Source organism: Girardinichthys multiradiatus, chromosome 10 (genome assembly GCF_021462225.1).
Source record: "Girardinichthys multiradiatus isolate DD_20200921_A chromosome 10, DD_fGirMul_XY1, whole genome shotgun sequence".
Classification (NCBI taxonomy): Eukaryota; Metazoa; Chordata; class Actinopteri; order Cyprinodontiformes; family Goodeidae; genus Girardinichthys; species Girardinichthys multiradiatus.
In genome coordinates, this window is record NC_061803.1 from 1,794,460 (window position 1) to 1,865,396 (window position 70,937).

Consider the following 70,937-nt stretch of genomic DNA (forward strand, 5'->3'; position numbering starts at 1 on the left):
GATTTTCCTCATGATTTAAATAATTTCTCTTATCATTGTTATCATTCACATACATCTGAGGCTTATTACTTTCAGGACGTATGGCCCCAGCCCTTCTTCTTTCATGTGGGGTCCCCCAACGCACTGTATCTACATTGTATCTCTAGCTGTATGTTCAGGGTGGCTCTGCTGCTGGAAGGTGAATCTCCACCTCAGTCTCAGGTCTTCTGGATCTAGCTCCATCCATCAACTCTGACCAGGCTCCCTGTTCCTGCTGAAGAAAGGCATCTGCACAGCATGATGCTGCCATCACCATGTTTCACTGTGAGGGTGATGTGTTCAGGGTGCTGTGCAGTGGTCATTTTCCTCCACACATTGCAATTTTCATGTAGGCTGAAAGATCACCTTCATCCAGATGTTTGTAGTGTCCTCCAAATGACTTGTTACCAACTGTAAATGGTTTTCTTCTTGCCAATCTTCCATAATTACTAGAATTATTGAATCCATGTCTAATAGCTGTCCTGTTGATAAATTATACCAACTGTGGATCTCTACAGCTCCTCCAGAGTTACCACTTTGTTTAAGGATCACAGATGCACACCACATTCCATCTACTTCACAATTATACACAATATCGTGTTAACCAGTCGATTAATCCATAGATTTAAGTTTGTGGTTGTGTCAAAATATAGAAATGCACTGTGTTTGGAAAACATGACTAGGACTCTGGGTAAGCTGTGTGTACTTTTATTGAATCTGAAAATATACACCAATATAGTCATAAAATCAAAGCAAGAGTGTACAGGGAAACACTCATTTCCTTCCAGTCACTGAGGTCCAGCATTCATTCATTCATCTCGACAGACTTTGGTCAAAACATCAGTTACTTTCACTAAATTAGTGCTCTGCTTTTTATTCACATGAACCTTTCTGTCATTGCCTGCCAGAGAGATCACCTGATCATCTCAGCAGACTCTAAAGGTTTATCAAAGAAAAATAAGCTTTCTGTTACTTTCTGGAGGGTCCTATCTACACATTTACTGTACACGCCGACTTGTTCACTTCCAAGATCACATAACTTCCCCAAGTCTCTTTATGCCTAGAGTTACAAGCTGGACTCTTCATATTGTTTAATCAGCATCTTACCTACAGGTGTGCTACAGAACAGAAATATTTAACAGCGGGTAGATCCTACTCTTCCTGGCTTCTTTCAGTCATTTCCTTAAATTCTTCAAAGTAAAGCGGAAGGCAAAAGAAAAGAGTGAGACGAGAACACAGACACAGATGTTGACTGTCAAAAAGCAGCAACATTTTTCACTGCAGATTTTCTCTTTTCCTCTGATCCTCGATTCACACAGCAACTTTCTCCTCTACAAAGACCTAAAAACACTTTTGTTTAGTTTCCAAGGTTGTGGCGTATAGTTGATTCCAGATATTTACAGTCTGTATAAAAAGGTTTATGATCATGTTTTTCTCACAGTCAGACATTAAATTTAAAACTTTTCCGGTTTTTAGTTCAGTTAGGATTACGCAAATTATTCCTGTTTGCAAAATATCAGAATAATGAGGGAGAACATTTTTAGGAGAACATTTAAGAATTTTTTTCTAATCTAAACATTTACATGAACCAAGGCTAATATTCCTTTAAGCAAAAGGAAAAAGCTTGCGAGCCTCAAACGGCATCCCAACTGTGAAGTACGAGGGTGGCAGCATCATGATGTGGGGGTGTTTTGCAGCAGGATCGACTGGTGCACCTCATAACATAGATGGCTTCATGAGGAAAGAACATTATGTGCAAATATTGAAGCAACATCTCAAGACATCAGCCAGGAGGTTAAAGCTTGGACACAGATGGGTCTTCCAGATAGACAGTGTCCCTCAGCAGACCACCAGATTAATTATAAGGTGATTTATGGACAACAAAGTCAATGTTGTGGAGTGTCCGTCACAAAGTCAGGTGGCCAAGATACCTGACCCGGATACACCGGTTCTGTCAGGAGGAATGGGTCAAACTTCCAGCAAACTACTGAGGGAAGCTTTTGGGATGAAACCTAAAACGTCTGACATAATGTTGATAATCCTAACTGAGCTAAAACAGGAAAAGTTCAGTCAGATTTAATGGCCGGCAGGGAAAATAAAGAGTATGTAAATATCTGGTTTCAGCTGTAGATCTAATTAGAAGAAATAACACCAGAAGCAGCAGATTTAGCTCTTTAACATAGGCAAATTGATCATTTTTTTTATTACACATATAACCCACAGTTGTGTAAATTTAGTCCTTTTTGTGCACTTTGATGTTTTCTTTCTGTTTTTTGTTCAAAATTCGCCTCTGTGTGGATGTGAAGGTGAAAAAGAGCGAAGACTTTGAGGTCTTTGTAGCGTTGCACCCAGCTCCCTTCACCCAACGCTAGTTTGAAGAGAAGCCCTAAACAGGTCCAGCATGGAGGTTCTGCTTCTTCTCACTGGTTTCCCATCATTTCCCAAGGTTTTGGCACTGCACATGCTCACATGGCAAACCGGCAGAGACACGGACAGATGCTCTCGGTCCTCGTTCACAGTGCTGCCTCTTCTTCCTCCTCCTTCACTCATTCATGTCTTCATCCGTTCATTTTTATTTAAAAAAGTCGGGGTTGTTAGATGGCCTTCAGCTGCTAAACAATGGGACACAAAGCAGAGAGAAGTGTTAGACAACCGAATGGTTTAATTTGACCCTGAAATGCTGAGTCAGTGTATAGTTTCAAAGTCCTTCAGAGAGGTTCTGTTCGGAGCTAATGCACGACGGTTTGGGTTTTAAGATTCTAAACACTTTTCTTGTCCAGTTCAAACATTGCCATGACTCCAGTTCTAAAGTATGTCTTGTTCTGGGGCAGAAATCAGAAGACCAATCCAAACATTCAGTTTTCTGTGAGTACCTGAGTAATTTACAGGTATCAGGGTCATTCTAAGACACTGGCTAGAACCTACAGGCACCTACAGGCTTTGGAGACATAATGTAAGATCATGTGTAACTGCAGATGTTCTGTTTCTGGCATCAGAGGTACTCTAGAGAACAACCAGCATCATGAAGACCAAGGAACACAGCAGACAGGTCAGAGAGAAAGTTCTGGTTCAGTTTAAGGCAGGGTTAGGTTCTAAAACAACATCCCAAGTTTAAACATCTCCCAGAGCCTTGAGGAGAGCTGTGGAGGAGCTGCAGAGATCCCCGGCACATGTGGAAGCATCTGTTAACAAGACAACTAGTAGTGGTGCAGCTCCACAAATCTGACCTTTATGGAAGACTGGCAAGAAGAAAACCAGAAGAACCATCATTTTTAGCTTCAAGAAGATATGTGGAATATGTGGTTCTGCTCAGATGAGACTAAACCTGAACTTTCTGGCCTACATTTAAAACACTCTGTGTGGCAGAAACTAACACTGCATATTGCTCTGATAACACCTGTGGGGATGCTTTTTCTCAGCAGAGACAGAGATGCTGGTCAGAGTTGATGGGAAGATGGATGGACAGTCCTGGAAGAAAACCTGTTAGAGGCTGCAGTAGACCTGAGACTGGCTGGAGGTTCACCTTCCAGCAGGAGAACCACCCTAAATATACTAGAGATACAATGAATGGTTTAGATCAAAGTGCGCCTATGTGTTCGAATGGCCTAGTCAAAGCTCAGACCTAAATTCAACTGGGAATCTCTGTCAAGACTTGAAATCTGATGTTCACAAATTCTCTCCCTCCAATCTGACTGAGGTTAAGCTTTTTTTTAAGGAGAAATGAGCCAAATTTGAGTCTCCAGATCTTCAAAGCTGGTGGAGACCCTACAGGACCTGCAGTTTGAGTTGCTAGTTCTACAAATGCACACTACACATGTAGCAAATGTTCTAAAGATGCATCTCATCAGTCAGTAAAATGAGAAGCAAAACAGAAAAAATACAATCTGTCCCTTTTGTCTACTTCTTGTCTCACACGGCTGACTGAAGGCTAATCTTCTCACAGTCGCAGGCTCCACTGCTTTAAGATTAATACTACGAAGGTTTGTATGTGTGAGTCTGTTTGTGTCTAAAGGTGTTACTGACCTGCAGGCCCGCGAGAAGAAAGTCACTTTGCCAGATGTTCAAACGGCACACTGACCTATATGGAAAAGGAGGACAGAGGACCTTAAAGCAGCTCAAAACTGCAGTGTTTACTGAGGAGAGGTGTGCAAGGAGTTTTCTCAGCCTGTGAAACTGCTGAGGAGAACCTGAAAGATCCTCTGAGAACATGAACACAGATGTTCTGAATCCATATTTTGGTCAAACTAAATAAAACAGTTTACTTTTGAACACAATGCTGGGCAAAGGTTGTAAACCATCCATGATCTGTTGATAGGAGACAGATTTCTGGTGATAAACATCTCCTGTTGAAATTTTCTTCAGACATCGGCTCCTTTTTCACTCATTTTCTTATAATATCTGGACCTTTACTGATCTTTTATGGCGAATTAGAGGCAAGCTTAGTTGATTCAGAAAAATACATTTTCCAAATAAATGTTAGAAATTATATAGCAAAAGGAAACACTTTCCTCTGTGGCTTTTCTTAGAGCTAAATGGAAACAATCCCATAGTGACACAGAGTCAGTGCTGGTTATGATGCTCTGCAGAATTAACAGAACAAGAGATCCTCCATACATCTATTTTAAAACCTGCTTGATCCATACAGGCTAGCAGGAGGCCTGGTGCCTACCTCCAGCAGTCATTGGGTACACCCTAGACTGGTCACCAGTACATCACTAAGTCAAACAGGACAAACAACCAAGCACACACTAATACTAATACTTCAGGACAGAAAGTTTCCAGGTTGGGATTTGAACCCAAGACCTTCTTGCTGCAAGGCAAGATTGCTACCAACTGCAACACTGTTCTGCCATCTTATTTATAGTAAATCTGCAAAGATTGGCCTGGAACTCACAGACCTCCTACCTGTGAGGCAGTGATGCGTGATTGGTCGAGGCGTCCAGTGAGGTCAGAGGAGGAGACGTTGGCGGGAGCGCCGCGGTGAAGCCTCATGGCCACCTTCCTTTCCCGTTCAGCTCGTTCTGCTCTCCCTGCCTGAGGGGACCGGTTCCCTGGATTCAGCAGTGCAGTGCGCACAGTTACTGTCGAAAGCTTGTCTTATATATCTATATCTATATCTATATCAATATATATAAAAATCCTCCTGACCTGATGGCTGGGCTCCACGTGAGGCCTGGTTGGAAGGAGTGGTCTCTGGCTCGTTACGGACTCTGTTGGCAACACAAGGGTTCGGACCTGGAGGTAAAGCTCGACCTCCAGCTCCTCTCTGGCCAGCTCCTGTTCGTTCCTCCCCTTCTTTCCCCTCCCTCCTCTCTCTCTCGCCATCCTCTGCTGTCCTACTGGAGCCCTGAATCACAGATGAAGAATAGGCTACAACTTGTTTGTAAAAGAAACCCATCTCAAAATGACAGGTCTGGTTTATGACAGTATGGCTTTGGTTTGCACAACTTCACCTGAACATTCTGCAAAAATGCTGCAACAATACATTTCCCAACCATAAGATCTACTATATACAAAGAGTCCACATGTCCAAAAGGGTCAGGCAACACAATAGTGATCCGACATAGAGTTGCAAATCTGCAACCGAATGGTTGACAAAGAACATAATTTATCTGTTGCAGTGGCCCAGAACCAGACCCAAACCAAAATGAAAGGATCTGGCAGGGACCGAAGAGAGCTCATGCACAGGTGCCCTTTATTTATACTTGGAAGTCAGATTTTTCAAGTTCTTAGTCTGAAATATAACAACAAATATAACTACCCCTGAAGTCAGAATCCAGACTGGAAAAATGGTGGACAGATGATTTGAGAGGGGACTGAAAGAAGCAACCTATGTTAAACATGAAAAACCAAAACTAAACAGAGCAAGTGGCCTCAGATTTCATCATTCTAACGCCTGCTCTGCAGCGCTGACTTGTCTCCCCAGGTGGTTGTTCAGGACCCACACCTTGGGTCATGACACCAAAATAACTCACACGGCATCGTTATGGACATGTTTGGATCGTCTGGCAACAACGACCCCAACATTGAGCTAATAGAGGGAAGGACCCGTCACTCACCTGTCCTGATTGCCGCAATGTGACCCTAAAGGCCCTAGTAGTGGCCTTAAGGACTCCGTTAGTGACCTTGACAGCCTTATCAGTGTGATTAATATTATGACTTTGAGATATAAACCTGTTATTTTCAAAAAAGCTAAATGTCTTCAAGGAACAGGAGAAGGAGTCTGGTTGCCTTCTACTTAAGTATTCAAGATGATCAAGACCCAGATGACTGATAATCTACACTAGTGCATCTGTGACAAGGGGTCAGAGGATCTAGAACCAGAAAGAATAAGTTCTGAGATGAAGCAATAAGTTGTAGGAAGCTAGTGGCGTGTCCGATAGTCCAAACAAGAGATACCCTGGAGACTCAATGGACAGCATCACCAGTCCTTCCCTATCGACCTTTATCACATGATTTAATCCGTGATTCCAGAACTTAGTCTCTGTGGTGCCTGCTGTAGATGTTCCAACTCCTCGTTGAAACATTTCCATAATCATCTTCAGTCTGCAAATGCACCAACGTACCTCCAGATTGGACGGTTCTTTGACCTTCTTATGTCAGTGAGTGTGTTCTACCCCTGAGGAGAAGGTTGAACACCTGATTGTCAGCAGAGAGGGTTTTCTTAACTCAAACAGAGAAAAACAAAACACTCACAAACTTCAGCATGTTCCAGTCGAAGACGTAGTCGTAGGAGAAGCCCTGCCTGTGGAAGAGGTTCCTGAAGAGCTGCCTCAGGTAGGAGTAGTCCGGCTTGTCGTCGAACCGCAGGGAGCGGCACAAGTTCAGGTACGTGGAGAACTCGGCTGTGTGGAGAGAGGTGGAGGGTTGATGAGGGTTTCAAAAAGGACAAAGTCAACAGTATTTTCTTCCAACAACCATGTCTGCCAGATCAAAATGATACATTTCTCATCTAACTTTCCACTCACAGGGGTATCCTTTGCAGAGCACCTCGATAGGGGTGGACATTTTCTTCTCGCTGATTCGCTCGTACTTCTGCCTCTTGGTTGCAGCTTTGAGTCCTTGCCAAGGGAGGGAACCCAGGTTGAAGTACATGAGAACGTAACCCAGAGACTCCAGGTCGTCTCGTCTCGACTGCTCTGTGGAGGAGAACAGAGGACATTGACATTTGAAGGAACAGAGACATTGTGAGAACTGAGCGAACTTACCGATGCCCAGATGGGTATTGATGGAGGCGTAGCGGGCGGTGCCGGTCAGGTTCTTGTTCTCGCGGTAGGGGATGTGCTGGTGTGTGCGGGCGTCGCGGTATTTCTTGGCCAGGCCGAAGTCGATGATGTAGACCAGGTTCCCCTTCTTCCCTAGACCCATTAGGAAGTTGTCAGGTTTCACGTCTCTGTGGATGAAGTTCTTGGAGTGGATGTATTCGATCCGGCTGATCTGTGGAGGAAAATGGACCCTGGTGTTGCTACCAATGCATTTGTTATTATGAAGGGAGTATGTATCAGTTTGGTCTCTGACAATTTATACACAAGGGATTTTCTTTTGTTCTGTGAGATCAAATACAATATTTTATCATATAGCTGAATTATTATCATCTTATTTTTCTGTTTCAGTCGTGATGACGACTTATTTACAGCCACTTTGACACTTTAATAAAAGCTCTGATTTTATTTAAGCACAGCATCCACTGACGGTAAATTATTAATAAAATACCACTTATGAACGGTGCCCTGAAACAGTTATAAGCATTCCTGCTTCTTTTGTTTGTGTGAACTGTGGTGAATCTTCACAGGAGAGACCGGCCAACCCAAATTACTCCAAGAGCTCATTGGTGTCTCATCCAGGAGGTCAGAGACGAATCCAGAACAACATCTAAGGCTCCTCACTAAATCTGTGAAAGTCACAGGTCAGGATTCAACAATAAGAGAAAGAGACAGAGCAAAAATGGCCTCCAAAGAAATAATCCCAGGGCCAGAATTACTGCTGACTCAAAAGAACACAAAAACCCATCTCACGTTTAACCAAAGAACAAAAACTTGGCATTGTGTTACACCTGGAGTAAAACTAATATAGAATTTAAGAAGACCATCATATAAACAGTCAAACATGGTGGTGGTAGTGTGATGGTCTGGTATGCTTTGATACTTCAGGAAACGGATGACTTGCTGTAACTGATGGACCCTAAACGTCTTGACCAGACGCTGATCCAAAGAACATCGGTAAGTCCAATTCTGAATAGCTCAAGAAACCGAGTTAAAGGTTGTGGAGTGGCCCAGTAAAAGTCTGGGTTTGAATCTCGTTGAGATGCTGTGGTTTGCCTTTAACCAGGCCGTTCAGGTTGGAAAACTCTCCAATGTGGCTGCAGCAATTCTGCAAAGCAGAGCGGGCCACATCATGATAGAAAAGACTCATTGATGATCTGGAACATTTAGGTGTGACTGAAAAACAAAAACAGAAGACAATCTGTGGGGATGGAAACACGTTTTTACAGCACCGTATATTTCAACCCTGCAGAAAGCGCACAGATCTGTTCTCTGATCAGCTTTATTTAATCCAAGAACCAAAAAGGAGGATTTTCATGAACTGATTCACATGATCAAGGTAAACTGACCGATGAGGTCCTACAACGTCTTCTACTTTTTGCAGCAACATTATGTTCGTAGTTTCAGAGCATCTGATCCTAAAGTGTAAATGAGGCCTCAGTCCTCATTTTGTGATCAAATATTAGGAACTCATCAATAATGGTGTCGGTTGATCAACCAGATTGTTTAGTTACAGTCCAGCATCTTTAGAGATGGGATAAATCAAGAGGACCGGATAGAAGTTCAAAAACCAACTATAAGCACTTAGGAAAACAGGTCAAAGCTACCAAGAGACAATGAGACGAACAGGCAACTGGAAATTAGGAATAAAAAGATGAGTCTTATAAGAGATTAAAAGGCTAAAATTAGAGTCTGGAAAAAAAAAGCTCAGGATCATTTTATCGGAATTACTCTCAGATTTTAAATGATCCGTTAACTGTCCTGTTTGACAGCCTTATTAAGGTTCACCTTCCAGCAGGAGAAATGCCCTGAACATACAGCCAGAGATACTATGGATGGTTTAGATCAAAGTAAATTTGCGTGCTAGAATGGCCTAGTCAAAGCCCAAACCTAAATCCAACTGAGAATCTGTGGCAAGACTTGAAAACTGATGTTCACAGATGTTCTCCATCCAAACTGACCGAGCTCAAGCTGTTTTACAAAGAAGAATGGACAGATATGTCAGTTTGTAGAAGTTCAGAGCAGGTAGAAACAAACGTTAAAAGACCTGCGGCAGAAAGGGGGTTAAAAATTATTGAATCATTTGTCCAGGAAATTCAAGAGGAGTAAAAACCACATTTATTCTTTCTTCCACCTTCTTGATTTACTTTACTTTGTGTTTGTCTGCCTCAGTAAAAATAAACTTTGTTGGTAATAAGTTTATTTATATATTTTTGGACCCTAAGGAACTTCAGATTCGGATAAATTCTGACTGTTGCTCTAAGAAATGTAGAAACTTTAACTAAAAATGAAACACTGACTGGTTCTCAGGAAAACAACAACAATATTTTGATGAGAAATATGAACACCCAGTCAGTCCGTCTCACCATCTGATCAGCCAGCAGCAGGACGGTTTTCAGGCTGAACTTGCGGGAACAGAAGTTAAACAAGTCCTCCAGGCTGGGGCCAAGGAGCTCCATCACCATGACGTTGTAGTCTCCCTCCGCACCGCACCACTTGATGGAGGGAATTCCCACTGAAGGGAAAATCACAGGATTGGGAAACAGGACTCCTGTTTTATCTCATTCAATCGTATCTTTGAAGGCCTCACCTCCTCCCTGCATCATTTTGTAGAACTTGCTCTCAATGTGGAGCTGTGGGTGTTTGGTCTTCACACATTCCAGTTTGATGGCTACTTCTTCTCCTGTAGCAATGTTTGAACCTGATGGACGAAGCAGAGGATACAGAGATGCAACGAGCCATCAGAAGAGGGTTTGGAGAACGATCATGTCTATACAATGCCTTTCTAAAGTATTCACACCCCTTGAACCTTTTCACATTTTTATCACATTATTATTTCTCTTCAGGCTGCAGGAACACTTTTCTTCAAAGGGAAGTTGTAACAGGGTGCAGAAGACTTGAGACTGGGGTGATAGTTCACCTTACAGCAGGACAATGACCCTAAACATACAGCCAGAGCAACAATGGCTGATTTAGATCCATATTCATGTGTTACAATGGCCTAGTCAAAGTTGTTTACAGATGTTCTCCATCCAAGCTGGCTGAGACTGGGCCAATATTTTTAAGCTTTAATGGCAGCAAAAGATGCTTCTGACTCTGAGAGCTGAATACGAATGCACAACACAGATGTTCCTCTGTTGAAAAAAATTGATTGAATTTCATTCTGAATTTACATCTGAAAACATGAAAACGTTTAAGCAAACTTTTGCAATGCGCTGTACAGTAAAAGGAAAACCATGAAAATGTCTGGGAGTGTTGCAAGATAACCAAACAAAGGAAAGAAAGCTGGGTTCCTCACCAAGATAGATGTCTCCAAAGGATCCGCTCCCTATCTTCCTCCCGAGGCGGTATTTGTTCCCCACCCGTAACTCCATTGCTCCTGAGCTCTTCACCTCACTGGGAAAACAACATAAACATGCACACCCTATCAATAACTGGTGATCAAAGTGGTGCAAACATGCAGGCTGAGAACTCTGCTGTGTCAAGAGTGCGAAAAAACCCGGAGACAACAGAGAGGAAATAAAAAGTGAAAATAAAAAAACAAAACAGTGACGTAGTTCTGCCTGAATGGGATCGGTGGAAGCAGGAGCAGGAATGAAGTGAATGCACATGACTTAACCAACCATAGAAAGACAGGATCCAACAGCTGCTTCTAGAAGAATCAGTGATAAACTCTGGGAGCAATGAATTGTTTGGGATGAGAGCAAAGTAGAATGAAATGAGTTGTGTAACATGATCTGTGTCGAGCTGCAAGGAGGGAAGCTGCATCAGCTTCTCACACAGTCTTCTCTTCAAAGGAGTCTGCTCCTGTGTTCAAGTGATGTGCATAAACTCCCGATTTCAGGCTGGAGCCCCTTGACAAAATTCAAATGAGTCATGTTCTCCTTAACCGAGCTCCGTCGGTCCAAACGGACCATGAAACGTGGATTTGAAGTGGGGAATGACTCGGTGCATACCCACAATCCACATTCACAATGCAGGAAAAAATCAGCCACACATGCATCTCACCAAAACCCACCAACCCAGACTGCTCCTACAGATATTGTACCTCGGTGATCCAGAACTATACGAGCCTCAGCTGCAGAAACAGACAAGGTAGAAAACCCTTCATGCATTTGCCCCAGATAGCGACGGCGCTGAAAGCAACTGCACCATCAGATCCCATTCCTAACCGCGCCCTGCAGCCCAACACGACTCTGTTTGTCCAACCCGAACCACGCGAACACCTTCACACCCATGCACGTCTCCAGAGACCTTGACAGGGCAACAAACACCCCCTCTCCAGAACCACACCTCCTTCTCCTCCTCACCGGCTCTGTGGTCGCTCCGTCTCACTCAAGACCATGGACAGCGACGTGCGGACGGACCTCGGGATGGATCATAACCCTGAGAGATGCTTGACCTGAAGCCTTCCGAGGAAAGGTAAAAATACAGATCCGACAGAGCCCGGTTCCGTTTATGTTCTCTCCGTGACCCGATCTTTCTTTGTTTTATTCCATTTTCCCTGCGTGGCTGCTCCTCACACCCAGTCCTCTCTCAGTTTACACCGTTGACAATATCAATGATGTCATCCACAGACAGGCAGAGATGCCCGGATTGTCTTAAAGCAGCCTCTGCTGCTCCTGTGCTGAATGAGGCACAGTAATGTAACACCCATTTAAACTTACGCAATCATTCACTTTCCTACACGATGTAATGATCTGTACGGATCTTCTGAATTCCCATAATAACGGGAAAACCTGGATGTTTTATTGGATCTCCAGTGCTGAGCAGTATTTCAGACCTTCAAACTAATTTTACTATCAGCCAAATATAATCTGATTAAACACAGAAGGTGATTTCAGATGATGATGATGATGGGCTTTATCAAACCAGCTTGTGTGTGAAAATATAATTGCACCCCTTGATAAACTACGAATAAGCTGTATTTCTGGGTGAGCTTTACCACCAATACACAAGCTGATTAAATATAACCTGTCTGACAACATGAAGTAGGCTAAAAGATCTCAAAACAGATGAAAAACATCTATTAGTCTGGAAAGGCTTTCAAAGCCACAGTAAGAACCGTTTGTCCACACATGGAGCAGTGGAGAACCTTCACCACACTGACAACCCGTCCAGGAGCTCACAACAGAACCCAGAACATCTAAAGCACTGCATGCTTTGGCTCAATTAAGGTCAGAGTTCACGATTCAACAACAAGAGAGAGAGAGAATGACTGAGAAAAATGGTAACCAGAGCTCCAAAGTGAAAACCACCTCTGACCATGAAGAACATCTTGATGATCCCAAAGACTTCTGGGAAAATATTCTGTGAACAGATGAGACAAAAGTGGACCTCTTTGGAAGTTGTGTGTCCTGGTATCTTGTGTAAAACTTCAGAAAAGACCATCATACCTACAGTCAAACATGGTGGTGGTAGCGTGATGGTCTGGGGCTGCTTTGTTGCTTCAGGACCCATGAGTTCTGCTCTCTAAAGGAAAATCCTGAAGAAGGTCCGACCTGAAGCTCAAGCCCACATGGGTTATGAAACAGAACAATGATCCAAAGTACACCAATAAGTCCACTTTTGATCAACTAAAAAATAAATAAATACATAAACATCACTACAAAGTCAACAATTTGTAAAATCTACATTTATACTGAGTCACACAAAAGCTGCAGTTGCAATATGAATTATTTGCTTCAAAATGTCCGGCCAAAGAGCTGAACTTTTACCGCAGCATTTATTTTAGGAAGCAAGCAAACATCTGATGACTCAGCAGATCTTTAAGATGCATGAAGGTTTTATTTTTTATTTAAAGGCAGCTGCTAACTAGGCTAATCATGTTTTTTTATGCAGCGCATAGAAACAACTGTTTTAGGGTGTGTTTTCTACAGATTTCAGTAAAATTATTTGATGTTAAACATTTAAGATCAGTGGCAGACACATTTCTAAAATAAATGTGACCTACAGGAATTCTTTGCTAAAATGATTTGAAATGTTTAAAGACGGAAGTGTGAAAACTGCTTCCATATGTTGTGAGCAAGTTGAGGTTTTGTGTCTTTGCTGATCATAATTATTGGATTGTTTTAATGCTGTGAAAATGATTTTCTTCTCCTTGCCAAAACGATTTAGATCAAATTACGTCAGCAAGAAATCTATTCCATTAAACTGAGTACAGGTGCTCCTCAAGGATGTGTCCTCAGTCCTCTATTGTTCATTCACTGATAACTGTAAAGCCAAAGGTTTCCATCTATAAGGTGATTTATCCATTTATCTTTAACAACCAGCATACACATCAGCTTTATTTCACAGGCTGCTGAATGTTGTGAAACTCTTCTAGACATTAGAAATGATAAATATGCAAATTATATGCAAGTATTTTTTTTTTATTAGATCCTTTCAACATGGCAGCACTTGTGCCTTGCAGCAAGAAGGTCCAGGGGTCTTGTTGCAAGGAGTTTGCATGATCTCCCAGTGCATGCGTGCGGTTGCTCTGGGTACTCCTGCTTCCTCCCACAGTCCAAAACTATTAGGTTAATTAGTCTCTCTAAACAGCCCTTAAGTACGAGTGTATGGGTGCATGGTTGTCTGTGATGGACCGGCGACCTGTCCAGGGTGAACCTCGGAGACTGCTTGAGATTTTGCTTTACTGTGAAGGTCTGTTTCAGCATTCGCTGTCGTGAGACATTTCACTTTTAGTCATAAGTAACTTAAACCTGAAAGCATGAGCTTCATGTTTTTAATGCTTTAAAATAAACTAACACGTGCTTTAGAAGTAGTTCAAAAATAAACTTGACTTATTACAGGAAAAGTTTTTAATCTCATGACAACCTGAAATAATAATGAAGCTCTGCAGTCATCACAATAATTAAACCTTATTATATTAAAAATGCAGATTTAAAAGCATCTCAGAGATGAACTCAAGGTAGAAGCACAAACGAATCAAAAGACCAGACTTCAATTCAACCTTTATTATCTTGTTCTTTTCTGCTTTAAATTAACTTCCTCTCCTTTTTGTAACATGAAATAAATGAAAAATTCTGAACAGGAGTGATAATAAAGACTGACTTAATTTAAACGGATACATAATAAAAAAGAAAACATAACAGGTAATCTGTTTAACGTGTCTGTAAAACACTGTTCCAGCTCAGCTTGGTATGGTAGGACATGGCATCTTTACACAAATGCCTTCGGTTTCTTGTTTCGCCTTAAAAACAAAACATTACTCTTATTGCATTTGACAGAAAAAAATACAAACAGGAACAAAATGCTGCTTAAAAAAACCACCCGACATAAGAGGCAGATGCAAGAGTGCCAGATTGTTTTTAACTTTTTAGCCAAACTGTTGAGCACGCAAACATCTGCAGACATCCGACTGTCGCCTTCCTCTCTTATGGACGCTGTCAGAATGATGAGCATCCACTCCCTTGACCAAGGGTTCAAAGGTTAGCATACATACACACACACACACACACACACACACACACACACACACACACTTAAGCATTTCCCAAGAATTTCTCCTGGACCAGAAAGAAAAACATTCAATGTAGGAGCAAAAACGCAGACATCATCATCATCTTCACATACTCCTGCTTTCAGCCAAAGATTGTTGACACTCTTCATGCACAGGCAGGCAGGAGGGCAGCTTCTACAGCAACTAAATGAGTGATCCAAGTCATGGTGACTCCAGATCCCCAACTGGATTTTCTTGAATACGAAAACAATAAAAAAAAAATATAACAGCGAGGTCAGTGTTTGAAGGGCAGAAAGGACATCTCTGAACTTCCACAAAGTTTCACGGATTTTGTTTCTTTTAAAACATGAAAATATGATAAACAACCAACGTACACTGAAAGAGAGAGAGATACAGTTTTACTTGTCAATATATAAGCAGAGTGTCACTGATGAGAGGGTGCAATGGTGCTGGCATGGCAGGTGGGCGGCCGCTGGGTTTCAGTCAAGGCCACAGCTGTTGCAACATTTAATCGTCCTCTAAGGTCCTCGGTTGTTGGGTTGTAGCACAGTAAAAAAAAAAAAAAAAAAGAAACAAGGAGGGATTTGTAGAGGATGAGTCAACAACAAACCCAGAGGAGTATAGTGCAAGTTTGGCTAATGATGCTCGTGTTTTTACCCTGGGTCCCTCTGTAATGGTGCCATGTAGATGTGTCAGTACCTACAGACGAACCTCTTCATTTCTGCTCATCCTTTGATTCAGTAGTGTGGTGCTGTCCCAAATACTCTACAAGTTCCCCATCCTCCCCTCTGGACCCATCTCACTCTCAAGCTCCCATAAAATAAAAAACAAACACACCCTGGAGCGCAGAATTATGCCAGCCAGGTCGACAAGGGCTCAGTCTGCAAGTCTGACTTTTGAGATCTGACCATTAAATAGTGATACAAAAGAAAGTGGCACACTAAAAACAGCAATAGCTAAACTGTTGACACGTTCGACTCCGGCTGAGCCCGTCTACAGTGCATGCCTGAGTGATCGGGTCTCTGGATGCTGATGGTGAGATTTGGAGTAAAAAGTCCTAAAAAGTTTCATGGGTTTCACCTTCTTCCCCCAGTTCAAGTTTTCCTGTTGTCTTCATTTTAAAGTGGAGCAGTTTAACTGTGCATGTAGGCTGTGTGTCGTAAGTGTCTCTGTTGGAGGACCAGTGTAGCTTACTGCCTTGTAAGTAAATGCAGAGTGTAACTCGGGTGGAAAACGTGCGTCAGTCATCCCGTCAGATGGAGTCAGCACTGCTGCCCAGCAGGTCTCCTGGCAGCAGAGAGGCGGGGCTTCCCATCTGGTGACGATCTTCAAGTGCTGGAGAAGCCCAGAGACTGCCGCCGCCACCGCCGGGGTAACCTGCCCCGCTCACTCCCCCAATCCCACCCCAGAGAACCTGCCTTCCAGCCTCCACCCCTCCAGCTCCTCCCACCCCGGCTCCATTGCTGCTCCACTGCGTGAAGATGCCAAGCCCGGGCCCCTGGGTGGCAGAAGGGTCCGATGAGCTGCCTGTGCTGTCTAGACTTTGCCACCCTGAGCTGGAAGACTCGGCTCCTCCAGCCGGGGAGACGCCTTCTACTCCTCCCCCGCCGGTGCCTCCCGCACCTCCCCTATCGCAGCTCCCTCCGTTGCTGCCCGTCCCAACAGCGGAAGCTGCCGTGGGCCCCAAGCCTGCAGAGGTTCCTTCACTCCCAGCTCCCCCAGCCTGGGAATGTGCAATATAACGACCAACCTCCTCCTCACTCACAAACTCTGCCAAGATGGTGGTGTTACCCAGAACACACCTGGTGCAAAACAAAACAGAGAACAAATTAACAGACGCTGGCAATTTGTTTTCATACCCCTTTAACACTCCTACCGACTTCAATGTGTTTAACTGACATTTTACATGACAGGCAACATAAACCGGTGCGTAATTACACACATTAAACTAATTTTGCATTTGTATTCAGTCCCTCTTTACTCAGACACCACTAACTAAAACTAATTCTGTATAAGATGCAGAGAACCACAGCAGAACAGAGAGAACCTGAGACGGGATAATTATGAGTCATTGAACTGTAGTAAAAACAACTCTAGAAAACCAGGCATCCATTTTCCTTTCACACCACATCCTGCTGGTCTGTCTCATAAAAGTCCAATAAAATACACTGAAAACTGTTCCAGGGTGAAGTTCCACTCAGTTATTATATCGAGACCTGGCTCTCACCAAGCGTTTAATTCAATGACCTTAAAGACCTTCAGGTTTGCTTACCTGAGTAACTGCGGGGCTGCTCCAACCACCTGCTGGATGGGAACACTCTACAGGATAGTGATTAAAGAAACAAGCTTACATGTGGAGTGCACTTTGGGCCTTGGCTGCTTCCTGTTTGGAGCCGTAGCAAATCAGAGCGCTTCCTTGGGTGAGGCCAAGGTGAAAGGTCAGCAGGGGACCGTGCTGCATGCAGATGGTTCTCAGAGTGGAACCATCAATCTGCAGACAAACACAAGCCAGGTATTACTGAACTGAAAGGTGTGATAGTTTTCCAGATTTGGATGGTAGCTCAGCACGATCAGATTACGACTGTATAATTGTATTCTCGTTTCAGCAGAGCAGTTTCTGTAGGTGCTCGATAATAAACGTCTCTGTACCTGGGGTGTGAGGTTGCTGAGCACCAACCAGCAGCTTTCCCGAGAGTTTCCGTCACTCCAGGTTGACCCTGCAAAGAGCAAACAAGCTGCTATGAACAAGGCTGCTTGGTTTCACTACATTTAACATTTTAATACGTTTTACAACAGTAAGTTGACCTTCTTCCTCGCATTGCTTTATAAGCAGAATCTACAACAAGGAGAAAAGTACAACCCAAACATCATGAAGGTCAGTTTTACCGGTGTTCCTGGAGCCGCTTGCCCACCCTCTTCCAGGCAACCGAGGAGCTCCTGCTGACCAAGGGGAGGGTGATGGCTGCTTCTGACTGGCAAGGCCAGGAGGTGGACGGGACAACTGGGCCTGGCTGCTGCCACGACTGGCTTTCCAAGACTTGTGTCCAATGGGTTCTGGGGGCCAGCTTGTCTTGTAGTCCGTGTACTTTGCTTTAGGGAAACAAGAAAGAGACTTTAAGGTATGTGCTGACAATAAAAGTAATCATTAACACACATAATTAGAAAGCATACAGCAAAATACTAACCTTACCTGAGATATATACGTCTGGGCTGGGTGCAACTATTCAACAGGTTCTAATATTCTGCTCCAAATGGCTCATTTATGCAAAGGATGTGTGAAAATGACTTGAGGAAAAACAAGAGCCAGAGGGAAGGCATTACCTGAGTTGTGTGCATTGTTTAGAAGGCTGTCTGAGGCACTATAGGGCCAGGCACCAGGTGAAGGCAGCAAGGTGTTCAGGGAAGGGGTGGAATCTGCATAAAAGGTGCAACTGATTACTGAGGCACGACTGCAAACTGAACCCTGACACCAGTCATATTTCATCTGATAAACCTTGACTGTTGTGCTGTTTCAATGTCACATTTTCTTATTCACTTGTAAATTAAAGTAAAAACTATAAACTGAAGGAATCTAAACATCTAGATAACACTGCAGTGAAGCTACACAAACATTCAGATCTGTACCGTTATTGTCTTGTAACAACTGGTGCTCTGTATCATTGAGACCGGGAGAAACTGCGTTTCCCATCATGCTCCCTGGCGTCATGTATGGATCAGACTCTGGATCAACACGATCGATTCCCTTCCATGGCACCCCAGGCTGGAACTCTACAACAGGAACAAATGTCAGATGTTTGAGATGTTTCTGACACCAACAGGAAGCTAATGGCTCCAGTTGAACTCCTAGCATCTCTGTCTCTATCCTGCTTAAATCTTCTTGAATTTCACAGCTCCAGCGTAAATAATCACTTACCAGGAGGCCAGCTTGGTGTGTTGGTAGGCTTAGCACCCATCTTGTTACCAGGGGTGCGATGCCAGTTGTCACTCGGTCCATCTCCAACCATTATGTCAAACTGGGAGTAAGGTGAGCTCCCTGGCATCTTTATGGGGGTGACAGGACCTGGCAGGATAAAGATAGATGTCACATTACTTAATGCCAGATGGTTCACAGATCACCTCACACTGGAATCACACATCTGCTCTTCAAAGCCTTTTAATCCACAAACTGACCTTTAACCTTACAGTGCTGTGCAAAGGTATCCATACCCTGGAGACCTTGGAGCATTGGGTCATGCTACAACCACACAACATGATGCTGCCACCACCATGTTTCACAGTGGGGATGTGAAACATGGTGATGTGGTATCTCTGAGGGCTGATCTGACCAGACCGAATTCTTGCCTACGTGGCAAACCGTAAACAGGGCCGGTTGTGGGTTTCTAACAATCACTTTCTTCTTGCCACTCTTCCATAAAGGCATGCTTCATTCGAACCCACATGCATCTTACCATTTTTGTGGTACAGGTTTTCAGGAGAGGAAGTATCAGGAGAACAGTTTCCCTCCATCATCCATTTAAAGCGGGACTGCTGAGCGCTTAGGTCCTTCATGGCTCCGGGTCCCCCCACTATAGAGCCTCCAAGTTCCAGACCTGGGAGGTTCACAGCAGAACCAAAGCCTGTTCAGACCAACACAGAGACCAACACTGTTATTCCTTTTTAAACCATGTTACCATGGCCCACAGAGAACAATATGGTAACATGGTTCCAACTAGCCACCATGGTTTAAAAAGGAACAACTAAAAACCAATTAAAGAGACGTGGATCAACTATGAAATTTCTACTCATTCTACTCATAAAAAGGTAAATAAAGCTGACGTTTAGAAACATAATCAGCTGCTATAACAGCGTAACTGACCAGAGTATGATCCGAATGGTTTCTGCTGCAGCTCAGCCACTGATCCGGCCAGGCCTGGATGGGGCAGAGTTTCAGCTCCAGAAAGTTTAGGACCCACTCCACCATGGTGGGAGGGGGAGAGCTTGGGGCCGCCACCTAAACCTCCAATCTGCTGTTGCTGCCTCTGCTGCTGGAGCACCGCCATGATCCTGGCCAGCTGGGGGGATGAAACCAACAAAGAGAAGCATCATCAAAGGTGTCCAAAGCATCTTTATGAGACCCACTGTCCCTTCATGGTTGTGTGAAGCTTGCTAATTTTGAGAAGCAACCATCAAAGATCATAGCTGGCCCAAAGCGGCTTATAGAAAGGGGTCTTTTATGCAGCCATCATGCAGAATACCTTCTGAAAGGACCTAGGGCCTCATGTACAAAGCGTACTTATACACAAAAACCTTGCAGCGCAATGTGTTGCACACAACTCGGCAGGTACTAAAATAAATGTTGCATAAAAGTGTGCGAAAATCCACGCAAACTTTTTCCATGGACAACAATAAACTACAGAGAACTAAACCTCCCCTAAACCCACTGAATTATGACTCCATCCAGTTTTATTTAATTCATGGAGCATCAAACCTGATGTTTCTTCATGAGTTTGAGCTTTTATGGTTTAAACCAGAGCGATGAAACTGAATCAGTAACGTAACACACCTCAGAAAATGATGGAAACTGTGAAACTTCCTCTGTTTCTGTCACCTGTAGATGGAAATGCTCATCGGTCTGAGCGTTGAGCAGAAAATGCACGAGAATCATCTAAGAGACACTTTCTTTCTCACTGAGAATAAAACGGTGTCGGATCAGCAGATTAATTCCTAACAAGTCAGGTTTGATGGTTCTTAAGGTGGACAAGTTGGAGACGATCACACATGTCCAGGTGTGATTGTGTCCAGGTCTGTGTTATTGTGGAACGATGGCAGCTTTGGTTCAGCTGGAGGATGGAAGACGTCAGGAGGAGCGTTTTATTCAGAGATCGTGCTGACCTGCTGGGACATGATGGTGCATGGTTTATCAGCCGGTTTAGATTGTCCAGGACAATCATCTTGGAGCTCTGCATGGAGCTGGCCTCAGCGTTACAGAGACCCAGGAGGAACCGTGCATCGCTGGTACCAGTTCCAGTTCTCACTACGCTGCGGTCCTTTCAACCGGAGCTTCTCAGAGGGAGCTGACTGACAGGTCGGGTATTTAACAGTCATCCCGGAGCCGGGCCATGCCAGCCATATGGGTCGGTCTCATCCAGATGTTGCTCAGATATAAAAAGTTCCCCTAAACTGTGGTTCTCATTGCAGCAAGGAGCTGATTTCTGAATGTAATCGGAGTTACGGACTGGACCCATACTGCTATAAGGGCCCCATCTGTATATGAATATATTTTTGTGAATAGAAGACATTGTCATTTGATATATGTGCAACCCATTTATGATGCGTTAACATGTCTCACTAATGCAATGGCACATGGTTCCTTTATACCATAATAATAATGATCAGAATCAGCATTATTGACAAGTTTGAACAGACAAACAAGGACATTTTATGATACATAACAAAATCTGAAGTGAATATTCACGTCATAATAATCAGCATTGAGTTGTAATTGAGCTCAGTACAGCAGCTAGATGGCGCTGTTTGGATTTAATAAACACATTGTAGAACTAAACGGGTTCAAGCCGACAACCTTTTTATTTCAGGTCATGTTTGAGTTGCTGATGTCACTCAAGAAGTTGTAAGTTTACGGTAATTCACCAACAACATCCCTCATGGTGTGTAGACACAGACTGTCTTAGCGTTTTTCCACTGAAAGGAACTGGTTCGGACTGTAACAGCACCGGTGCCATGGTTATTTGGACAGGTGGTGGATGCTTTCCAGCTATTTATACCAACCACTTTGTATATCTATTTAGGGGCGGGGACCAGGCTCTCCCCCAAACCACCACTCCATGGTGGGAGGGGGAGAGCTTGGGGCCGCCACCTAAACCTCCAATCTGCTGCTGCTGGAGCACCGCCATGATCCTGGCCAGCTGGGGGGACGTGTTGTGAGGACTGGGTGGTCCAAGCAACACATGCAGCTAAGTCAAATCCACTGCATGTATGAAGGCTCTGTGTGTGGTGACATGTCTACATGTTTTATACATCTGAATTTTTTTGTGCGCAGCAAGTTTCAGAATTTCTCACTACCGCAAACATTTAGTATGAAAGCTGCACGCTCTGTAGGACATAAAGCCCCAGGTGTGTAGGAGTACCTGCTGAGGATCAGTCTGCGGCCGCACGTTTGGTGTGAACTTCCTCTGGTTCTGCAGGATCTGCTGCTGCTGTGGTGGCTGCTGTTGCTGCTGCTGCAATAAGAGCTGACAAGCCTGGATAAACAGAAGCACATGCAAAACAAATGTGATGCTTAATTTTCAAAAGTTTTTAAAAAGTCAGCAATTTATTGGGGAGATAATCATAAGATCTGACCAGAAGGGGAAAATGATGTTTCTAAAAGTCTTCATTTTTTTGTTATTCCTTCTACTGTGCAAAAAACTTTCTACTTGTGTTGAACTTCAGAGATTTTCTGTGTTATTTTGATTTTTTCTTAAATATGGGCCCTGTTGATGTCATTCAGCAGCAGTTCAAATATTTTTGTTTCTCTAATATTTGTTTGAACGACATTTAATTTAAACCTTCTGAGGGTTTTGAGATAATCCAAAAATCTATGCAGTTATTCATTCTCTGGCCCATGAAAGGGTCCCAGCAGTGGTGCTGCTCACCAGCTGAAACTGGATGTGAGGCGGGTAGATGCTGCTGAGCATGGCTAGATGCTGAGGGGATAGTTGTGGAGGGAACACCCCTGCTCCGACTCCTGGCACCCCTCCCATGCCACCAACACCTCCCACACTCCCGCTGGGAGTGGGCATCGGCTTCAGCATGGACCCTGGCACCTGCAGAAGGATAAGGAACCAAAAAGAGTCAAAAGAGATTCAAAGCATTTGAAACAATTCTTCAAAATCTCACTCCGTCTGCTTTTATGTTTACAGACTGATGTGAGCTTTCCGATCTGCACCATATGAAGACATGGACACTCCTTTCAGAGCAGATTGTTTACAAGCCTACTGCTCCTCCTCCACACTCATAATCAACACATCTAACCCTGAGCTCACACTTGTGAACAAGTCAGGTGACTCTATGGCATAGCAAAACGTTAGCCACCAGGACTCGGAGCTCAACAACCACTGGAGAACTTTGCTCACATAAAACTTTGACAAATCAAGATAACATCTGACTGATACCGTGTCGCTACGCGGAGCTCCAAGGCAACACAATTAATTAGCTTTCTGAGGGTAACAGTGAGGGCAACTTGGAACTCCAAGTCATTCATTCATCCCTAGTTTTACATGTAATAAAACAGTGCTGTACACTAGAGTCATTAAACAGCGTTGAAACGGCTAAATACAGACGCAAAGCATGAAATATAATCTCCAAGATACATTAAAGCACTGAAAAAAATGGAGTAAAAACAAACATCTCACCTTAATAAAAAGGTTCAAGATATGTTCTACTACTGTAAAACATCTTGTTTTTACAGTACTGTCTGCACTGTAAAGCAGACATACTTTAACAGTAGTAAAACACTTCACAAAGAGAAATGAATGGATCTTTGTGTTTTATGTGTCACTCTAGGACTAAATTACAGATAACATTGTTATTTATGGATATGCACGAGTAAATTCACTTTTCCCTGAATCGTGCTGTAGGAGCGATAAACTCAGGTACCATTAATAATGTAAGCAAACGATGACAATGAAGCTGCACCAAGGAAGAACTCTGACAGCAGAAAGACTGTTGCTAAACACCAACAATCACACAATCTGTTGTTTCCTGTCATATTTGTTGCATGTAATGCATGCTGGGAATCAACCACAGCTAGGTCTACGTTGAATGAGGTTCATGGAGCAGTGGGGCATGAAGCACAGCATGGACTGTCAATAGAGACCAACAGAGATGCAAACATCAAGTTGGGGGAATGTTGGCTTCCTTAGAAATAATGATCTCCACCCCAAAAATTAACGCAGGCCTACCTGAGGCGACAGGAACTGATGAGGCACTTGTGCTCGCATCCCTGGGGACTGGTTTATTGGGGGGATACTTGGCTGATGCCTTGATTGGGTCATTCCTCCAGTACCGCCAAAGATATTGTGACCACCCTGCATCAAAAAACAGAAACATGGTACCTCAGAAAACCTACAGCTCCACTAAAAACGTAACGAGATATCGATGGAGGACCGAGGTTATGGAGAACATTTACAATAATACAAGTAAAATGTAAAAAAGACCACAGGACAGAACCAGAGGAGTGGGAATCTTACTTGTCTAAAGGGGACAGAGTGGTTGAAGAGGGTATGGGACTTGTAGCCAGTGGGTGGTGAGTACAGAGGGCAAGGACCCTCCTCCCCAAGGCACCCATCCTGATTGATCAAATGCACGGTCTGTCACAGTGACAGCCATAGGAGGACCAATTTGAGTAGCAGTGATGGGTGTAGAGGAAGGTGGAGAAGAGGGGCAGGCAGATAAAAGGTCGGAAAATAAGAGATAACATTAAGTAGACAAAGACATGACAGAAACTAGATTTGAGACATTACCTTGTCATAGTAAGACCCTGGATCTACTTGTGCTGGGTCTTTGGACCCAGGAGGACGATAAATCACTCCTCCACTTGGACCTCCTCCTCTTCCTCCTTTCCTCATGTCTCCATTGTAATCATTTATTCCTATGCCTCTCTTCTCCGCCTCCATTCTCTTCTCCTGAAGAGAACCTGGAGGTAGGTCAATGTTTGGGCCACTAGGATCATCGTTCTGTCCAACAGAGAAGCCAATAAACCATGATTATTTTATTATTAACTCATAATCACCAGGACACCGCCTTGTAGACGTTTTCATACATCTAAAACTTTTCTACGCTCATCAAAGCCAAAGACTTCAATGTATTATATTAGGATTTTAAGCAGCAGACCAAATAAATCTGAAAAGTGTGGCATGCATTATTCTGAAACCCCTAAAAAGGAGCAATATACAAGACAGGTCAGGTAGAAAGTTCTGGAGAAGTTTAAATCAGGGTCCGGTTCTACAACAACATCCCAAACTTTGAACATCTCCCAGAGCTCTGATCAATCCATCATCTGAACACGGAGAGAAGACGGACCACCTGCAGACCTACCAAGACATGGACGTCCACCTTCCAGGAGAACCACCCTGAACATACAGCCAGAGATATAATGGATGGTTTAAAGCAAATTCATGTGTTAGAATGACCTAGTCAAAGTCCAGGCCTGTATCCAGTTGAGAATGTGTGGTGAGATTTTAAAACAAAGTTTACAGATGTTCTCCATCCATTGACTGAGCAGTTTTCAGTCTCTAGATGAGTAAAGCTGGTAGAGATGAACCAGATACATATGAAAGCTGCTTTTATAGTGAATCGATTCAGAAAGAGGATCAAAACAATCACACACTCCAAAGACTTTTTATAAGTAATCATTTTTAAAAACCAAGTCTGTCACATAATGCAACACATTAAACCCTGGAGTTATAGATGCAACGAAGGTTCATCAGCATGTATACGTTTGCTTGGCGCCGTATTTGACCCAACACTCAGCCGTACCAGAATTCCCATATTGGAGAACTGTCTGTTGATGGGGCTCATCCATGAATCACCTCCAGCCTTCAGAGGACCCTGACAGAATGGAGACACTAAGAGTTACATCACACACAGGTAAGATAATGACTGTTCATCATCTATTTACCACTCATAGAAACAAATCTGAAACATTACTCATCATCTGAAGACTGTATTGTAGGTCACTTTGAGAACCAGGTGAATTTTTTAAGTCTATGACCTTCTGAGATGTTCTCCAGCAGTAACACACCTTGCTGCTGGTCTTTTTCACTGGGTTGCTTTGACCCCAGCCTCCATTGCTTCCTTGGCCCCAAGATGAGCCACTTCCTTGGGATCCTGTGCTGTTCCACATGCCGCCTCCTTCCTCTTCATCCTCCCAGCTGGAGTGGCGTGAAGCTGCCACCGAACTTTCCTTGTCCCCCCAGCCACCTTGCATAGACTTTGGACCTTTGGTGTAGAATCAAAAGGTCCAAGTTACAACCAATAGTCCATTTAAGGGATTTTATGGTTTTATTGAACTTATAGAATTACCGTCTCTCAAATGCTATTCCTTATATTATATTACAAGAACGAATAAAACTCATTTTACACACACATACACATCCGTGTTTTACTATCTTTATGAGGACTTTTTGGTTACTTCCATTGACTTCCATTCATTTTCCTTGATTTTTAATACCTAACCCTAACCAGTTAATAACTAACCCTAACCAGTTAATAACTAACCCTAACAAGAACTCAATTCATACCCTAGTCCTAAACCTAACCCCTGTCCCAAGAACAGAATTTGAAAAAGTGAGGACCAGGAAAATGTCCTCACTTTGCGATAAAAATATGAAAAATGGTTCTCACTCAGCAGCACGTACAAGAACACACACACACACACACACACACACACACACACACACACACACACACACACACACACACACACAGGTGGTCCCTTTGAACTAATATTCAGCCATTTTTAAAGGTTCAGTGTTTGCTTAAAATGTGGTTTTCTGACCGGATCTGATTGAGTTTGGAGAAGGGTTTCCCCAGCACGCAGTCTTCCCTCCAGCATCATCAGGTTCACCCCAGCCAGTCGGAGCGTCACTGGGTTTCGCCCAGGCGGCCGTACCGTTGTCTACTGAAGGATTAGCTGGAGAAGTGATACCCCAGCCTGAAGGTTCTGCAGGCAAACAAATAATGTTAGCATGCTGAGTCCTGGCTTCACCAGACCAGAGTCCGATGATTTACAGCCTGATCGACCATGACAAGTGATTGGTCATAAACTTAATAATCGGATCCTTTTTCCAGTCAATGAACACACCATACAAACGTGAAACAACACTCTTTGGTGTGGAATCATAACTGAGGGAAAAGGGCTCAAATGTAGCTATTGTTTGAATCAGTAAGAGCTAAAATAACATTAGATGGAAGAGCAGTGTGGGAGTCTGGTACCTGTGAGCGCTGTGGCCTGCCTGCTGGGCTGCTGCTGAACAGGAGGTCCCTGTTGTAGCTGCTGCTGCACAGGAGGTCCCTGCTGCTGCTGGGTCAGACCCTGCCCATGTGGCTGCTGACTAGAGGACCCGCTGTTTTTATCCCACAGGTTAACTGGCTTGTAGTTGTAATGGGTTGGGTCTCCCCATGCTGATGTTCCATCATCTATCTCGCTCTTCCTGCTTATTGACTGCGGGGAGGGTTCTTCCCAGCCGCTTGGTTCAGGTCCACTCCCACCTCCACCAGAGACGCCAGGAATAGGTCCTGAGTTCCAGCCTGAGCTTTGGTTCTGTGTCTGGGTTTGAGAGACGAGCTTCCTCCCCCCGCCCCCTTGCATAACCCCTTGGTCCGATGCTTGTTGCAGCTGTGGATGCTGATTGTGGGGCTGTGATTGTTGCTGTTGCAGTTGTGCCTGTGGGCCTGAGATGGAGCCCGACTGGCAGTTTGGCATCTGGTGCATTTTGTTTCCTTCACTCCATCCCTGATGAGGTTTAGACCCCATGCCTCCACCCCCATCCATCCCCCCTGCTCCACCACCCCCTCCCCCTGTGCCTCCTGTTCCCCAGGTCCTCCGGGGTGCACTACTGTCCCAGTTCCCCCAGCCACCCCCACCTGAATCTCCCTGTGAGTGCCCTCCATTCCTTCTCTCATCGTCCCAACCTCCTCCACCACTGCTTGATTTTGATTCTTGCTCCAACCAATTTTTACCTGACCCAACCTTCGATTTTGATCCCCACCCACTTCCTTCATCACTCCCACCCATGTCTTTCCAACACTCTGCCCCTTTCTCATGGTGACGATCTCCCCATCTTCCACTTAATGAGTCACATCTCTGCCTGACATCACCCCATCCTCTTCCCTTTTCTGCTCGACTGTTACTTCTCCATTCTTCATTCCCCCAGTCCTTGGAGTCATGCTTATCCCCAGCCCCATTTCCTCCTTCAACCCAACCTGTAGCCTTGGCCCCAGGCACCATCCCCGACCCCATACCAGGTGCAGAGGAGGTCACTGGCCCAGATTGTGAGATGCCAAGATTCCTCATGTTGGTGCATGTAGGCGGGAGGCCTCTTCCAGACAAAGATGCCCCACTACTGCTGCTATTGCTGCTGCTCTCCCAGCCCTCCCCAGAAGACCCAGTAGAAGGAATTAAGGAGGAACTGACCCCTTGACCTGTTGAGTCAGTGCTTAGGGTCCTGGGTCCACTGGAATATTGAGCAGGACCTGTAAGACCAGCCGAGTGTTTCAATGAAGCTGAAGGTGGTCCAACTTTGCTTTGTCCCGCGTGTTCATCAAGATCCCAGGCTGTGTTTTGTCGGATTTGTGTTTGGCCCCAGCCTGAGTTGGACAGGACCCGGGGGTCCAAATCAGACCGACTAAGCAGGTTCTGTAAGGCAGCTTCAGGATTGGGTGCCTGTCGGCGAATTCGATCAGGCACACTTCCACTTCTGGAATTTCCACCACTTGATGAAGATCCCCCCCGTCCCCCATGTCCTTCTCCTCCATCGCCCCATTCGCCCACTTCCCCTTTCTGATTGTCCCAGGCTTTGCTAGTAGCGGGGGCTGTTGTTGATGATGAAGAAGCAGTAGGAGGGTTGCCTACAGTGCTTCCACCACTGCTGCTGCTATTACTACTGCAGTTCCCCCTTTCGCCAGCTCCTGGATTTGATCCACCAATACCAGTAGAGCTACTACCCCAATCACTACCAGAAACCCCTCTATCTGCTCCTACCACTGATAACCCCCACCCTCCCTGAGATGTCCCGGAGGTTTGACCACAGTTACCCCCATTTTCAGCACTGCCACAACTGGAACTAGGGTATCCCCAACCCGATGTCCCTTTCTCTCCTTCTGCTGCTCCTAATCCCCCACTTCCCCCATCCTCCCATCCATCAGTCCTTGAGACACCCGTTTTGGAGTAAGCTGCAGGGTAAGAAGGTTGGCCTCTCCAGGAGGTGGCAAGGCTATGGTCTCCTGCACTTACCCTGCCTCCTCCAACACCATGGTCCAGTCCTCCCCCAATCCCATCCCCCCCTGAAATTTTTGGTCCCGCTGATTCACTGTCCCACTTCCCCACTCCAGCCTCTCTGTCTCTGGATTGCATTTGGTGAAGTTGGTGCTGATGGGTGCTTGACTGATTCACAGATATAGATGGGTGACTCCCCAGCACCCCAACTGCCCTGCCTCCCAGCCCCAAGGAAGCAGAGTTGTTGACAGACCCTCCAGAACCCTGGGGATGAAAGGAAGTCAGAGCCCCTTCCCCTGGATCAGTGGGGCCGTCCTGCTGCACCAGGGCAGGCCAGGCTGAAGGGTTGGCATTTGGACTGAAGTTGGCACCTGGAATCCCACTGCTACCATCAACGGGGCCATTGGCGTCATGGCTCCCTGGCACAACGGGGGCTTTGGAAATTGAGGAGGGCTGTTGTAGCAGAGGCCCAGTTGCAGCTACGGCAGTACCTCCTCCAAGATGACCCTGGGTGGCAGTTGTCCCCCATGCAACACTATTGGACGACTGCATACATTCTTTGGGCAAAGGGAATGAGGAAGTGGGTGAGGGTTGGTTGCCAGAGGCACTGATGCTATTCACAGGCATTCCGCTGCTGCCGCCGTTTCCTCCATCACTGCCAGCAATACTCGGCCACTCCTCTAGGTTGTTGCCATCAACGATGACCTTCTCCTTGCCCTGAGAAGAGGCCTGGCTGCCTGAGCTTGACCCCCACATGGAATTTGCATAATTGGAAATAGTTGTAGAAGCAGCAACTGATGAGGTGAGACACAATGAAGATGCAGAATCTGTAAAAGGAAGTTCCACAAGTCAACAGGAGTCAAACAGGTGGATCAGAACAGAATTTATCTGCATTAGCAACACATGAAAAAAGACCTTCAATATTTTATGATAATTAGGTAGAGTCACAACAATTCATCCATAACAGGATGGACGAATGTGCCACCCATGATCTACAACAGGAGAGTTCAACTCTAGTCCATAAAAATCAGTGTCCTAAATGTTTTAGTTGTGCCCCTGCTCCAACACAGCAGAAATGGTTGTATGAGCTGCTCACATCACTAAGCTGTGCAGGAGCCTGCTAATGATTCATTTATTTGACTCAGGTGTCATGAACCAGAAAAAACTGAAACATCTAAAACAAAAATATTGAGAGGAATACATGTTCAGACGGTAAGTAGAAAGTTCAAAGATTTAGTTGTTTATATCACACAAACAATTGGTTCGTTCAAATAATCCTGTTTTCCCTCCGTTTCACGTATAAACGCCCATAAGCTAAAGATACGCCCATGGTGACATACTCAGCCAATCATGAGTTTACAATAACTTGGATACGCCTTCCTTTTTTGCAGATGTTCCTACTTGGAATAACCAGCCCTGTAGGACTAACGTTGGACACCCCTGACATACAGCACCATGACCCCTTACCTGAGACAGCAGCCATGTTTGCATTTGGACCATCCTCTCCACCCCCACCTCCCAGCAGCATGGAGGACAGTGGTGGCTGACCCCTCTTCAGTAGCACTTTATGGTCCTGCTGGCCGCGAAACCGCGGTGGCACTTCTCTCGGCATGTAGCGCGACGGCTGCTGAGGCGCCTGGGTTCCGCCTCCGCTACCTGTGCTGCCGTTCCCAGCAGCCCCGAGGCCGCCAGCGGTGGTGGAAGAATTGGTGTTGGAGCTGGGTTGTCCGTTGGCCACTGCCAGGCGCTTGGCATTGTTGCCGCCCTGAGATGGGGTGGCAGCACTGCCAGGGCCTGAGGTTGCTGGGGTTGGAGAGGCAGAGGGGGTAGGTCCAGGGCTGGGGGAGGTTGAGCTGCTCTGTGCGGCAGGAGACTGGGCAGCAGCTGGCTTGGTCACGTCTGTCACTGGAGGAAAGGCAATAATAAAGATAGATGAAAAAATAAATAATGAATGATTTTAACAGGTGCACTTAGGACCACTGCACCACCTTTTGACCAACATGGCATTTTTTTTCTTGGCTGCACTGGTGCACCTTCAATTTCCCACATCTGTTCCTGTGAAAAACAGACGTTTTTCTGTCTGTCCAACATGCAGACAGAAACAACACTTATCCTTGGCTCCACTCGCTCTCCCTGCTGCTAATGCCAAGCAAGGTTGATGGCATGATCTTTTCACCTGCATCTGCCTGCACTAGCTGGGGACAGTCAATGAGGAGTTGGCATGAAACCCAAGTTGGCTTTAGCAATCAAATCTGGACACAGTCGGGTGGCGTGACCCGATTACTGATCCAACAGTGAACGCATGCTGTCGCCAGCCAATGTTTGCTAGAGGTTGGGATGGAGCTTCAACTGCCAGACCATTTGTTCTTCTTTTTTTACAAAGCTTTATTTGAAAATATGCATTATCACCATTAAGACAACTGAGGGTGTATTTGAACATGAAGCTTAAAATGCTGTTTATGTTTGAGCAATTATTAAAATAAAAAGTTAATTGTGCCAGTGGTTTAGATTTCAAGAATCAACATTTGCAGAAACATATTTTTTAAATTAGAATTAAGTTGTTTATCATACATTTTAACATTTTGTTTATGCAAAAAGGTAGAAATAAAAACCTTTTTAGAGCAAAGCAACATTTAACGTAATCCAACACCCACAAAGATTCTGACTTGTTGTAAAGTCTCAACATTAGCATTAAAAAATAAAAACCTACAAACAAGACAAACACAGACTGCATGTGATTAAAGCACACGTACATAGAAGTGCTGCTTACCTTTGTTTTTCTGCTCTGCAACCTAAAATGAAAATAAAACGTTTCTAAATCAATATTCACATTATAAGAAATACAGAATGAAATTATGTACTGAGAAAACTAAAATAAATGCAGTAATATTGAGAACTATTGAGGAGCAGACATGATGAATCAACTCAATAAATAACTTTTTAAAAGATAGAAAAACAGAAATTAAAGATCAAGCAAATCAATCAGCAAAGACTGAAAGTGGACAATTTTTCTCAAACATCAGGGCAAATACTGAAAAACCTGGATAAGTGGATCACTTGGGTAACCGCTGCTTTCTGGTCGACTTACCTTCTGAGAGGCTTCCCTTTTGCGTTTGTCGTCTTTTTTCCTTTTCTTGTCTTCCATGAACTGCTGCTCCTGACCAAATTCTCCTTTCTACACAAACAAGGACACACCAACATACTTTAGATCTAAAGTCCTTGTCATTAAATAACACAAAGCAGTGTTGTGCTCCCCTTCCCACACCTGTTTCTGTGAGATGTTGGTCGCTCCTACACTTCCTTATAAAAAAAAGACTCAATCAGGTGTTTTGAAAGTCAAGAGTGGAAAACTAAAGCAGCGCCACCCATTAATGCTTAATGAAGTAGAGATTAGCAACCAGTGAGCATCACTTCTGTAAAGCAGCGGACTGCAGGCTCACTACCCAATTAGATAGTCCGACTAATTAACCAGCTAATATCAGCTTGTTTTGCTGCCAAACTGCAAGAAACCATAATATTCTGTGCAATGTGCACCTTTAAAAACGGCCTACTAAATTTAATGGCATGGTTGACAATTGCATTACCTCTTTCTCCTCTCTGTACTTCCACTATATAGTCCTGTTTTAGCTCACATTGACTCAATACTTGCAACTGAAGTACAATTTAATCCTGTACTTTTAAAAGCGAATTAAGCATAACATAAACTAGATGGTTAATCAATGTTTGACTGCCAACTAGTCACTGTGAATGCCAACACCCTCTCTATCTACATAACTCAACAGATAAATGTTATAGATAATAACTGTAATAATCCATGTTTTATAAGCAGATGTAGTAATTGAAGCTTTTCTGATTCAAATAAAAGCAGCTGGATCATTTTGTTTTACATAATACTGTGAAACCAGGAGATTTTTCAAGGTTGACATATAGTGAGATTCTCATACTGACCCGTGCATAATGTACATACTTAAAACAATAGTGTAGCCCACTCTGCATATTTATGTTTAACTTTGGTCTGTCATTTGATACTGGCAAGAAAAACCACAAAAATTACTCAATTTGCATTAAGCATCGCATAATACAACAAAGATTTAACTAGGTCTGCAATAATAAATATCTTCAGAATGAATGGGTCTGAAAACTATTTAGAATATATGAACATGTGCGTACATTAGATAACATTAGAAATGCATTTAAGGTGCATTTTTATGTAAATACACTTAGACCCTGTACTAAATGTGAGAGACGCAAAGGAAAACCTGCAAGACACTTAATGCAACATTATCTGGCAAAGAAAAAAAAATCACAGATGTTTGAGCTCACAAACATTAAAAATAATAAGTCAGAAGAGATCCAGCTTAATTACAGAAGCTCAGTGCACTGCTACGCTGGGGTTGTGCCTGCATCTTGGTTTCGTTTTTGTTTTTCCAGCAAGCAGCATTCATGAGCTCAGGAAAACCAACCTGACATGTCCATTTAGAGCATTTCTGACCTCACAGTCAGACCTGGCTGCGATGATGTTTGCATCAGATCCCCAGAAACCCCCTTTAGATGACAGGTGTAGCTAAACTCCAACAGCATATGTTGATGTAGGTGCTGTAGACGCTATTCGTCTAATCCCTTCACCGTGTGGGCAGTTAACGCCGAAGAAAATCTGGAAGGGCGTTTCAGAACAAAACAACCAAAGACTTCTAGAATAAATTCATTAAAACATAAAATGGTTTAAAGTGAAACAGAAAACCACATTAACGGATCGTTTACTGCCAAACTTGCATCTTAACAGACCGCTAATGCTAACGCTAAGGAGCGGTTTAATTCTTCATGAAAATACGTGGACATACCGCTGCGCTCAGTAACATGTTACCGAGAACGAGCAAATGTCACCCAGTGTTAAGTTAGGTTAGCTGGAACTCAACGGTCCGGACCGGCGAACCCACAGAAGGCCGAACACCTAGCTCTGCTAATACGACGCCGCTACACCCAAGCTAACGCTAGCCACTGACAGAAGCTACAAGTAGCAGCGGAAAGCGCTAACAGGGCTACAAGCGCCGCATTTCCTTGACAGCTGCGGCATTTATTCATGCAAACAATTAATGACGCAGTCCACCATTTAGCTACAAGTTCAGCAACTCACCTCAGGAATCACATATGAAGATCTGCTAGCCTGCTAGCTAGCTTAGCTAAAGTGCTTTAGTGCGATCTTTCTCCTTTTGAGGCATTCGTCGAGGCTACAAGAACTTGGACGCCTGAGCGGAGAGTCAAGTAAGTGGCAAATGATGAAAGCACAAATGAAATAATAAGCTACCGGTTTGCAAATAAGCACTAATGGCCCAAGTGTAAATCCCTAATGTGCAGAAGAATTTAAATTTCAAAGCGCTGTGGAGTCAGTCGGTTGACGGGCGGCCATTTTGTTGCTCAGCATGTAGCGTCTCCAATGGGCAGCCCGAAGCAGCTGCGGAGAAGCCCTCTGACTGGCTGGTTCCCGTCAGGAGGGATGAGGAAAACACGCTTCTTGACCTTCATAAACTTCAGACTAACTTCACGCCGCTGCGCCCTGCATCTCAGGTGATCTGGGCTTGAACAAGAAACCACAGTAGCGTAACTTTATCTTGACAGGATGGGTCCGAGGAAGGGGGCAGCGAGGAAGAGGAGACATGAAGATGGGGCTTTGGGAGATGAATCAGAGGCTCAGAAGACTGGGGAGAAGAAGATTGGTGAGGAGAGGGGAGGGATGCGAAGGAGGATCAGTGGAAGCAACAAATACATTGGAGCCCATGTTGGAATTCAAGGTAGGGTTTCATGTCATCTTCACCATGGACCACTGTTTAATTTGCGTGGCCCCTGGGGGCAGATGTGTAAATGGGCCCCAGCCGTCCATCTGAGCAAAGTCCTGCATTTAATCTGTTACATTTTCCACTGGGGAAGTTAGACATTACAGAGAAACTCTTACAGGTGCAGCTCAATAAATGAGAATATTATTGAAAAGCTCATTTATTTCAGTAACTCAATTCACAAAGTGAAACACATTATTTAGAAAAATTGCTCACAGACTAATGTTTTCAAACCTTTATTTCTGTTAATTGTGATGATTACCCAACTTCCAGCTAATGAAAAATACTGAAGAACATAAAAAACATTTTTCGTACAAAAATGTGGGTTTAATGGAAACTGTTTAGTACCTGTTAAAAGGTTATTTTCAAAAGGTCCTTTTAATCAGACAAACGAGCCTAATAGGAACAAATATTCTGATTTACTGACATCTACCTGTTTTATAATCCAATATGGCTGACACATATGCAATGGCACACAATAGATTCCTAAGGAGGACAACTGCCTGTTATTCTTCACAAGAGTAACTTATTTAATGAAAAACTTGGAAGAAACTGCAGAGTCTGAAGGAAAACATGTCAGATTTGTTGTGTCGAGTTAATAAAATCCAGCATCTTTCTGAAAACATTAAGGAAGGCCCTCAAAATAAGTTTTTGTGACATTCTATTTTGTTGTTTATATAAATACCATCTACATCTGGATTGGATCATGATGTCTGACCATTTTAAATAGTTATATGTTAATAGTGGGCTGCACGATGGTGCTGTTGCACCTTTTTGCTGCAAGTTCAAATCCCAGCTTGGTGTTGCACAGCATATAACACGGCATGTAGCATGGAGTGTGGTGAAACCTGAAGGAAGAAGCACTTTGGTTCTTCTAATGTGCTGGGGATTTAAATGACCCTGTTATCAAAATACCTGCCACAACTATGATTACCTCAGGTTTAACCTTTTTGAAATCTGTGGGCTTTTATTTTGAAATAATGTCTTCCATGTAAACATTTTGGTGCTAGCTTTACACCACCTGTGTGATCAGAGTACTGATTCCTTTTTATTCGTCATCTGCGTCGTTTTAAATGTCTTTGTGGCTGTTTTGTGGTCCAGCTGTAGTTGTTTTCAACCTCCAGTTGAGTCACATTACAGTCTTGTTTAATTATAAGTTTGTATATTGTGATCTCTGAGTGAAAAATGCTGTGATGGCTCTTTCTTGACTCCAGGTGGAATATGGAAAGCTGTAGAGACCAGTGTAGAGATGGGAGGCACCAGTTTTGCACTGTTTCTGGGCTCTCAGCGGTCCTGGAAGAGGCCTGCACTGGACCAGAAAACTGCAGAAAAGTTTCAGGAGCAATGTTCCCTACATGGTTTTGACCCAGCTCACATCCTGCCTCATGGTTCCTACCTGATGAACTGTGGATCTCCCAAAGATGGTTTGTTAGGAGGCTCAATTTATTTAGGACTTCTGTTTCTTCAAGTTATCAAAATGAATTCCTCCTGTTAGTTTCAGGTAGGCTCTTTCTCTGTAAGTTTGCAATCTCTGTTTTGTGCACCACTTTGCAACAGATGTATTTGAGAAGAGCCAGGCCCTGCTGGTGGACGAGCTCAGCCGCTGCAGCCTCCTGGGCCTGAGCCTCTACAACTTTCACCCTGGCTCCTCCCTGGGTACCATCACCACTGAGCAATGTGTGGACAAGATAGCAGGAGCTATTAACCACGCTCACCAGCAAACACCTGCTGTGGTCACAGGTACAGAGCAAGAAAACAAACCTAAACACAAGAGGTATTCAACCAAAGAATCGGTCTTTAGCTGTTTTTGCTGCGCAAGGAGGTGACTCCTATCAACAGTAAGAATGTTTGCACACAGTCTCAGATATGGAATAACAAATAATTCTCAAAGATGATCTTCTTTAATAATATGAATAATCATGCATTTCATTTAAAATTGCCTTTCAAAACATTCAAGGTCAAAGTAAAGTTAAATCAAACTGAAAAGGTTACCAAAAAACATTTAGACAAAAATAAAACCATTGGAGGTGGGTGCAACCAGAACAAGTGATCAAACAGAGCAAGGAGTGGTAAAAAAAATGGTTTTTAGAAGGAATTTGAAACGTGGAGAGTCAATGATGCTGATATCAGGAAGAAGAGGGTACCAGAGGTAGGCCAAAGCAGTCAAATGCTCTGGACCCCCTGGTAGACAGGCAGGCGGGGGACACATGAAGGAGGACAGAGGAGGAAAAGCTAAGACTGTTCACTGAAGTATGGAGGAGCGAGGACTGTGGAATGGATGCAAGGTTTGAGAGAAAGACTTTGAAGCTGCCGCAAGATGGAACAAATGTGTTTGGAGGATGGAGTTCTGGAGATGATGCATGCAGCTGGGTTCTGGGCTAATCACAGTTTGTGGATGGATTTTAATAATTAGCCAAATTCCAGCTGGACCATTCCTGAACACTAATATTGTTGCAATCACAGAAAAGCACCTGTCTCTAGAAAACCTTATTATACACTGTGGAGCCATGGATGACGTGGCTAAGAATAAAATCAGAAAGACTGAAGGAGGATTTCACTTGTCGGCTGAACAAAGTTGGAGGTCTCAATATCAAGGTGTTTCTCAGCGGACCCTTTGCACCGATTTTCTGTGGAGATTAGATTTTTTCAAGACTTCTGATGATTAATAAGTGGTTGAAAAAAACATGTGCCACTATACCTGTGAACTTCATCGACAACTTTAATATTTTTTGGGAAAAAAGACAACTCTTCAAGCAAGATGGTTTCTGTTTGAACAAGCCAGGAGCCAGACGTCCAACATCTAATCTCTTCTATTCAGTAAATAATCCACCAGCAGCTTCAACCTTCAGCAGAGAACATGGAGCATCAACAACAATGATAACGGTGCCTCCAACAGCTCCAGCAGAAACAATCAGCCAGTTGGCTGAGAAAGAGAGGACATATCAAAAGGTCTCCCTGTCGAAATTCACAGGAGAACTGAACCTCCCTTTAAAACCCCTCACCCCAGACCCCGACCCAGACCGCACAGAACTGTCCCATCTCCACACTGAGCCCGCTTTTTGCTTTACTGGATTCTGATAACATGAAAGGAGCTCTTAAAATCGGGACCAAAATGGTTCTGACATCTTCTCCATTCAACACCCCCCGTGGCCGAGGTCCTGCTACTAAACCAACATCTTCCAAATGCTGCAGACCTACATCACCTCCTAATCTATCTCCTCCTAATCAGGACCTTCAAATCACTTCTCTGTGATACAGTCTGGGTCCCAGTGGTAACTCTATCAGAAATGATCATGTCCAGGAAAAACTTGGGCCCCTAATAGGAGATAGTTGTAAAATCTCTGTACTTCTATGTGACAGAAAGAACAAAGCTAAAAGGATAAGAGACAGTAATAAACAATCAATGAAAGCCATAAACTGTCAGGTACAACCAGACACAGAGTTAATATCTGCAACTAAGTCATATAAACTGGCTTTATTGAAGATTAGATCTCTGTCAGGAAAATAATTTTTAATCAATGACTTCATTACTGACCACGATCTTAATATTATGTTTTTAACAGAAACATGGTTACATGAATTTAATGAAGCTCCCATTCTGATAGAGGCAACGCCTCCGAACTACAATTTTCTTTGTGAGAGCAGACAGCAAAGAAAAGGTGGAGGGGCCACTTTGTTTAAAGATTTATTAGAGTGTAAAAAAGTATTTCTGGCCAAATTTGACTCTTTTGAATATTTGGCTCTCCAGGTAAAGAGCCCGGTCCGAACCATGTTCTTGAATATTTACAGGCCTCCTAAGTCCAAAACAAACTTTATCACTTCTGTCTTGTCTGAATTTAGAAGCAGAAAATTTAAAGTCTTCCAAGTGTTTATATCTTCAAGACCTGCTTGAAGTCTATCTAACTGGTTGGGCTCATCAGGATTTATGGATAAGTAAAGCTGAGTATCATCAGCGTAACAGTGAAAGTTCTGATAGAGTCAACGCCTCCGAACTACAATTTTTGTTGTGAGAGCAGACAGCAAAGAAAAGGTGGAGGGGCCACTTTGTTTAAAGATTTACTAGAGTGTAAAAAAGTATTTCTGGCCAAATTTGACTCTTTTGAATATCTGGCTCTGCGGGTAAAGAGCCCGGTCCGAACCATGTTCTTGAGTATTTACAGGCCTCCTAAGTCCAAAACAAACTTTATCAGTGATTTTAATGAGCTTTTATCTGTGATATGTGTTGATTATGACTGTTTAATTATTGTGAGAGACTTCAACATTCACATGGACAATCCTGAAGACAGAAGTACAATAGATCTATGTGACACTCTTAGAAATGTTGGTTTGACTCAACATGTTAAACAGCAAACGCACAAACAGGGACATATTTTAGACTTGATCATCACTAAGGGTCTAAACATTTCCAAGGTGTCTGTAACTGATGTTGCTCTATCTGACCACTTTTCTATTATTTTTGAAAGCATCATCTGCAATGACTCAGTTTGCCAAAGAGACATGATAAGAAAACGCATCTTTATGGACGGTGCTGCTGAAACCTTTAACCAGATTTACTCTTCTACCTCCACTTTGCCCTGTAACACTGTAGATGAGCTGGTAGATAACTTTCATTCTAAAATCTCAGACATAATTGATTCAATTGCTCCAATTAAAGTGAAAGTTGTTTCTGGGAAGAAAATGTCTCCATGGAGAAGTGCTCCACCAGTCAGAAGTGAATAAAAGGAGTGTTGAAAAGCTGAACGCAGGTGGAGAAAAACTGGACTCCAGGTTCACTATATTATCTATAAAGAGAGACTATACAGATATAACCTACAACTGAAAAATGCAAGAGAATCTTTCTTTTCTGAGATCATCAGCAAAAACATTAACAATGCTGGTGCATTATTTGCCACGATCGACAGGTTAACAAACCCTCCTGTAACTGTAGCATCTGAACTCCACTCTACCAGGACCTGCAATTAATTTGTTAACTTCTTCACTGAAAAAACCCAAAAGATCAGAGAGGCAGTCAGCACATCCACATCAACTCCAGGACCAAAGTTGTCTCCAACTAGAACTGATTTTAACAAAATTTCCCAATTTCACTACAAAATAAACTACAAAATCTTAGAAGAAATCGTACAGCAACTAAGCTCTTCTTCCTGCTGTCTCCATGTTTTACCCACAGATTTCCTTCAGAAAGCTTTGCCTGTAATAACATCTGATTTAACTCAAATAATAAACAAGTCCCTTTTGCCAGGTGTTTTCCTCCAGGCCCTGAAAACAGCAATTATCAAACCTATATTGAAAAAGAACAACTTGGACAAGCTGCTACTACAGAACTACAGGCCTATATCAAACCTCCCCTTCATCAGTAAGATTATTGAAAAAGCTGCGTTTCAACAGTTAAACAACTTCCTAACAACGACCAACCGCTTCGATGTCTTCCAGTCAGGCTTCCTGCTCACCACAGTACAGAGACTGCTCTTGTCAAGGTGTTCAATGACATCCGTATAAATGCAGACTGTGGAAGAACCACGGTGCTGGTATTATTGGACTTCAGTGCAGCATTCGACACTGTTGATCACTCCATTTTATTAGAATACCTGGAAAACTGGGTCGGCCTTTCTGGTACAGCACTCAATTGGTTTAAATCCTACTTGAAGGACAGGGACTTTTTTGTGTCAGTAGGTAACTTTACATCAGAGACACAAAAATCACATGTGGCGTTCCCCAAGGATCCATCTTAGGGCCCCTCCTATTAACTATCTACATGCTCCCCTAACTCAGATTTTAATAAACAACAACGTAAGTTATCATAACTATGCAGACGACACACAGCTATACGTTACGATGTCACCAGGTGACCATGAACCCATTCAAGCGCTGGGTAAATGCTTAGAAGAAATCAATGCATGGATGGGCCAAAATTGTCTTCAGCTGAATCAAAACAAAACTGAAGTAATAATCTTTGGACCAAAGGAAGAGCGTTTAAAAGTTAGCACCCAGCTTCAGTTAATAGAAACCACCAGTCGGGCTGGAAACCTGGGTGTAGTGATGGACTCAGACCTGAACCTTCAGAGGAACATAAAGACAGTAACAAGGTCATCCTTCTATCACCTAAAGAACATCTCCAGGATTAAAGGACTAATGTCTCAGCAGGACCTTGAAAAACTAATTCATGGGTTCATATTTAGTAGAATTGATCACTGCAACGGTGTCTTCACAGGTCTGCCTAAAAAGTGGATCAGACAGCTGCAGTTGATCCAGAACGCTGCTGCCCACGTCCTCACTAGAACTAAGAAAGTGGAGAACATCGGCCCGGTTCTAAAGTCCCTACACTGGTTCCCTGTAGCTCAGAGAATAGACTTTAAAATACTTCTGTTAGTCTATAAATCACTGAATGGCTTAGCACCAAAATACATTACAGACTTGTTGTCAGTGGATCAACCACCCAGACCTCTCAGGTCTTCTGGCTCAAATCTACTCTGCAGAACCAGAACCAGAACCAAACATGGAGAAGCAGCTTTTAGTTCTTATGCTTCACTAATCTGGAATAAACTGTCAGAAAACTGTAAAAGCGCCGAAACCCTAAATTGCTTTAAATCAAGATGAAAAACCTATTTGTTTAGAGTGGCCTTTGACTGGGCCATCTAAACATTATTAGTTACGATTTCAGTCCAATTTTTCTTTCATTTTCTTATCCATCATTGTATTCTATTCTATTCTCTCTTTTTTTTAATTACCTCTGTTGTTTGATTTTCTGTATCATTGTAATGTTTTTCCGTATGTACAGCGACTTGATGCCTTGTTGCTGAAAAGCGCTAAATAAATAAACATGACTTGACTTGGGTCAATAGGTCACAGTGATAGCAACGCTGTGGAAGTTGGTACTGAGGGAAGGAGAGTCCAGATTAGCTATGTTCATCATTAGTGATGTGTTTAGAACTGAAGTTCTAAGAAGACATTTAAAAGGAAACTATTTTCTGTAGAGGTGGTTCTTTCAGGCTTTAGTTAGGCCGTCTGAATGTTTTATCCTTTTGAGGAGTTAAATCATCGAACACACTGGATTAGGAAATGTTAACAGTTCAGTAAAGGCTTTACTAATTCTATGTTGTAGAGAGTTTGTTGTTAATGCTAACTATTCTAATGATGCTAAAGGCTGTTTAAAATGCTAACTCTGTATCAGTTTTGTTGATTAGTGACATAATGTTATTAATTCTGCTAAATGGAGCACACTCACTGCTCTGTTCCCTCTGGTCCTGAGATAAATATGACTGAAAGATTCCTCAAGTCTTCTGTGCAGTAATGGTAAATGAGAAAAATGTTGTAATAATATAAGACATAGAGTTCAGTGGGTTTTGTAGAGATAAATCTGCTTTACTTCAGGAGAGAAACCGGAATCAGCTGAAATCTGCATTGGCAGGCCGATCGGAAATCAGCCACATAGTCTCTAATCCATGCCTACAATGTGACTGAAAATCTGCTGACGTTTAAGGACATGAGTTCTACCAAACTGAAGGCAGCACTCTTTGTTTTTCCATATTCATCATATCAGCAAATGTATGACCGTAAACTGCAGTGACGAATGAAACTTGCAGTATCCCATCTGTATGCAGCAAGAAAAAATAGATCATAAAATTGATGCATGTTTATCACGTTATATGACCGATTTCCTCTATGTGGGGTCAGTGTTGGAGAACATGAGCGGCCAGGGCAGCACAGTGGGCGGAAAGTTCTTCGAGCTTAAGAGCATTATAGACAAGGTGAGAGACCAGAGGAGAGTGGGAGTGTGTCTGGATACCTGTCATGCCTTTGCAGCGGGTAAGAGATACTTAAACTCTTCTTATCTAAATCATGTGCGTTAATTTGTGGAAAATGTATTTGAGATTGTTTAAGGGTGTCAGCTTTAGTTATTTTTCCAATGGAGGTTATGACCTGGCTGCAGAAGGAGGAGTGACGGCCATGCTTGATCAGTTTGATCAGGAAGTTGGGCTTCGCCATCTGAAAGCGGTTCATCTCAACGATTCTAAAGGTGCAGCCAAGACCAGCTGGATACCAGCTTATATCTCAGTGATTGATGTTTGCCATCTTTTCTGCTCATTTCTGGGTGTTTTTTTTTTTATACAGGTAAGCTTGGCTGTAACCTTGACCGACATGAAGATATTGGTAAAGGCAACATTGGAATCTCAGCGTTTCGAGACATCGTGAATGAGCCGAGACTGGACAACATCCCTCTGATACTGGAGACGCCCGGACGGTGAGATTTCTGCAGACAAATAAATCACTAGCCCAGAAATGTTAGGGTAGTAGATGATGTTTTAGGGATGCTTCTCTGAGTGAACTGCTCAAGTTTTTATGTCCAACCTTGTTTCCCTACAGGCCTGGATTCGAATATGCTGAGCAAATAGAGCTTCTTTATTCCCTGTGTGAGAAAAAATAAAGCATGAATGATGGAGCAGAGAGAGGTTATTACCGTGTTAACCATTTTAAAGTTTTTTTTTCTTCTTTAAATAAACAATTTAATTAAATGTGGTACTGCGAGAATTTATGCTTGACTTCCACAGCTGGCCATAAGGGGGCAGCAGTCTCACACAAAAACACCACAAACCTTTTTCCAGTTTTCCACAGAGTAAGAAAAGAAGGAAGATCAACAACAGGAAATTAAAACAACTTCTGTACCCAACTTTATATTTTGCAGTCTGTTTTTAAGTCATGATATAATCAAAAGTGCAGATCTTCTATGAGGATGAGCATGGATGATGTTCATGAAAGCATCCCAGTGATGCTGGATCGGTGCCTTTGGTTCTCTTGTTCATCTGAGGTTGCCTTCATCTTCTTTTTAAGATCTTGTGAGGATTAGATAAACTTTAAATTTACCTCAAATTGTACATTAATTAAGAGTGAGATTGCCTTCTGTGTGAATCTGAACAAAGCCCTGGATCATAAACACACACGGGTACACGGTACTGTGTGGCTCCAGCTGTCAGAGCGCAACACTGTGGTGCAGCTGTTAGCATCTCAGAGGGAAGAAATTCTTTATCACGTCTTCTTTTAACATGCAGAGGCGCACAAAAACTGGCTCAGAAAATGGGAATATTTTGTTCAATTTAGTCACAACAAACAGAAGCCTCGCTGTGTTTTTCTGGGATTTTAGTTGATAAAAACACAACGTTGCTCATAATTATGAAGTGAAAGGAAAATGATTCATGGTTTAAGAGTTTTTCTACATATAAAAGAGAAATTAACCATCTTAATTATAGCTGCAGCTGCTGAGGAAAATCCTCCCTGCAGCATGATGCTGCCACCATCGTAGGGATGGTGTATTGAGGTTGGTGTACAGGGTTAGTTTTCTGTCCCACATAGCATTTTGCATTTAGGTCAGAAAGTTGAATTGTGCCACATTTTGCTGTCACCCTAACATGGCTTCCGATGACTTTCTTTCGACAGCGGGTTTCTTACTACCACCCTTAATGAGGCTTGATGGTCTCCTTGTTCCACATCCTAACGTTGGTTTTACATGAACGTTTTGTTCTCTCTGTCACAGACACCAACAGTGCAACTTCTCACATTTCTTGATCTAACACGTTAACATGAATCCACTGTTGCACCCAACAGAAACTGGGACAGATGAAGCCCTTTTCCATGCGCAGGTCCAGACGCTGCCTTTCAGAGACAGGAAGCTGAGGTGCCTGGCTGAAAGAATGTCTCCGTCTCAGGTCCCACCCACAGGAAATGCCTGTGTGAGTCTGCAACCATGAAAAGACGTCTACTGCTGGTGGAGTGTTGCTTATAGCAGAGCAAGAAACGGGGGGGAGTATGCATGCGTTTCAGGTCAGATATGAGATGCCTGATGGGTTATAACTTGGGGACGCCGGAGACTAAACACTGAACACATGATCATAAAACCTGAATCAGGTTTAGGAGAAGGGATAGGAAGGAAAACCTTGATGGAACCATAACATTTCTTTCCATTATCTAATGGTCTTAAGATGTGTGTTATTACAAGAGGCTTGTGTATTGTTTGCAGCAGTTTTATGAGTCACTGCATTGTGCTTCAAATATTTTCCACTGTGGCCTAAAACCACTGGTCTCATTATGCAACTTTTAAAGACTGGCAGATAATGTGGTCTCTCTCTAAAGTCACTTCAAAAAATAAACTCCTGAGCTTTTTGTCTCTGAACCAAGTTTCCATCAGACCGACGGCTGCTGAGGAATCTATCAACAGGCTGCCATAGTAAAGATGGAAAAAAAAACTTTAAACACATGAATGTGAAGAGTTTGCATTCTGACCTTAGTGATAAAAAGAGAGAAATCAAAAACTGCAGCAGGGTGCACACACGGTGCTGTTTTTGGTCTCATTTCACTATGTAGCTGTACAGAACGCTCCTAAACATAACCGCAGATATCTGTGGGCTTTGCTTTTCTCCAGTTTGTTTTAAAGCAAGTCCCTCAGTTTACTGCCAGCTCAGTAAAACCATGCTTCCTCGGAACTGAACCTAAATAGCTTTTGGTTAGAGTGGAGGTTGTTCTGACCTGAAGGATTTGGATTTCACACTCGAATTGCAAGCGCATAACAGGCTCCTGAGACAGAACAACCAGCAACGTATTAGTATAGTTTGTAGAACTGATTTGTAGATGAAAGTTTCCTGGTCCTTTGGAAGAGAAACAGGCCCACGACATCACAGATCCTCCACCATACTTAACAGTGGGGACGAGGTGCTTTCCTACATATTTGTTGTTGTTTTATTCCAAGCCCACCCAGCATGTTTGCTGCTGAACAACTTAATCCAAGCAAAGAGCTCAGTTCCTGTTGGCAAACTCCACATGTTTACATTTGTGATGGTAGGACGGAAAAAGGCTTTTTCCTGGCATGCTTCTTAAAAAAATGCTAGCTAAGTACATCACATTTACTGCAATTCTCTTATAGTGAAGGTTGTCTGAAAATGCACCAGAATGAGATTTTTATGTAAGCACCACTAGCTTTGAAATGAACAGAGTCAAAATTAATGAAATGATTCTACTTTTTCTCCTTAATCATTGTAATCATCGATGATGAAAAAACATGAAATCTGCAGGGGGAAATACTTTAATAAAAGTAGCGGCCCCTTGTCGGTTTGAATCCCTGCTTTGTCTGTCTCAGTCTTTGTGTCCCTGGGCAAGACACTTCACCCGCTGCTGATGGTCAGAGGACCCAGTGGCGCTGATTGTATGGCAGCATCACTTCTGTCAGACTGCCCCACATAGTAGTGTAAAGCACTTTGGGGTCTCTGAAGACTTGATAAAGTGCTATATAAATGCAGCGTATTTACCATTTAAAGATAAAAGCTGTTTTTTATAAAGGAAAGGGCAGAGACGAGTCAGCAATAAAGGAGATGGGAGTGTATGTGTGTTAAACTTCAAGCTGTTTAACCACCTCATCTCTACAGTCTGAGTTATCCATCTGCCAGCACACACTAACATGACCAGGCACAAAATCCTCAGTACTGCCTGTACACTCATGCTCACATAAGCCTTAAAATCTCTCTCACACACACACACACATGTTCAGAAGAACTAGGAGCTTCAGGGCAGGGTGGAGCCATTTCTACTTTCTCGGCCAATCCTTTATTTTTGCACCTTAGCAGCAGCACAAACAGTAAATTTTAACTTCTGGCATTTGTTTAAGCTCTTGTGAAAGAAAGGAAGCCAGGCAGGGTGCACTTCCAGGCATATTTTAGTGAAGCTCTGCATTAGGCTGTGGGTTTCTTGTGGCCTGAGTGAGACTTGTTGGAATGAGTGGACGGCTGTCTAAGAGCCAGCAGATGGGACTATAAACAGAAGAGGTTTACGGCCAAGCTGGTGTTCTAGAAATCAACTGCTTGCTTCTTGCCCCTTCTGAGAGGTGGCAGATCTGCTTCTTTCAGGATGTACTGTGGTTGTTCCTCTCATTCCTCCCCCTTCTGATCGTTTGCTTCTTGGTGGCTCAGGAAGAGGAATGCTACCCAGCAGTGGCTGGGCATCAAGCCACAAGGAGACAATCACAGCTGCATAGTATGGGAGTGATGTATGAAAAAGAACCAGAACCCCACAAACAGATACAGGAGGAAGACCAATGGGGAAAACAGAGAAACAGGAACCATGTTTGTACAGCAGAATGGCTTTCTAGTTGCAGACCAGAGATTTAGACCTTCACTTTGGCTTCTTTGTCATTGATTCAGTTCACAAAACAATGTTCTTCATCTACTGTCACCTCTGCCTCCTTCAACTCTTCTCCCTCATCTTTCAGATCTTAGAGATCCCACCCTTTTTTTTTTTTTTTTGCTGCTGTGAAAGGATGACGTACAAATGCAACCAAACAAGGCTAGTTTGGTGGAGGGATGATCCATTTAATATATGTTTACCTTTATTAGAGTACCTTTCTGAACAGAGTTGGACAGAGCCTCTTGTCCACATTGAAAGGTGTCATCTGAGGTGGTTTCAGATATCAGATCAGGATACCTTCTGGAAGCTTACCTTTCAAGGTTTTCTGGGCTCTGAAAATTTATGTTACTTTCTGTAAGACTCTTACCCAGGTTTATTAATGTTTTATGATACGTTTACACAGTTCAGCTGTGATCATCATTTTGTTCTGATTTACACCGGACCTTCAGCTAGCTCCCAGCCCAGTATGTTCTGTCAGTTTAACCAACCAGGGCAGAGGGAGAACCAAGCAGCACTTAGATGGAAAACTTGTGCAAAAGGATTTTTTCTCCCGAACATTTGGTCAAACGTGGAATTAAATTCAGCCCACTGTCACTGGTAAGTAAACAGTAATAGTGTTAATAGAACCAGGCTTCTTTATCAGTTTATTCAGTGTTTCTTCGTTGCCGGCTCTGATGCTGCTACCCCAGCAGATGGTGCAGAAGAGACTGCACACACTTGCTGCAACAGACTAATAGAAGATCGCCAGCATCCTGCTGCAAACACTAATGGACCCAAACCTTCTCCAGAAACCCAATCCAACCCAGCAGATTCAGGAACTGACCAGCTCTAGCACACAGTGACCAGATATGACTTTTAAGCCTGATACTTCCTCATCCTCATGATGAAATGGAATACTCAATAAAACCCGATCCCTAGATCACATACATCTAGATTTGCTTGCACAACCTTACCGATACAGTTGGGAACTGTTATTTAGTTGAACTGGAACCTAAGAAGGTGTAATTATGTAGAGGTAAAGGATGTGCTGCAGCTCTGCACAGACTGTTCTAGAAAAGCGCTATGTCCAAATGCATAAAGCAAGGTCATTGTGTGTGTGTGTAAAGGAGGCCAGCACATACAGGGTCAGTCCTCCAGGTCAATCATCCACATGCAAAAAGCAACATGGGTCAGACTCAGACATTCCTCGCTGCATAAATACACATCTATACTCACATTTTCTTTTGTTCTGGCCTCTCTTTTATCAGAGCCTTAGAGATCATGGGATAGGTTAGGCAAACACACGGCGCAGTTTATAAAAGTCTTTGTTATCATACCTTTAGATTGACGGGCTCAGAAGAAAGAGGTCACCCTCTGATACCACGCATACAGCATGGAAAACAGTGCTGCTCTGCCACATACCATCACCTCTTCCTTTGCTTCTGTTTACAGCTTCTGTAGATCCATATATCATCCAGTCTCTCAGTTTGGCTCTACTTGATCTCATGTGAAGGTGATTCTTCTGAAATCACAGACCTAGTCTTGGACATGAGTCCAAGGACTCCTGGTGTGTGCCTGAGACTGAGAAGACTATCAAACGTGGAAGTTCCTAAAGAGTTTTACTGGAGCCTATGTTCAGTTTTTAAATTGCTATCTGATTGGTTTGGAGATGTCAACAAGCATACAAGCATCAAATTTGGCATATTTCCTAAGAAAATGTGTAGATTTGAAACCAGCCCAGCTGCATTGATCTTATCTATCCTCATCTGAATAGACCTGCCATACAGGTGCAACATTTATGCTTTTAGTGATTGTAGCTTAACAGTGCAGAGATCATGACTCGAGTTTCAGACTCTGACTTGATTCACACTTAAGTGACAAAAACACACACTTAAGACTTAACTTAGACTCGTGGTCTGGTACTCAAGTCTTATATACAATCTTAGTAGTAGGGAGTGAAGGTAAGCCGGTATCTAAACTACAGGCACCAGCTCTGCAGTTGATGAACCATGGGTAAATCTTACTGCAACGTTCGCGGACTGGGGTTTGTTTGTTCACAGCAATATGTTCATGTTAGCTGTAGCTTGATAATAAGGACCAGATGGATGTTTCTGCCCCTGAATGCTGTTTTAAACGACTTTCAGAACAAAACAAGCTTAACTTCCCTTCGGCATCTTGTTCTCCTGCTCCTCAGCTTGCTGCGTGTTGGCATGACCTTTAGTAGCTGGACAAGGCAGGAAGCTTGAGGCAGAGATAAGTTGCAGGCCAACCAGATTTATTCACCGACAATGAACAGGTAAACAAACAAAAAACACCTGCTTTATCATAAAACGGGCAAACAGAAGCATATATAAACAAGCATCACAAAATGCCTAAAATATCCAAATACTTTATTTAACAAACTAAGTTTGTTTTGTTCAGGACTTTGTCTGTGCTGTCAAAGGTCAAAATAAAATCCTTCTATTTGTTTCTCATCTTGTAAATATTTCATTGGTTGATAATAATTAAAACTAATTTATATTTCAGGTATGTTTCAATACAAGTCATGAAGACCTTTATTACGCACCATGGCAAAGAGACTTCCTGCTTGTCAAAATAAAAGCATTTCCTGTTGTGTTCAGTCAGAAATTAGACATTCTCACCGATGTGCCTCACTCATGTTGAACTGGGACATGTTTACTGTGTAAACTCAACAAAGACTTTAAATGGAGATCCAGATCATCGTTTCCTTATAATATCCATTTCTGGGTGAGAAAAACACCTTCCTAACCCTTTATAGTGTAGAACCTGGAGAATAAGGGAACAATATGAACACAGTGACTAATAGGGATTTAATAAATCATTACCAAGCTAAATAAATACAAACAAACGCAGTGTTATGTCATAATTTGGGGTTGTTTGGTTTCTGTTTTTTTTCCATATATGTTTCTCACAGTTTTTGAATCATGTTTCTGTTTGTTTTCCTGGTCATGCTTTAGTTTTGTATTCATGTTTTGCTAAGTTGTGTTCTTGGATTGGGCTTCTGGTTATGCTTTGGTTTCATGTTTTTCTAGTTAGATTTCTATTTGTTAGTATCCTTGAAGTTCTGTTTTGCCCCTGTCACGTTGTGTTCTGTCTGTTAATTATCTTTATTCGGTTCACCTGCTCCAAGCTAATCTGTCTCCTTGTACCTGTTCGGTTTATTCCTTGCAGAATCATTGTCAAATCATGCTCAAGTCTTGCTTTCTGGATCATACCATGCCTGTCTTGCCTGCCTGTTTCTGTTTTGTTCCTGCCTCATCTGTGAGTGAGTTTTTGTTTTTTATTCATTAAATCTTTTTCCACTTACCATCATGCTGCCTGCTCGTCTGCATTCCGGGGTCCTTCGCTACACAAACCCTGACAGTTATTGGTGGACTAAAAGGCCAGCATTTGATGACAGGCTGTAGCGACTCAAAACTTGACTTGGACTTAGGGGGGAAGGGTGAAAAGGGTGAAAGGACTTGGGTAAATGACCTGTGAACATCTCTGTAGGTGCCTTCATCATTTCCCATGCAGTATCACTGCCTCTTTGTAGTCTAACTCAGACCCACTTCTCATGCATACAGCAATGAGTCTGGAAATATTTCTACCTAATTCACCAGGTAGCATCAAAATACCCCAAAATACCTACATCTGCAGCCTGAAGGAATCCTTTATCCACCCATTAGCTTCCAATTCTCCAGGATCAGGTCAATATGGTTGCAGGTCCAGGAGTATGCCTAATGACACACTCCCGCTCATTCTAGGGGATACCAAGGTGGTACCAGGCCTGAAGGGACGCATGGTCCCACCGGTGAATTCTGGGTCTCCTCCCACTGGTAAACACCCAGAGGGAGGAGTCCTGGAGGCAATCCTGATCAGATGCAGCGGCTCTACTCATATTAGCTGCTTAAACCTGGAGGGGTGGGGGAATCTTTCAGTGCCTAGAAAAACAACCAAAGCGAGAAAAGTAACAGAAACCTTTTCTTGAACAGTAGTTTGTGATATCAGTACTGTACATCATTACTTATTGGTTGTGAGTCTGCAGTTAGGGGAACAAGTCAGAGTTGTTTCAATGCTTTAAGGTACATGTTCTGTAAATCTGAGAGGGGTTCAGGGGTGACAAACCCAACATAAATGACCCTTTTATCCTAAAACGTGGTTAGCTTTCCAGTATAAAGTCTTTCCTGTAGAGTCCCACTGCTCTTTTCGTTCACGTGGGTGAGTATTTATGTCTTTGCCTGTCTTGGTCTGCTTTCCTGTTTGAGCTTTGCAGCAACATAAAGTATTTTCTTACAATAGCTCATTGTCCCGTCTCCTCTCCACGCTTCCTGCCAGGTCAGAATTCACGGAAATAAGGACACAGTGCAAACAAACAGCAGCGGCCGGGGCTCTCCACCCACTGCGGGCCGCTCAGGAGGAACCTGGCTTCTTCTCAGGAGGTGGGCGGTAGTGTTCCTGTCAGGAAGTTAATCAGCGTCACGTTCGCTGCTCCACGAGCTGCATCCACAGTGTGCATGCATGTTAAAGTGGACGGATGAAGAGTACGTCAAGAGGTTGAAGAAGGGTGGAGGGCCACAGGGTTGGAGTTTGTAAAATAAAACCAGCAGTGGTGGGGATTTCCAGCTGAGGTCTTTATGGTTAGTAGTACATCAAAATGTATGACCTCACTCACAGCATGGTGGTTCTCTTTAGTAGACTTTGCCCATTGTGGTGCCTGCGTGCATAGCAGGTTCTCTGCAATGTCATCTGGTTTTTACATTTAAGGTTAAGATATTTAAGCTCCAGGGTTAACTGGGAAGTGGCAGAAAAATATTAGTCATACCTGTTGAAATAATTAAAACAAATTGATTCTATATAAAATTTCTCTGATCTCCCCAAAAATAATATATATATATATATATATATATATATATGGATGGATGGATGGATGGATGGATCTGGATGAGTAATGGCTGCTGGGAAGACCGTCATTGAATCAAAGAACAAAGTGACTCAGAAACTGAATCTGTTTTAGTTTTCCTGCGTTCAACAAGTCATTTGCTTCTTGTCTGGAAATGTTGATTTTCCACAGATTTATTTTTCTGCAGATAAACAAACAGCTTTGGGGCAAACAGATTTTCAGTATTTATATAGATGTGAAATGGAGCGAAGAGAGTGACTGTCAGATATGAATATCATCATATTTCAACATAAACAAACTCAGCCACATTAGCACACATGGACGAGCGCAAGCTGACGCTGCTAAACCCACAGACACACCAGTAGATAAAGACCTGATCAGGAAACAGCGGAGCTTAAAACTAGAAGTATGTTTTCCCTCTGAAACAGTAAAACAGTCACTTGTGAACCCATAACTCGACCAGAACAGCGAACACCTGGATGCACTGCAGACTCCCCAGACAGAGATTCAGCTCCAGACTCCTGAAAAACACAGGAGTCACTGTTATTCTAGGAGTTCAATTAGCAGACGGGCTGCTAAAGGCTGCAGAACCCTAATTTAAACCAGTCTGTCCACTGAGGAGAACTTCAGACCACAAAAAAGGGTTCCCTTACCCTTTTGGTCGGTTTACATTTCAGTGCATCACTGCATGAGGATATTATACTTAATTAAAAACTATTATGCATAGTTTGGTTTAAGTTTCTTCTGTGAAGTTATTAGCAGAAAGATTCTAAACTTTCATACCCCTAAACACAAACTTCAGTTTATTTTATTTGGTATTAAAATGATAAATCTGTAAAGTGTGGTGTGCATTTTTATTTACCCACTTTTTGATACCCCTACATGAAATCCAGTGATATCACTGGTCTTCAGATGTCCCCTAATCAGTAACCAGAGTCCAGCTGTGTGTCATTTAATCTGGGTCTAAATGCAGATGTTCTGTTTCTGGTCTCAGAGATTCTTTAGAGAACATTTGAGAACAACCAGCATCACGAAGACCAAAGAGCACAGCAGACAGGTCAGGGAGAACATTCTGGTTCAGTTTAAAGCAGGGTTAGGTTCTGCAACAACACCCCAAAACTATGAACATCTCCCAGAGCTCTGATCAACCCAGAAAGGATGGAACACCTGCAGACCTACCAAGACATGGAGGTCCACCTAAACTGAGAGGCTGGGTATGGAGAGAATTAATCACATATGCAACCAAAAGGTTCATGGAAACTCTTGAGGTTACAACTGTTTGTTGAGCAGCCTACAAATCTGACATTCATTATTCTAGTCATAAGACGTCCTGTTTTGCCACAAGCCATGTAGGAGACATATCATCCATGTAGAAGTAGGTGTTCTGGTTAGATGCAACCAAAGTTCAACTGTAAACACTGAACATTGTCCTGAACACATGCGAGTTAAAACAGGGTCGTGGTTGCATCATGCTGTGGGGATGCTTCTTCAGCAGGGAAAGGGAAGCTGGTCAGAGTTGATGGAAGACCTGAGACTGAGGTGGAGGTTCACTTTCCAGCAGGACAACCAGCCTGAACACTAATGGATACAATGGGATGTTTAGATCAAAGCAGATTCATGGGTTGGAATGGCCTATTCAAAGCCCATACCTAAATCTGCCAGAGAAAATGTGGCTAAAAATTTATGTTCATAAAACTATATATCATTTCTTGTTCCAGTTCACAATTATGCACGACTTGGTGTTCATTGATCACCTTAAATAACAAACGATGTTGAGGTTTGTGGATGTAACGTAACAAATTGTGGGAAAGTGTATTGGTTGTAAACTCTGTTGCAAGGCAACAGATAGTATGAATGATCTCAGAAGCTGTTTATTGCTTCGACCTGCGTTTTAAAAGCAGTTGGCCTCTTTAAATTTAACCTCTGTGTCTTTATGGATCAGTTAGCGGAAACATGGTAACATTTAGCTAAAACAAAGCTGTACTTTTTAGCCCACTCATTATACCAGTCCATGACTTTATATTACTGCTGGCATCATTTCAGTGGGGACCTTTTCCAAAGCATCATGTGTAATTTAAGCAGATTGTTGTTCATTACCTGAAATTCTTACAACTTTAAAATGATTGTTTCTGGATCTAGAAGAAGCTGTTTTTATGTTTCTGGACTTAAAAAGTTCAGAACGTCAGCTTCTTGTCTTTAACACGTGTTTTCCTTGTGTGTGAAGACAAGAAGTGTTACTTTCTACAGCAACATTTATACACAAGGTCATTCAAAGTGCTATAAAGAAAATACAAGAAAAAATGTTGTTTTGCAAAACAGTTTAATATTTTCTGTCCCTCTTTTCAGAAAGTGAATCTCACTTATATACATTTGTTGCACATAGAGTGAATTATTTTACGTTTTAGAGCACTTCATACTTCCTTCTGCTGACAAACTTTATGGAGATGCTGATTTCATTTTCCAGCAGGACTGGGTACAGGCCCACAACGCTGAAGGAACCAAAAGCTGATCCAAAGACCATGGTGTTATTATGGTTGATTGGCCAGTAAACCGGACTGACCAGAACCTCATAGTCATGCTACAAATGACTGAATAAATATCTTTTGATTCCCAGTCATGGCTCATAAAAACCTGTTTTAGTTTTATTTCTCAGGTTATGAATTTAAATCCGTTTTCATTCTTTTAATCGTGAGATATGTTGTCATTCCAACTGATGAATCAGACTCCATCATTTAACCAACTCTTCTCTCTTCCAGACAACCCACAGGGAATTGCCAAAAACAGCAGCCGCAGACGTAGTGTCTGAGGCCAGAATAATAACTGAGAAACTCACAGACACAAAGTAAATCACCACCAGTGTTTAACACGCATGTTAAAGGCTTCCTCTGTCCACACACACCTACATATGAAGTAGGAAGCTGCTTTTGATGTTAGTGAAAGGTAGAAATGTGGTTTTTGAGGGAGATGAAATTATAAAAATGTCATACTTGTTGCAAAACCTTTTCAGGTTATCACATTGGAAAATATTTGGCTTAAAAAAACAGTAGGTGGGTCTGGCGGGTCCAGGAAGGGAAAATCTGCTGCTCCTCTTCCTGTCTTTGCCCCCAGCTGACCCCCGCTCTTCCTTGTTCCCTTTCAAGACAGATAAAATTAGTTGCTCACCATGAGCACAACAACACAGTGACACATGTCGGCACAGAGGAACCTCAGTGTGGCCTAAACAAAACTCCTGCCTGCCTGTGAGTTGAAGAGCAGGTCATAAAGAGAAGATCTCACTATATGATACACTTACTTCTTCAACACAGATGTGTGTCTGGGGCCAGCATGTACTTTTAAAGACTAAAGTAAAATATCTCTGTTTTCTGGTTATGGGGTCAGCCTGTGGATTTCAGCATCACCATTAAATGTTCACAAACACAACGCTGAAAAGAAAACATGTAGAAAGATAAAAAGATGAGTAAATGTTTAATATGTGGTAAAAATTCAGACTTTAAAAAAATCTCCATGTATGCAATCATGATGTCATGATTTAGGAGTGACTAAATGTCAAGGTTAAAGTTCAAGGTTACTTTATTTTACCTGACGGTAGCTTTTTTTTTTAATAATGCACATAAACACACTGGAAGAGAAAAAACATCTTAACAGAACCAGAACCATAAAATGTAGCAGTATACTTAAAATGGTCAAGACTCCACAAATCAAATAAAAAGACACAGAAGAAGAGAGAAAGGCTTAATAATAAAGTAAAATAAATAATTAATCGGATATGCAGAGAATAAAACCTAATTAAGCCAAAAATAAAACCAGACTCCAGAAAAAAACTATTTTTAATGGATTTTATATTTTATTTAACTTTAGTAGGTCACCGTCTCACAGTGGAAGAGGACCAGTGGGACTCTCCGGTGCTGCCAGATTGTACTGATCATTGTGGCCTAAAGTCACAAACCAGGGACCTCCCTCAATCCTCCAGATTCTCACGTTTCTTCCTGATTCAGCCCACAGTGGCAATACTAAATTATCATTATAATGATAATAACAGAAGGAAGGTCACACTGAGATACAACATCTCTGCACATTTCCTTTCAGAGCAGTTTAAGAAGATCCTCGAAGAAACCCCGAGAGTGAGGTGTCTGAAGGTTGATGATCTCTTTTACAGCATTGCCTGGCCATTGTGTCAATGCATTTGTGTCAAGAAAAACAAACCATTAAATGTCTCACATGTGATACACCAAGTGTTAAACTCCTACCAACCTTCTGGATCAACCATCCCTGATCATTCACATGAAGATCTAATTTTATGCATCCTTGCTATCAAGAAAACAAACACTTTGGGTCATTACTCTAAGAAAAGCTTTCCCAAGCCAGCCAGCGATAAGCAGATGCCAAATTGGGAAAGTTTGGAAGCTTGTGTGAGTCTGTGCGTGTGAATAAAAAGGACACAGGCTGACTACAATCATCCAAACTTGTGTTCTCACATTAATTCCTCAGACTGAGGGTTGATCAAGGAATGATGAAGGTTTTTGACACCAAGCACAAATCAGCAAACAAGAAAGGAATCCAAAGGCTCCATGTGGCCAAACAGACCAGAACATAAGGAACAAAAGGTCAGATCTGAAGGTGGCAAAGTGTCACAATTCACAAATCAGTGTGCCACCAAGTTTCAAGTGAGAAATGATCGAGTCGTGAGAAAGCAGTGAAGAAAATAAAATACAAACCTAGACCAAGAAAAATTTTAAAAAGAGGGAGGAAGATTGTGAAAAGCACTAAATTTGTAATCTTGCTTCCCTTCAGGGACACAGTTCTGAACAGCCTCCAAAAGCTTGAGAGCTCCTTTGAACAAATAGCTGACATACTTCAGGACAGAAGTTGTTTATGTTGGGCTGCAGCGCAGGAGACAGAGAAGAGGGATGCAGAGACAGGCTTGGGAGGAAGAAAGGGGGTGACATTGACAAATGCTTTGACACTGTACAAAAATAAATGAAAGTAGAGGCAAAAAACCCAGCAAACAGAAAGCAGAGGAGACCGGAATGAAGATGGTCAGCTGGCCTTATAGACAACAAGTTTACAGAGACCTGATGTGTTGCTTTTTAAAAGCTTCTGGCCTACTTCATGTTGGCAGAGGTTCTGTTAACTCCGTTCTTGATTCTACAGGTCTGGCAATGATCAGAGCTGGGTTTGGCGTTAATTACAGTGAAGACCAGTTTTGTGCATCAAATCTTGAAAGTAATGATATCTAAATAAGAACATACAGTTTAATGCATCATCTCTAACTACACATTATTTGCTCCCTGAATGCTTCTTGTTCTACAAACAAGAACAATCTGGACTTGAGATGAAAATAGCTTCACGCTCCTACAGGAAAACAACCTAATCAGCAGGAACAGAATCCCCATCCTGGTCCTCAAAGGTCTGCCTGGGAGCTAGCTACAGCAGCTACCTGCATCCTGGGAATGACACAAGTGATAGCGGGGAAAATGTCCAACATTGACGACTACAGAATAATTCTCCTCCAATTTTAAAAGCTCATTCTGAACATCTGTATCTTAGATGGACTGCTGTAGCTCCTAAAAGGAACTGGGTCATTAAGTCGTTATTTTCTGTCATATAAAAATGTTTGATCACTTTGTGGTGATAGGTTACCAGTAGAGGGTTCTGTCCCTTTACAACATGTCTGAATAACTTCATCACAAGAACCGAAACTGCTTAATCCACATCTCTAATCTGCATATACAGAATTAAAAAGCATCAGAGGATAACTAAGCCTGTGTTTGGTGTTCTGATTTGGTCCATGAACTATATCCCTCATGCTGAAGTGACCGAATTAAATTCTCTTCAGACAGTCCCAGTATAAGGAGATGCATTCCTTATGAGACCAAAGAGCCAACCCCCCAAGCTTAAAGTTGATTTTGAGGTTGGGTGTGATGTTCTGATAGACACACACCTGGAGTTAACAAGCATCATGGCTGATTTAGTTGCACGTTCCAAGCATGAAACACTGAAATGTGTCATCAAGTACAATTTAGATACAAATTTCAAATTTCCTTTTAGTATTAACTGTCTTAACTTAATATGAGTAACCAATTAAAATGATCCTCCTACACTCTGGATCTCAGTTTCCTTAATGGTCCTTCAATGTGAAGCAGAAGGAATTTGCATTGATATGAATCTGGCCAGAGTGGCTCAAACAAACTGGATCTGTGTTGGAGACCAGGCCTGTATTTGGTCTGTGTGGTCTGCTGTTGCCACCTTTGCCCACACTCCTCCGAAGCAGGAGGTGTTGGCAGTACTGCTCTGCTTTCACTCCAGATTCAACTCAGGTTCAACCAGCTGAGTCACTCCAGCAGATCCATCATGTGACTCTATCTTTCCAAACCTTTTGGTTTAGGTGGTACCAAACTGACCAACCAGTGTCAATTCGTCCTCATCCACTCTCAGAAGAAGCTCAGGACAACTAAACCCTCACAAACTCTTAGTGCCACATTTTAAAGTAAGTCTCCAGACTAAATCCAAACTCATGTTAGACATATAACAACAAGCAACAGAGAGGTTTTTATGTTTGTTTTTTGCTATTTTGATGGAAGTTCATAAATAATTACAATAAAATTCTATTCTTGTAAAAACAGCCTAAGGGTAAACATGCCTATGGTGTATTAATTTAAAATGTGATGACAGGATTTGCAGTTATTTGCAAAATAAAGCCAGTGTTAGTAGCAGTTCTGTAATTCAAGGAGGTTCCTTCAACTGTGGGTTGGAGTATCCCACCTCTGGAATAAATATGACCTTGGATGTCAAACCTTGGATCTAGACCAACCAATGGGATTTGCTGATGCTGTTTTGGATTTATTTTTGAAGTTGGACCTTGGCTCTCGGCATTAAGTCACACCTACAGGGATTGACAATGGTAGGCTGAAAAATCAGGGGGATTTGCTCATTTTTATGTTGTTAAGTACCAGTAGCCATTACAAACAGATCAAAACACTAAAATCCCACAAACAGATGTTGCACAACACCATGTGTCCTACGGGGTTAATTATATAAAGACTGTCAGAAGACTTAAAGAATACTTTTTACCTGCAAGTTTCACTGTTTCATATGTATGGCAGCCATATTGGATCTACAGGCTACTTAGAGGCTTTGGAGGATCATCAAAATCATCCAAAAATATTATCAGGGCTAACTAGTTTAGCAACTAAAGCCAATGATGTGTTTTCGGCATTTTATTCATTTAAACCATAAAGGAACATGCTCACCACAACTAATCATACAGTAGAGACACAAAACCATTTAAGGTTTAGATAAAGGATTTATTTGTACCTCTTTCAGCACATTTTCCACAAGCTGCAGCCATATTGGATTTGAACTCATGGTTGTTCAGAAATTTCTGCTATTTTTAGCATAGAGATGCACTGCGATTAGGTTTACCTCTGGAAGTGAAGCTAGGTTAAACTCTTTCTTTTTGGAGGTTGCTATAAGCTTATAACATATCACTCTGTTTTCTATTCATTTAAATACGTAGGAAACACACTCAGATATGGAGAATGCACAGGTCTGTTTGGTATTGGTGTCAAAACCGAAAGCACCATCAGAAAACAGTAGGAAAAGAGATATTTGTACATGCAAACCGAATTAAATCCAATCATCTTTAGATGTACTGGCAAAATGAAAGGATAAATAAACTGGTGCTCTTTGGTTGCAGTCGACGTGCATTAGTTACGGGTATCAAGGTATCTGAAGGGTTTAATAAGACTGTTTTACCCTTTCTACATATTAAAGTCTTTTAATTAGATGCCAGAGAAAGTGTGAAATGACCTAAGTTCACTCCTGCTGACCCTTCCCCACCCGTTGCTTCAGACTGTCAGTCAGCTGGCTGAAAGAAGACCCCTATATTTTCTCTGGCCTATAAGAAAAACAAACTTGTCTGTAAGTAGATATCTGGTTTAGAAAACATGGAAGGTGACACTGTGAGCAACAGACCTTTACAGCATTGATTAACTCACCGATTAAACAGTTAATATTTACTTGTTATGGAAGAAAGTTTATTTGAAAACTAATTTCTGCTCAAGCTGTATGAAAACGTTGAATATTTAATGTATTTAGTAGATAGTGGTCGTGAAACCTGTGATATTTTCACTCAGGGTTATTATCATACTCGGATGTTCAGCCCGTTTCATGTCATCCCACATCTTCTCAATGAGATCAACATTTGGACTTTGACTAGACCCAGGACATTCCAGTTCTTTATTCTCAGCTCGTCCCTGGTGGATCTACTGGTATGTTTTTTGATCGTCTTGTTAGCAGCTCTGATTCTGCTTTAATTTCAGACAGATGGTATCACATTTTTTTCAAACATCCTCTGATTCAAGGTGGACTCTATGAGGGTGAGCAGGTCAGGTCCTGCTGTAGTAAGACATCCCCAGACCATGACATTTCCACCTCCATGCTCCACAGCTGGTATGAGGGTTTTTTTACTGGACAGCAGTATTCGTTCTAACCCAAACAGGTCCTCTGTTCTGGTGTCTAAATTATTCACCTATAGTCTCGTCTGTCTAAGGAACATTATACCATATATTCGGGTCTTTCTCTACGTTCTTTCTGACAAACTTCAGTCTGACCTTCGTGTTCTTCTTAGAGACCAAAGGTTCATCCTTCTCATGATACAAGTGTTCTCTTCCATAACATCAGCAGCAGGACTTGCGGTCTGGTCTCTGGGTCAACTTGCACAGTCACAACTGGGTATGCTGGCAGATTTTCCAAATGGCCTCCACCTGTAGACGGTTTTCTATACAGCTGAACAGCAGATTTCAGATCCTTCTGAGACTTCTTTGAAACCCTGACCAGACTCAGAAGCTGCTCCAATCTTATCTCTGAAGGCATCAGACAGATCTTTGGATCTCACCATGGTGTTCACTTTCACTTCAACAGTCAGGAGCCCAAACTAGATGTCTCAGGTGATGTTCCCATCATGTCCACCTGATGTGATACGTTTGAGCTGTTTTAACTGAGAATAAATGTGAACGGTTCCTAATTTATTGCTCACCAGAAATTGCCATTTTTATTACATTTAACAGAATTTTCTGTTATTTTCTTCAGTTTTTATTGTTCATTCAATATCTGCTTGTCCAAACAGTGCAGATGAAAACAGGATCCATTGGGTGTCTTAATTCCTCCACATGACTGTATAAGATTTCATAACTATTTCACTGTTCTGAAGGTCAGCAGACCTTCATCTGATGAAGTCTGCTGAGATCTTGACAAACTGACAAAAAGCCACTTTTACATTGAAAAGAAGGAGACTGGCTTATTTTAACTAGTTAATGGTGGATATTATTAGTCCAGTTTAGTTGTAAAAATGACTGTTTTCTGTTCTTCGTGGTAAACGTGATCCTCCGCCCCTTTCCTCCGCGCTGCGCCGCTCCGCAGACCCGGGCTCTCCAGTGGGACAGACCCACATCTCGCTCGGACCACCCGGACCTGAAGCGACTGTTCTGTCTGCAGGGATCACAGCCAAGCTGGACTCGCTGATTGGTTTAATTTTCTTGGTTTGGGTCGGTCTTATCCAGGTGAGTGACCGCACCGTTTGTCAGCTTTTATGCCTCATTTTAGGTAAATGTGAACTCAGATGAACTTTACTGGTCATGCAGAGGCTTTGTCTGCAGTAAGTGTGACTGATTCAAGGGCTGACATTGGATTTTGTCATATTATTTCATAATTGCTGCATAACTATTGTTTTAAGATGATATTTCTGACATTTGTGTTTAATTCCAAGGTGAAAAGAGATATCACTGCCGTGGTATGTTGGGATTAATTATTAGACCCTCACCGTTAAGACAAAGCCAACAGATTAGGTTTAGTTTCAGATAAAGCAGTATTATGTTGTTAATGATCAAACTGTCGCTCTACAACATTCAACACAACTTGATCTGTAGCATGTTTAACCCAACAGAAGCAGCAGCTTTATGTCATTGCATTTGAAATAAATAATACATTTCATTTAATTGCTTTGGTTGTGATCACCCTGCCTTGTAATTACACAACCTATGTAACATAACCCATCCATTTTCCTGCACTACATGTCAGTAACATTACTGTGATTCAGTGGAACACGCTACTGACTCCTTGAAGCAAACTGAAGTGTTTTAAATATGGAAACAACTGTGCTTCAGTGTGTTGGACTGGTTGCAGGTTCTGGAGCAGTAGCCCTCTGACCCTGCTAAGACCACCATGTAAAACAGCCCACAGATGCTCAGCCAGAGTGCTGGAGCTTTGCAGTGAACAAACATGCACAGATCAATAAAAACCCAGCCTGCTTTAGTGATTACTTCATAAAATCCAATAATTCGTGCAGGGATGGATCCAATCTTCCTTACTGGGGATCCGTGTTCTTTTCATGTTCAACTGGCTCTGTAATTCCCCAGTAATCTCCCCTGGGTAAGCTTCCACTACATGAGCACATGCTTTGATACCGCCAATATGCTCTCCTGTATGTCGAAGCAGATGGTGAGCACATGTATGTAGTATGTTTCCTGTATACAACCACACATGATTTACACTAACGATACAGTGCTTGTGAAAACACTTGATGACATAAACAAGTACAGGCATTTCCTGTTTTATTTCCCCTTTTTTACCTGAGGTCCTAACATCCCTCTGAGAAGGGGGTTCCTGTAACCTTTAGGTGTCACTGATGCAGCCAACGTGTAAATGGTCATGCCTGAACCTGGCTGGTGTGTTTGTTTTCACACGGCACACACAATGTGATGTTTGGAAACCTTTGACATCACTGGCTGCTGTCAGCAAATGGCTGCAGTTCACTCATCTGTCAACAACCTCTAACCCCCTCGTTAACGGCCGCACCGTGTTTTTAAGAGCTTCAAGTGCACATTTTGGTCCTGATAGTTTTTAAGATACCAAAACTGTTGATTAAAGGGCAAACATCTCATAATAAAGACATAAAACTTACAAATATAGAAAATATTTAACATATGAATTATAATTGGAATTTATTTTGTTTTTAAAGCAGATAAGTCATTTTAAAAGCATTTAAAAATACTTTTTTCATGGTCAAATGTGTGGCCGCTCACTGACTGCACAGAAAAAGGTTGGAGTGAACATTTTTGCTTCAGAGATCATGGAAATGTGGGTTGGATCGGTACCTTGAGCAGGCAGTTAACAACCAGACCACAGACTGCAATTGTTGTTTGTGAGCATAAAGTTAGAAACTGCCTTTTTTGCAGCGGTTTTTACTCCTTATATGTCATCTGTCAGAAGAAACTGTCTGAGGATGTCAGCAGAGCTGCTCCCTTCAAATGATCCTCCTGCATTTTAGCCACAATAATTTCTTGTACTGATTATGTGGAGAAAAGTGAGACTTGCACACCCTGCACATGATCTGCTAATATAAATAACCTTTTATGTCTGGTTAGTCTAGGTAATGGTAAACTATTGAGACTTTTTAATGCTGCTTGCTTATCATCTAAAGATTCCCAGCATTTCTGAGTTCAGGTGCAACCAGGAGATTCTCAGAAAAACAGATGTCTAGATATCCATGCAGCTCACTTGTTTTTAGTCAACACATGGATTTATCCAGACATCCTGGATTTACAGAACATTTTAGTTGTCTTTCCTGGTCGGATGCTGTTCCCTGGAGGTTTCAAATGTTCTTCTTCAGTGTTGGACAGATTACAATTGTTTTGGTTACGGAGGTTTAAAAAGATTTTATCTATGTTTTAGTAGTGAGCACCAAAACGTCAATGTAATAGAAAAACAGGACTATACTTCCCACATTGAGACCCATTGTTTATAAAGTGTCCTAATAGAACATTTTGTTGAGGTTGCCCTCAGAAAGCAGACAGATGTTTGAACAGACATCATGTGATTAAAGATAGCAAATGTTTGATATTTTTTCACACAGTTATTCAATCGTTGCATGATAAGTAAACATTTTACTAAATAAATCTGAAAAGTGTGGAGTGCTTTTTTAGTCAGCCTCCATAGCCAATACATTGTAGAGCCATCTTTTACTATTATTTAGGCTGTAAGGGGTCTGTGTCTAACCTGCCCATCCATGGACTATAAACTCAATCAGATTGGATGAAGAACATCTGCTTTCAGGTCTCTCCACAGATTCCCAGTTGGATTTGGGTCTGGACTTTGACTAGGCCATTCTAACCCATGAATCTGCTTTGATCTAAACCATCCATACTCTGGCTGTATGTTCAGGGTGGTTGTCCTGCTGGGAGGTGAACCTTCACCCCGGTCTCAGGTCTTCTGCAGCTTCTAGCAGGTTTTCATCCAGGATTGCCCTGGATTTAGCTCCATCCATCTTCCCATCAACTCAGCATGATGCTGCCACCACCATGTTTCACAGTGGAGATGGTGTGTTCAGGGTGAGGTGCAGTGGTGGTGTTCCTACATGTTATTCTTGTTGGCCAACTTCTGGACATAATATTTTATACTGGATTTTCTCAGGGGTATTAAAACGGTCGGATTTATTATTCTTCCAGGTGCCTATAGTGCAAATGCTGATGGACATTTTATGATTAGCATATATGGCTACTTTTTACAGCATCAAGGTCTATGTCAGCGAGTGCTGTGGTGATGGACCCCAGAATGCAGACAGCTGGCAGAGTTGCAGTGAGGAAAATGTAATTAAACCAAAGAAACTCACTCACAGGTGGTGGCAGGCATGAACAGAGAAAATACTGATCGGTAAAAGGGAACTATGATCAGTAAATGTTTCTGCGATGGCCAAACAGGACAAAGGCCTACATAAGGAGCATGGTGCAGGTGAAACCGGGAGACTGATTGCATGGAGCAGGTGGACCGAATGAAGCTGACTATAAGCAGAGGCATGAAAGAAAACAGAAACATAGCTGGGACTAAACATGAATACCAGGACAATAACTTGGAATATTTTTCAGATCTTAACAGAAAACAAGCTAAAAAGCACTCAAACAGAATACAAGAATAATAAGAAACCAAGCCAAAACAAAACAATGAACAAAAGCACCACCTGGAAAACAATGAGCAGAAACAGGACCCAAAAACACAAACTAGAGATCAGAACAAAATAAAACTCAAAACAAAAACTCAAACATGTTCAAATCATAACACTTTATCTAATTTCTAAGGATGGTGAGGCCTTTACTCACAGTAGACAGACAGGAGAAGGGCAGAGAAAGAAGGAGGTAAGACCTGCAGCAAAGGTCCAGAGGTTAAGAGTAGAGCTCGTCGGCTGCATTGAGGACTAACAGCATCTGCGTTTGGGCCACCTCCTCCACCCGTTCGCCATGCGTGGCCCTAAACTGTTATTAACAGGACTGAGAACTGAAAACATTAAATCTGAAACAAGCAAGAAAGACTGAGAAAGAATAGAAAGGACTCAACAGAAGCATAAACATTAAAAGGCAACAAAGAAGGAAATCAGGACTCCAGTAGACGCAGGAAACAACACAGTAGAGAGAGTTTGAATATTTTTTGGAGGCATGTGGGTGTTTTCTTGGATGAGGAGGAAGTGTAGCAATGTTTTTCTTGGATTCAGACTGAGTGATGGTGAAAATAGAAACGTAATTGAAAGTCAAGCGGTGGTCCTGAAAAATGTGGCCTTATCATGTAAGTTTGTTCACCTGGTTAGTGAGTAACAGACCTGAAAGGTGGTGGAGGGAAGGAAAGACCTGCGTTAAATTCTCAAATCAAATGTGGATTTCACTGAAGCAAAACCGGGATATAGATGGAAAACCAGCGGAGATACGTGTAGGAAACCAAGGATTGCATAGAGAGAAAGAGTTTACAGAAAGATCCTAAGACGGTTTCAATCAGCGTTGATGTCTTAATCGAGAGTCAGGCTCCACCGAAATGATGCTCTTCTCAGGAATGTGTTCAGAGTAGCTAAACTCACACGGCTCTCTTTAGACTGTGGTTACTCTGGTTTACATCTAACAAAACCATCTGAAGAACAAACTGCTCATACCACACGGGAACATCGGGCCGAGTCTCTGGAGAAAGACCAGGGAAAAACTAGACCACAGCATCGTCTTCTGGATCTTCAGATGACTGAAATACTTTATCTGAAATATTTGTCTTAGTTTGGCTTTTCAAAATAAAACCTATTTGGAATTTCAGCATTTTCAACACACAAGCGTTGAGGAACACGAGGGACTATCAGATATTTTTGTTTTCCTGGTGGACCTAGATTTCTGGTCAGATGCTGGACTCCTAAAGCTCCACTTTTAGTCTGGGTCAAATTTGCACCAAAGCAGCAAATGTTCTAGATATCTGAAGATGTTCTTGTCCGAATTGTTCTGCATTTCTTATGGACTATTATTCTTGTGATGTTCTCTGTTAGTTTTTCCTGTGACAGCGAAAATATACAGATTTCATACTTTAAAAGAGTTAAATTATATACACAGGCTTATAATTATTTATGGTAGACCTAATACAGTATATCGAGTATTTTATATTTTATGCCCATTAACTGAATTTGAAGAACGTTGCCCATAGTTTTGACTGGATGTTAACCCAGAGTGAGGGCATGTTTTCTGAACAAGATCTCCTGCTTCATCTAATATGTCCAATATGCTGGTTTCTCTTGAAGTAAAGAACCCACAGTCTCATTCCACCACCACCATGCTTAACAATGTATTCAGTGGGAAAAAAAACGTCATTTTTCCCACATTCAAAGTGACCAAGAGAATTATTCTGTTTCCCTCGCAGTTTTTTTTCTTCTTTGTCACTAAGTTGATAGTCTAAGTAAAGTTTTGACTCATTTTTATGTCTGAAAATCCAAGTTTAAAGGTCATTTTCTCTTTCTGTTGGATTGTCCATGTTTTATACAAACTGACAACAGGCCTTCCTGACAGAACCATGAAACAGTGACCACAAAGACCAAGGTGGTAGCCACCAGGCTCTGTCCACAGGGATTATGGGAGAGACGGAGCCGATTAATTAGGGGATAATCCAGGGTATGTCCAGGTCCCTGCTGTCAAACGGTCCCTGAGTTTTCTTTGATCTGAGACAAAGACAGACATGCTGCCTCTGGGAATAAACAATACATTTGCAAAATTAATATTATAATATTACTTGTATTATTTCAGGGCATTTTAAATAAAAATATCCATGCTTGTGTGTAACTCAGAAGGAGGAGAGAAGAAGAGTGGATGGGTTGTTCATTTAAAATGCACAAGCGGAAGTAGAGGGAGTTATTCCTGCTGGGTTGTGGTTGAAGGTTTTTAATAGGATTACATGCAGATAAACAACAGTGGAGTTGATCCAGTAAAGTTTATGGAAACCTTCCGGTGGTCCTCATGATGTTTCAGCCTGAAGATCACACCTCTGGAAACCCGTCCGCTGCGTTCCTCTTAGCCTGAGTATGGCTCTGCTCAGGGATGGTATGCAGCATGTTTCCTCCCTCTTTGCTCCCTGACGCCCCTCCTAAAACAGCAGCCAAGACGAGTGGAGCGTAGGGCCCGGGACTGCGGTCAGCGTCATATTAGATGGGCTGCATTGGACCTGATGCAATTCTCCATGTTGTGACCCATAGCAGGTCATTAATGAATCCAGACAAGGCTTTTTATGTGTGGGAGGCCTGTGGGCGTTTAGCTGCTGCTGTGAAAAGCTTTTAAAGAGAAACGGAGGTGAATTTATGACCTCTTCATGGTATCAAAATATTCCTAAAAGGGATATCAGTTGATAAACGTTGATAAAAAGCCAATTAGCCTGGCTTTGTGACAGACATCCAGAGGTACAAAATCCTGAAGCAGAGAAAAGCCACAAAACTAAATATGAATCAAACCAAAATTTGAACTGAATTCATTTTAATGTTTCAATGATGAAAATAAACTGTTAAAGAAGAATAACCTGTAACCAGGAGAAAAAATCACTCTGAATTTTTATTAAGTTACAACCATATTAGTTCATCCATCTGAACCTCAAAATTAAAATGATTTTTTGGATCTATTCTCTCCTGATATTTTTGTTCTGGGGGCTTCATACATCAGTAATCTGACATTAAAGCCAAGCAGCAGCAGTAATTATTTTATCAGGAAAGTTCCTTATTTTTTCCTCTCATTTTGCCCGTTTCTAAACTAATCTGCTTGTGTTGAATGAGGCGTCGTCTGCCAGATTAAACGTCTCGAAGTCCTTCTGATAAATGTGAACGTTATGCAGCCGACAAGCCAGACACAACAGGAACAATGGAAGCAGAAAGTCCACCCATTGTGTGGATGAGAAACAGATTCTAGTTTGCTCCACAGAGGAGGGCCTGTGGTCTAAATTTAGCCGGTTCCACACCAACGGACTCTTGGAACGTGGAATCCTAAAAACTTCTGGGGCAGATTTATAGAGAAAAACCAGCCATTTTGCAGCGCTTCGCAGCATCAAGGCGAGGAAAGCAACTGTAAATGCTGTATGTTTGCATTAATATAACATTAAATCACACCCGAGCCTCCAGATTTAACACAGATGTCTTTCCTCTCAATAGATGGCTTCATAGTTCAACCACAGAACCCTTCCAGCTGGACACGGACCTGTTTCTGAGCTGCTGTTGACAAAGCCAAAGCCTGGAGCGATCTGCGGAGCCTGACCACTCTCCAATAGGATTAACTGCATCCAGGAACCCGTGTTCTCCTCAAGTTCTGCCTCTTTCATTTGTTCAGCGATGCAAACCATCAGGCCAGAAACTTGGGACAGAATTTGGCTTGTACCTAAGAAACAGAGATAATAATCTGGTGAACAGTTTGGACCTTTCTTTGAATCTTGGAAAAACCTTTGCAAGTTTTTTCCAGGCCCAAATTTTGGATCCCTGCAGAACTGAAGCTACTTTTAGGCTTCAGTTGTGAATACAGACAAACCCAGAAAGATTTTCAAGAGATATTTAGAAAATATTACAAATTTCAGGCTTTGTGATCATGAATCTTCAGGAGAAGTTGTCAGGCCTTAAAGGTCTGGTCTCGCACTCCCACAGCAGGCGGCGTCATAAAGGTGACCTCACAGTGGACATGATCAGCCCTCCTCTGGGAGACTTCCGGCACACCATGCACGTGGGACGTGGCGGCGATGTCTTCGGGGACACCTCGTTCTTGAGCAACCACGGTGGCACGGCCAACGGAAGCAACGTAGAGACCGATTCTGTGTCCTCACCTGACAACAAGATCGGCGCGTTCTTCTCCAGGACGCTTCGGCACATCAGGCGGGGCTCCGACAACCGACCCAGAGAGGGAGCAAAGGATCTGTCCCCTCCGCCTCCTGCCGTGTCTCCCATCATCAAGAACGCCATCTCCCTCCCCAGGCTGGATGTGGATATGTCGAACGGGAGTCCCACCACCAAAGTGCTGTTCCCCAGTTCCACACCAGACGATCAGAGGAGCTCGTATGGTGAGTAGGAAACATCTCCTCATGCTGCTTGCCTGGTATGTTTATACAAACAAGGGATCAAATAATAGCTTTACAGTGCTGTGAAAAGTATTTACCCCATTAAAAATGTCTTCTTTTCCCCATACTTACATGTTTCAGATCAGAAAAGCTTTTAAATGCCGGACAAAAATGTGAATAAATAAAATGTATGCAGTAGATGTCTTGTTTTTGTTACGATAGCTGCAGTTTAGCCCTTTTCCTGCTTTTCTCTCAGACATACTGTTACAATCAGCCTGTGGTAAGAGAGGACAAATGAAGACATGCTTTAATCTGTAAACTTTATAGCTATAAAGACTGTAGTATGTTGCATTTAAATATCTAAATCCCTCACACACACCCAGACAGACTGCATGAGCCATGAGTGTGATGTCAACAGAAGCATTTACCAGACAGCTCTGTCAGGGTCTCTGAGTAATCAGTGCAAACGCTGCTGATTATGAGCCAAGATGATTCATGAGGACATCTGGGACAAATCTGTCGCCAGATGACTGAGCAAACCTCACTGAGTTTCACAGTGGCTCTGCAGACGGTACCTTCTTGCCCATCATGTTCTTCTACCGTCTGACCTTTGCCCCTTTGCCTCGTTTTACAGCGCTGCCGTTTCATTTGAAAGGGAAACTCCTAAAGTTTGGGCTTGGGACAATTTTGGGATTTAGTGGCGCTCCTTTCTTAATCCCAAAATAGCAGAGCAGTAACAGATGATGTCATGTGGGCTTTCCAGTGAAGATAAATGGGCCGTTTAGTAATCCTTAGATGTTTGCAAGTCATAAAACTGTTCAAATAAAACGTTGAGCAAATTTTAAGTTGAACTGTAAACATAATGTTCTTCATCTGAAGGTCATCAGACTAATATTAATCAAAGATAACCGGAGTAAATACAAAATAGTTTTCAAGTCATGATTTCATTTATTAAAGCAAACCAATCTGGTCCAATGTGGATTGGACCAGGTATTATTATGACCAGGTATTATGTTTAGGATGTAATCACACCCTAAACATAATACCTGTTGTTCCTGCCTCTGCAGCAGCAGCTGACATCAAGTGTTTCTGGTAACAAGTATTTTAGATCACTGTGGAGGACCCACTGTGCTTTGCAGAATTGATTGAATTCAGCCTCAGTGGAGGGCAAAAATGGCCTGCATAAGGTCACAAAACAGAATCACAAGATGGTCGGACTTTCTCCTGGAGGGTTTTCTGCTAGAGAGCAGAGTTAATGGTTCTGTGAATTGTTGTAAGTCGTCTGGATCCTAAAGCAGCAAAGCAGTCCCAGACCATCACACTACCACCACCATGTATGACACCAGATGTAACAGGACACACATCTTCTAAAAACACCAACTTTTGTCAGTCCAAAGAACATTTTCCCAAAACTCTTGGAGATCGTCAAGATGATTTTCAGTGAATACGAGACGGCCTCTGTGTTCTTTTGGGTCAGCAGTGGTTCTGACCTTGGAACTTTCCCATGGAGGCCATTTTTGCCCAGTTTGTTATTCTTATTGTTGAGTCATGACCTCTGACGTTAACTGAGGCAGTGAGGTCTGCAGAGCTTTAGATGATGTTCTGGGTGCTTCTGGGACCTCCTGGGTGAGTCGTTGATGAGATCTTGGAGTAATATTGGTAGACCAGCCTCTCCTGGGAAGGTTCTTCACAGTTCCATGTTTTCTCCATGTGTGGATGATGGTTCTTGTCAGGTTTAAACAACCTAACAATACGTATAACAACACAAAAAGAAGAGAGAGACAAAGTATTAGTTATTTTACTCGCTTTGCGAGGAGAGACGGTCAGTTACAGATCTCCCAACCGCTCTGAAACCCATCTAACCGCTCCCTCTTTTTATTGTCTTCTGGGGGTCCCTAGTTACAAAGAACATTAATCTCTAAAGGATGGGAAAACAACAGCTGCATCGTAAACAAGTCATAAACAGCTTTATCCA

The 70,937-nt window shown here is 42.5% G+C and overlaps 4 protein-coding genes across 8 annotated transcripts in view; 2 read left to right on the forward strand and 2 right to left on the reverse strand.

Moving 5' to 3' along the window:
* Positions 1-710: 710 nt before the first annotated feature.
* csnk1e (casein kinase 1, epsilon) lies at positions 711-11,875 on the reverse strand. The gene is made up of 11 exons (XM_047377891.1): positions 11,591-11,875; positions 10,579-10,676; positions 9,871-9,981; positions 9,647-9,795; positions 7,227-7,455; positions 6,987-7,157; positions 6,715-6,863; positions 5,167-5,365; positions 4,924-5,069; positions 4,042-4,096; positions 711-2,630 (listed from the first exon to the last, which is right to left on the reverse strand). Exons 1-10 carry the CDS (start codon positions 11,623-11,625, stop codon positions 4,064-4,066), a joined length of 1,320 nt encoding a protein of 439 aa, XP_047233847.1. The 5' UTR covers positions 11,626-11,875; the 3' UTR covers positions 711-2,630; positions 4,042-4,063.
* Positions 11,876-14,221: 2,346 nt separating this feature from the next.
* On the reverse strand, positions 14,222-34,243 carry tnrc6ba (trinucleotide repeat containing adaptor 6Ba). Its single transcript, XM_047377496.1, has 23 exons — positions 34,193-34,243; positions 33,855-33,884; positions 31,809-31,895; positions 31,491-31,512; positions 30,188-30,625; positions 26,719-29,547; positions 26,282-26,446; positions 25,526-25,722; positions 25,261-25,332; positions 24,246-24,458; positions 23,973-24,092; positions 23,685-23,810; positions 22,377-22,547; positions 21,870-21,983; positions 19,598-19,793; positions 19,191-19,358; positions 18,656-18,802; positions 18,367-18,510; positions 18,064-18,156; positions 17,629-17,832; positions 17,392-17,459; positions 17,094-17,233; positions 14,222-16,544 (listed from the first exon to the last, which is right to left on the reverse strand). Exons 1-23 carry the CDS (start codon positions 34,241-34,243, stop codon positions 15,995-15,997), a joined length of 6,345 nt encoding a protein of 2,114 aa, XP_047233452.1. The 3' UTR covers positions 14,222-15,994.
* On the forward strand, positions 33,543-49,621 carry si:ch211-141o9.10 (probable endonuclease 4). Of its 5 annotated transcripts, none has more exons than XR_007039960.1 (8): positions 33,543-34,509; positions 35,766-35,975; positions 36,109-36,291; positions 42,223-42,354; positions 42,461-42,565; positions 42,661-42,790; positions 48,887-48,988; positions 49,219-49,617. XR_007039960.1 is itself a non-coding variant. In XM_047376863.1 (8 exons), the coding sequence occupies exons 2-8, from the start codon at positions 34,338-34,340 to the stop codon at positions 42,971-42,973; spliced, it is 993 nt and encodes a 330-aa protein (XP_047232819.1). In that variant the 5' UTR covers positions 33,551-33,982; position 34,337; the 3' UTR covers positions 42,974-43,061. The 5 variants fall into 5 exon arrangements, 4 of the variants coding, with proteins under 4 accessions (XP_047232821.1, XP_047232822.1, XP_047232819.1 ...); XM_047376863.1 differs by lacking the exons at positions 48,887-48,988; positions 49,219-49,617 and adding an exon at positions 42,913-43,061 and having other exon boundaries at positions 33,551-33,982; positions 34,337-34,509; XM_047376862.1 differs by lacking the exons at positions 48,887-48,988; positions 49,219-49,617 and adding an exon at positions 42,913-43,061 and having other exon boundaries at positions 33,552-33,982; positions 34,140-34,509.
* An 11,196-nt stretch (positions 49,622-60,817) lies between these two features.
* The window catches only part of cdc42ep1a (CDC42 effector protein (Rho GTPase binding) 1a), a 15,033-nt gene continuing 4,913 nt past the window's right edge, over positions 60,818-70,937 (forward strand). Inside the window, exons 1-2 of the mRNA XM_047376892.1 lie at positions 60,818-61,155; positions 68,073-68,965. Of these exons, the coding sequence (XP_047232848.1) occupies positions 68,500-68,965 (466 nt within the window). The 5' untranslated portion in view covers positions 60,818-61,155; positions 68,073-68,499. The remainder of the gene's footprint in view (positions 61,156-68,072; positions 68,966-70,937) is intronic.

What these genes read in the sequence shown, in the direction of transcription:
- si:ch211-141o9.10 (XM_047376863.1), top strand. Translation starts at nt 34,338, where the DNA reads ATGGGTCCGAGGAAGGGGGCAGCGAGGAAGAGGAGACATGAAGATGGG. An exon ending in CTGTGGATCTCCCAAAGATG is followed by an intron (nt 35,976 to 36,108) that starts GTTTGTTAGGAG and finishes ACTTTGCAACAG; the next exon opens with ATGTATTTGAGAAGAGCCAG. An exon ending in ATACTGGAGACGCCCGGACG is followed by an intron (nt 42,791 to 42,912) that starts GTGAGATTTCTG and finishes GTTTCCCTACAG; the next exon opens with GCCTGGATTCGAATATGCTG.
- csnk1e (XM_047377891.1), bottom strand. Translation starts at nt 11,625, where the DNA reads ATGGTCTTGAGTGAGACGGAGCGACCACAGAGCCG. An exon ending in CAATACCCATCTGGGCATCG is followed by an intron (nt 7,158 to 7,226) that starts GTAAGTTCGCTC and finishes TCTCCTCCACAG; the next exon opens with AGCAGTCGAGACGAGACGAC. An exon ending in ACTGGAACATGCTGAAGTTT is followed by an intron (nt 5,366 to 6,714) that starts GTGAGTGTTTTG and finishes TCTGTGATTCAG; the next exon opens with GGCTCCAGTAGGACAGCAGA.
- tnrc6ba (XM_047377496.1), bottom strand. Translation starts at nt 34,243, where the DNA reads ATGAAGGTCAAGAAGCGTGTTTTCCTCATCCCTCCTGACGGGAACCAG. An exon ending in AAACATGGCTGCTGTCTCAG is followed by an intron (nt 29,548 to 30,187) that starts GTAAGGGGTCAT and finishes TTCCTTTTACAG; the next exon opens with ATTCTGCATCTTCATTGTGT. An exon ending in ACCATTCGGATCATACTCTG is followed by an intron (nt 19,359 to 19,597) that starts GTCAGTTACGCT and finishes TGGTCTGAACAG; the next exon opens with GCTTTGGTTCTGCTGTGAAC.